Below are 72,089 nucleotides of genomic sequence, written 5' to 3' on the forward strand. Positions count from 1 at the left end.
ACACAGAGAATAGAAGGAATTGGTTTCCAGCAATTGCTATTAGAAATAGAAGGTTAGAGGCATGTCCTCAGGCCACTGTCACTCTGCTTATTCAGAAATCTGCAGGACCAGCTTTTCTCCAGAGTGATTTGAACTGTTTAATGCATCGGTTGCCATTTTTCTTTCTCCTTTGTAATTTTCTGTTCATTTTCTGATTAATAAGTTCCCATAGGGCTTCAAATTCTCTTTTGGAGCAGCACTGGTCCCCACCCCCATCTCTAGAAGGCCAGACAGAAGAGGCTTTGTGAATTTATGGGGAGCTTCTGCTATAGGAAGCCCTCACGAAGCTGATACTGAACACTTTAGTTTTAAACCACTCATCACCTAAGATCTCCATGAAAGAGATTCCATGAAGGGTTTCAACAGAGGTCAGAAAACGGGGGGCCTAGTCTGAGTTGGGGTTGAAGAGGGTGCACTTGTTGCACTTGAAGGATATCTTTCATTAAAGATTGAAATGCAATTTACTGTTGGGAACAGCTGCATATAGGCAGCCCTCCTTTGGTGAACAGGGAACAAAGAACTACACAGGCATGAAACTAATTTATCTTCCCCATAATATTAACTGTTCCATTGGTTTTGCAAGTAGATTTATTGAATACATAAGCCCTGAAACATTCCTTTTACAGACTCATAAAAATGTCAGCAGCATCTCCCTTCTTTCTTGTTGTTGCTATCAGGCAGCTCCTTTGGTTGGCAAATGATGCCAGTGGGACCCAGGCCACACATCTGATGTCATACATGTCAATTTGGTTCAGACAGAAATTGTTCAGTGATCTCAAACAATATCAGCCATGCTAGCGATGGTGTCACAAATGATGGGTGAAAGACTAGAGAGATGGTCAAATCCATCACTGCTGCACTCATACACATACACCTCCATACAAACACACACACCCACACACACACACACACACACACACACACACACACCCCACACAGAGTATATCATTCAAAGCTTGGCCTCCTAATAAGAAGGACCAGAGAAATCAACTTATCTATGAAAGCCTGTTTTATGTAAGTGCTAGAGCTTAGGAAATCTGGTGATTCTGGATACGAGCTACATAAAACACAAGGTCAGATTTTCAAATATTACTGAAAATGTTTATTTTCTTGCTATGCATAGTTTTTGTTTGTTTGCATCCCTACTTGTTTGTTTGGGTCTAGCTTGATTTCTTTTAGGCTCAGATTTCTCTCCTGAACTTCAGAATCATATACCACCTATTATTACCTAAGCATCTCTACCTATAGGTCTCAAGATACCTTGTTCACGAATTGTCCTGAACCATACTCTTTCCTGGCTTCTCAAATCTGCTATTCCTCTTTATAGTGAGTATACCAGGGGGAGTGTTTTCTAAAACAGAAACCAGGTGTCAACCTTGGATGTCAACCTTCTGCCTCCCATGAATGTCTCACCTCCATTCTATTGAGTATTGAAGAGTACATAGTGGTAATTAAGGATTTAAAACCTGCCTCTGCCTCTTACTACCTGTGTGTCCTAGCTGGTTACTAACTAGTCAGCTTCACACCTGGTAACTTAATTACTCTGTATGGTGGAAAGTATCTGCTCTGGGACTCAGTTTTTTTTTCAGTGGATAATAATAATAATACCACCAACCACGATTGTTGTGAATGTTGAGAACAGTGCCTGAAAATGCTGGGCACTGAGCGAATGCTGGCTACTATGAATTACATCTTTCACACCCAGCCTTTCTCCTCCAGTCTCACTGCCACTACTCCTCCACCTCCACACCAGTCTCTTTAGTTCAGACTTCAACTGTACCTCCTCTTTGGCGTTGTCAAATGACTGCCCCAATGATCTCTCTAGGCTTATCCCGAGGTAGGGTAACTGGGTGCTACAAATCTATGCTTGGAAACCTGAGGGTGAGAGAGGAGCCCCAAAAGCTTCATCCTTCTCTTTTCTGAATGTAATTAAAGTTCAGTTTTGACATCCCTGTCTTAAACTATATCCTGCAAAGCCCCAAATTTTGCCAACAGCACAATCCTCTTTCAAGTGCAAATTCCTTTGGCAGCCCCTCTATTAGTGGATTTGCCCTCTTCCTATAGCCCCAATCTTTTAGGAGCTGCCACATATCCAACAATGAACTAATTAAGGTCAGAGTCTATATCCTTTATCTTTATACCTCCCAGATAGTGCCAGACATCTAGTAGGTTTCCAAATGGTGCTTGTTGGATGGCTGGCTGGTTGGATGGGCACTCTCTGTAGAGCCAGGTTAATATACATTATTTGACAATAAAGCAAGGTGAAGCTGAGGGCCAGAGTAATATCAAAAGTATTCTGCTTCCTAACCCTCTGTACATTGCTTATTCACACACTTCTCTGAAAAAGGAACATACTTGTAATCCCCACCTTGTAACACAATAGGTCATATCATACAACCTGTATTCAGTATCTCAGGAAGACTGGAGGTGGGTTTATTAATGTTTATCAGGGAAGTGATCATGGAGGTGCAGGGAGTAGCAGCACATTTGTGCATCCAGAAAATAATTATTGGAAACCTGTTCTGCACCTGGCAATGCCCTCATGGGGCCCCTGGGCTTCTGAGCTGTGCAACTCAAGGAGGTGTTTACTACTGAGGAAGGAAGGGTTAAGGCCCAGACTAGTCATAAACAGCATAACACGATATTTGGAAAGTCTGATTCCTTTTGGTAAAGTAGTTTTCTTTGAATGGAATTTTTCATTGTTATTTCTTCTGACAGTTTGTTGATCACAAAACATCCCTCTCAGTTTACATGATACTTCAAATTTGAATAGTCTGACTTTTCTCTTTCAGTCTCAGAAAGACACACACATATCTTTCTGAGCACTACAACCAGGTAATTAAGAAAAATGGAGTGTCAGATACCATAGAGGAGGTATCCATCTTTGAGGGGAAACCAGCTTGCTTTCTGTCTTGGAAAATTGGGTATTCACGGGAATAAAGCTTCAGTTAATGTTCTAGGTCCTAAACTGTCATTGACTCATGTGACCTTTGGTGGATTGAGTGTCTCCTTTGGGCCTCAGTTCCTTCTGCCTAATAGGTAATTGATATTCCCACCCCAGGGCTACTATAAACAAGAGGCCACCTGCCCCTTTAGACTGATCACCTACATCAGGGAGAAAATTCAAAGACTTGGTTTAGAAATGCCTAGGAGTTTGAAAGGACCTAAGACTATAGGGAAAAGATTATCTTTTCTGTTTTTTAATTTTTTAAATTAATTTATTTATTCTAATTTGTTATACATGACAGCAGAATGTATTTCAATTCAGAGTACACATATAGAGCGCAATTTTTCATGTCTCTGGTTGTCCACACAGTAGAGTCACACCATTTGTGTCTTCATACATGTACTTAGGGTAATAATGTCCATCTCATTCCACCCTTTTCTTTAAAGACCTCTTGGTTTCTGGTGGGGAAGGAAGAACCCTCCTTCTTCCATTCTTGCTGATGTCTTTCCTGGCCTGAATTCTGAGTATTTTAAATAAAATACTGCCCCAGCACACACGCTCATACAATTACTATTCATTAATTCCCTAAAGCAGTGTTTCTCAGCCATTTTTTCTATATCAACCCTAACATATCTCCTAATCACTACTCCCTTTGTTGAAATTTTAATACCACAGAGACATTGCATTTCTGTTTATCTACTGTATGTATGCCCATACTTTATACATAAAAAGAGTAAGATTTTTCTTTAACCCCCAAGAGCAGATTTTTACCCCTTTGAAGGTGCTATGTCCCTCATTGGGGATATGTGGTCCAGAGAAGGCAATTAATGCTTTTAAACTAAATCTTACATTGTGTATATCTTAATTTTGGTTTCATTTATAATAAAGCTGTTCAATTTGCTCAGACCTACTCTTCATTGTTAGAAATACACTTTTTCTTCTGGAAATGCTGAGCTATTGCATGGGGGCATTGCTCTCCTAGCAATGGGGAAGGGTGTTTAGGGAGGTCCTCAGCTTTCAGTGCTCACAGGGAATTATTGCCTCACCCAAGGTCACGTTCTTTCCCAGGTAGCCAGCATTGATGACTGATCCACGTGGGCCACAGAAGTGACTCCCTGCAATCCCAACTTAGGGCAACTCTCAAGGACTATCCCAGTTCAAAGCACCCATATGGTTGGCTAAGGCCATCAGACCATCTCCCAGCTTCTCCCTCTGGCCAAAATTTTAATCTCAAGAGAACTCCCTAATAAACTTCCTACATGCCAATCTCCATTTGAATTTGTTTTGGGGGAAACCAAACCAAGGCATTTGCACAAGCACTTCTATTTTCCTACATTTGTCCCATCCTCTCTTAACATTCATTCTCCTGCACTTTACTCTTTACTTCTTTCTGGTCCTTTTCTGTAACATCTTGACAATCCCCACTGTACTCTATAAGATCTATCCATCAACTTCTCCTTGTTTTAAAGCTATAGTCTTTGAAGTACTCAAACTCATAGAAAGTTTGAAAACTGTCCAATAATATGGCAGGAAAATATTGGAATTTCTACTTATATTTATTTTTGATGGAAATATCAAAGAAGAAATTAAGCTTGACAAATATTAAATACACAAATGGGAGTCGCAGACTCAAATGCTTGGCCCTGTAATCAAAGTTAAATAGGAGGCATGGAAAGCAAGGTGTCTTGAGAATCAATGGAAGCACAGATAAGCCCATAGTGCATCCCGAGCCACTGAGTTCCTTTCAACATCAAGAAAGTATGTATCTGATTAAGCAGATTTATGAGTTATTTTATCCTAAGTAGTAGAATCATTACAGTATTTTCAATGGAATGGTAGTATCTATGAAATTCCTGTACTCCACAGAGGTTCATTGCATTTCTCATGGAAGTATTGAAGAAACATGAAATTTATAGATGCTTTTCATATCATTTTACCAAAATACAAGTGTTCCAATTTTCTGATCCTTTATGTAATATGAAATTACCAACCCTGCTAGGTATCTAGAAGGTTTATTTTTTTCCAAGACAATAAATCCTCTGATTAACTTCTTAGATATTTAATTTACTTCTTTTTAATGTATCTTTTTATGAGAGGGGAGTGTTTTAACAGTGAGTCAAAAATTACTTTTAAAAGAAAGAGAGAACATTTTGAAAATAGATGTTTGGAAATTTCCATGATTTCATGATCTTGTTGCCCCCAAACACTATCTCACTTAAAATATTCTCTTATCTGCTTTTTTAGAGACTTGGAACTATTTTTAAATCTTCTAAATAAAGACATTCAGTGGAGTTTGAGAATGTTTGTTAAAGGTATATGGACTTGATATCATCCAATTAATTGATAAAAGCAACTAATTGATAAGGTGGTGGAGGTAAAGAATTTTTAGCTGAAAGTGATAAAAATTATTTGCATAATTAGAAATGGGATTAGAAAATAAAAGGATAAACTCTTTTAGAAAGCAAATCCAAAGATATACTTCTTCCTTTTGGCTCTGCAAATTCTTGTGAGCTATGTTTTTCAGCTACAATGTCCATTTGAATAAGATATCTAAAGAAACTGAACTTTGAACCAACTCTTCAATAAAGTATTTACAAATTTCTTTAACAAAGTGGTAAACCAAGATTTCACACTAATTAAAATATTGATTCACATTGACTTCACTAAAATATAATACCTGTTAGAAGTAAAACATCTTTTGCCACAAATAATATAAAATTACCCATATTATTTATTTTCCTTTCTAGTGCTTAATTTTTAATTTTTACCTTATATGTCTTATAATGTATAATGATATACTGGCATAAAGTTAGGTGCAAATATTTATGAGCAAACATACTCTGATGTATTCAAAATATTTTACTGATAGGTACAAAAAGAAAAAAACATGGGGATTAATTTCTACCTAGATTAATTTCTTGTGGCTATTGGAACAAATAAGTGCAAAGGAGATGACAAAAAAGAACAGAAGTTTATTCTTTCACAATTCTAGAGTCCAAAAGCAGTAACCCTGTGCTGAAATCAAGGTGTTAGCAAGGACTTTCTCCCTCCAAATGTTCAAGGGAAAATCCTTCCTTGCTTCTTTCAATTGCAGGTGGCTGCTGACATCCTTGGCTTGTGGTCAATATCACTCTAGTCTTCAAGACCAGCATCTTCACACTTCTCTCTGCTTGGTCTTCACATTGCCTTCCCTCTGTGTTAAAACCTCTTTCTAATAAGAATATATGTGATTGCATTTAGGGCTAACTAGTAATCCAGGACAATCTCCACATCTCAAGAGATTTTTTTTTCTTTTGCTACGTAAGGTAACAATAGTCAAGCTTCTAAGATTAGGACATGGATGTTTGAGGGACAGGGCATTTTCCATCCTACTATGCTGCTCTATTTCAAGGTTCCTCAACTCTGCTGGATTTGAGAATCACATTAGGAGCCTGCTGAACATGTAACAAGATTCTGACTCACTTAGACTTAGATTCTGATTTAGCAAGGCTGAGATTGGAGGTGGGTCTAAGAAATTGAGTTTTTAAAACAACACTAGCTAATTCTGATGAAGAATTTTGATTCTTTGAAAGACATTGTTTTAAAGTACTGTTTCCCATCCTTATTGTCCATTAATTCTACCACAGTTGAAACAATTTTCTATCTGTTGTGTTTATTGTAAAAATGATAATTTCCTTTCACACACTTACAAAGCACTTATAGCAGCACTTGTCTGAGTTATTTACAAATATTAACATTTAGCTCTTGTAATTATGCTGTGATGTGGCCATTGTTATGGTTATTTTACATTTTTCAAAGGAAACTGAAGACAAAGTGTTAAATAACTTGCCCCAATCCACCTACTAGTAAGGACCAGAGTATAGAGTTGCACCATCCTGGTCTCTTCCTACTGTGTGAGAACCATTCATCTTACTAAACTTTTCAGCCTACTTGAAAAAAATCTTCCAAATGAAGTTTCAGTACAGTGTGAAACTATTTTTTAAGAATGCAAAAGTATATCCCTCCAAATCTCTGTAATTATCTGGAATGTTTAAAAGTGGTCCTTAAAGCTAAGCTTTGATATTGACCAGGATTTTTATGGGACATCTGGTAAAAGTGAAGACTGTCCCATTATTATAAATAAATACCAGAAATATTGATTCTATAAAAAGTTCTTGATATGTTTTGTTTACACTTGAGTTAAAACCAAAGATAGATTAAACATGATTGAGAACAATGAACCACATCATGTCGAATATCACTCAGGTATGTACAAATGTTAACAGCTGTCTCCAGAGTTCTTTTTTAAAAAATTCTTTATTTATTTGTTCTTATTAGTTATACATGACAGCAGAATGCATTTTGATTCATAGTATACAAATAGAGCACAGCTTTTCATTTCTCTGGTTGTACACAAAGTAGAGTCACACTATTTGTGTCTTCATACATGTCCCTAGGGTTATGATGTCCATGTCTGTCGCAGGCTAGCCATGGGCTGTGTGTGTGAGTTATGCGTATTTGAGCATATGGGACTCCTCCTATACGCTCAAATGTGTATGGGTGTAACTCACCAAGATGTTAATCAATCTACTGACCACAAGACATCATGAAGCTAGACTTAACCCCCCCCCCCCCCGAAACCTGACCCCTTGCCTTATTTGGAAAGAAGATTCCATCAAACCGCCCTTTGTGCTCTCCCTAAAAAATAAAGAATCCAGGTGAAAGCTCTGTCTTTCCAACAGACCCCTAAGGTTGAGAGCCATCCCGGATTTTGAACTGTGTGCTTGCATGCTTTCTTCACCATTTTCTCAGTGATTGATGCAGTCAAATTTTGTGAACCCAGCAAAGGTCGCCAAACAGGTAGTTGGCAATACATCTTATTCCACCATCTTTTCTAGTTCCATGTCCCCTCCCATCCCCTCCCTTCCCTTTGTCCTATCCAAAGCTCCTCCATTCCTCCCAGGCTCTCTGCTCTCATTATAGATCTGCATCCACTTATCAATAAAACTTTTGGCCTTTGGTTTTTTGGAATTGGCTTACTTCACTTAGCACGATAGTCTTCAGCTCCATCCATTTACCTGCAAATGCCATGGTTTTATTCTCTTTTAATGATGAGTAAAATTCCAGTGTGTATATACACCACAGTTTCTTTATCCATTCATATATTGAAGGACATCTAGGTTGGTTCCTGATTTAGCTACTGTGAATTGAGCTGCTATAAACATTGATGCCACTGTATCACTGTAGTATGCTGTTGTTGTTTTTTTTTAAGAGAGAGAAAGAAAGAGAGAGAGAGAAATTTTTTTAATATTTGTTTTTCAGTTTTCAGTGGACACAACTTTTTTTTTTTATGTGGTGTTGAGGATCGAACCCAGAGCCCCACACATGCCAGGCTAGAGCGTTACCACTTGAGCCACATCCCCAGCCCCCAGTTTTTTAGGATGCAGTATGCTGTTTTTAAGTCCTTTGGGTACAGAGTTCTTGATTCAGTAGGTGTATGGTAGGCCCAAGAGTTTGCATTTTAACAGATTCTCATGGAATGCTGATGTACCTGGTCCCAAGGGACCACTTTGAGAACCACTGTGGTGACCATCTACTGAGGCCCACTAGGTCAGAGACAGTAGTTCAGGTGTACAATATGCACAAAACAAGTCCCAGTGCTTGAGGAAAAAAAGATTTGTAATACAGATCATTTTAATATGCAATAAATGGCAGATGATCTAGTATTCTGTAATCCAGATTTCCCAATAGTTCAAGTTTGGTCAAAGGTAAAGTAACACAGAGCATCCTTACAATCTTGATTAAACATGATTGAGGCAGATTGTTAGGATTGGTTTTCTTAACTCTACAAGTGGATCTATCATTAACTCTGAAATCTCTGAAGAAATAAAAAGTGAAAAGAAAATCTTAAATTAACCTATCATCAACTACTGAGTATACAACAAGTTTGTCCAACATTATGAGCTCATCATTACACACACCCAAAATAAAATAGCTACACACTAAACTGAATGATTTCCATCAGAAACATGATCAGGCAGGCATCACATGGTGGCCCACATCTGTGCTGGCTCCTGTACAGATCAGCATCAGACACTCCCCAGGCTACTCCAGATAAAGCTCTTATGGAAGATGAGGCTGATGGCGTGCCCGCAAGCAGTCAGCCTCGCCACTCAGGGTTCACTCTGCACTCTGATCTTGCAGCCAATGTTCCAAAAGCATATGCACCTGGCTAGGTTTGAGTTTACAAGATTTCTAACAGTTTGAAGTCTCCTAACTCTCCTTTTTTCAGTTTTTTTGATATGGCAAATACCGTTAATATTATTTACCAATACATATATTCTCTTTTCCCCAGGGCCATGATTCCTAAACTACTTTTAGCTTCTCTCATACTAGGCGTGGTTGGATGACCAAATTCTAGGCAATAAAATTATGTGGATTTCTCCATTCCTGACACACACAACTCAATTCATAAAAGTCACTTCCTTTCCCATCTGTGAACAAGACATCAAGGATCTATGAAAGGGTATAACCAGAAGATGCAAGGAATCTGGGTCTCACTCCTCCCATCTGGACAAGAAATAAATTTTTTATGGTGTTAAACCACTGAATTGTGGGGATTGTTTCACACAGCAGCTAGCCTATCTTCTTGTTATTAATCAGAGAGTAAAAATTTTAGAGAAAGTGAGGAATAAGATTTAAGTTACATATGTGTGTGTGTGTGTGTGTGTATGTGTGTAAAGTTTCATGTAGATGAATATAAGAGACCTAACGATATCAGGAAAATACCATCTGTTGTTCTGGAAAAGCTGTCATGGTCCTGAATGCTCTGTAGCTTCAACAGAGATGAACACTGACTGTGAGGGCAAGGGAGAAGGGAGATATTTCCCAATATCAGAACTCAGAGTAACAGTAATTTAAAATGTCATTAACTCTAATTTTTAGAAAAACCATAATATACAGAAAAGCATCTTAACCTTTGACTCAGCTAGCCAACCTTGAATGAAATCTAGCTTTTCAGACCTGGAAAATCATAATTCAGATGCCACTTGCCATTTGGTCATTGACAATAATTTCAGGAACACCATACACAGAAAGAAACAACACACTTTTGAACTTCTAGCCTAGAAAGCCAAACCCTTACCATCACAGCAAATGTCTCTTTCACTCACATTGTCCCACCTTTGCTTGCATGACAAAACTGAGAACTCAAGACTGCCAGGTGACAGGTCACTGTGGTATGCACAGACCAAAACGGACTGCACTGACACAGGCTGGGGAGAGGGTGTGTGGCTGATGTCAGGAGTTGTCATTGTCATGACCCTGACACTGCATGATGATTTTCTTACAGTTCCTCAGGGTACTGGGAGAGGAGAGAAATCAATGGCCAGGTCTCTGAGTCACCATCCAGGATCGAGTCCTAGTCCCTTCCTCATGTAAAAGTCACTTGCTGAGGATTCATCAAGAGCCAGATGCCCTAGTCTTACGTTTCTGGGAATGAAAATCAATTCCCTTGTCAAGGGGATTCTCTCTCCAGGATTGGTAAACGTGGGCATTCGCGGCTCTTAGAGGTTCATTACCCCTTGCCTTCCGACTTGCACACAACTATCTTTCTTTGTCTCTTGTCAAATACAAAGTGAGAGAAGCTATTTCTTAAATTTCGGCTTCTATTATGTGAACATCTGTGAGCAAATAAACAGTGAATGCTGTCTTCATCCCTTCCCCTGCTTGGGACCCCACATTTCATTTCCAACCCATTGAGGCCCAATGCACCTGGCAGATGAGTCAATGCTTGGTGGGGTGCCTTTAAATCTATAAATAATTCAAAGACAATAAACAAAACAAGGACTCCAGTCTTTTCACTGAGAGAGGAGGCTGTATTTAGGAGATTATCACCTTAGGCCATAATTTAGGAAATTACTTCTCAGTCTCAAAAGAACTGCTAATGCAGAGATAAAATAAAATTTCCCTGAATATTATTAGAAAAATCCCTGCCATTTTCCATTTTGAGTTCATATTGGTTATCATTAATATAGTACTAGAGGATCATAAGCAAAATACCACACTGGAAATTCCAGTGTGCGCTGTAAATAGAAACAAATATAAAATTTAAAACAAAATAGCATCTTGGTCTAAATCATACGTTTCCAATGATTGATTTAACAATGTTTTAGAAGAGTTATTTCTCACAGTGCTCCCATAGCCTTACTGCACAAACCAAAGGGCAACAGAGGCAGACACATCCTAGTCTGTTTGGATCTTGGTCATCTTTCTTATAAAATGAATTTAGGAATTGTCAGGCTTGAACCAAAAAAATGCTTGTAGAGTTGGTGAAGACTCACTAGCGCACTTGTTTCTTGATGCTGAGATTAAGCTTAAAAGAGAAACCTAGGACTTTTGATATGACAACGCAAATAATCTCTTTCTGAAGGTGGTCAGCTCCTGAAGGCTGTCATGATGCTATCATGAGTAAGAGCCTTAAGAGGGGCTACATCCCAGTTATCCACCCCCATTTATTTGAAAGCTTCTAATGAAGGCAGATACACGTTTAAAGAGCCGTGAATGATGATCTCCCAAATTCATTATTGCTTGTACTTGAGAGTATCAAAAGGCATCTCTGGCTCGGAGAAGATCCAGGGTTCATCAGGAGGAGGTGAACAGACTGGGCCTGAGCAGCAGAGCACATGGTGTCATGTAGGCCCCTTGGACAATACCTCTGCTCTCTGTACAACTCTCTGATAAATAAGGCCTGCCTTACTTTTCATACCTTGTGTGCTCACAAGTGTGAGGGGTCGCACCATCCACTTGGGTAAACATAAAAGTTATAAACCATGGGTAGAATCTTTATACATAATTCCTATTGGATAATGACTGAGAGAACATCTCTGTGTTGTTCATTGTTCATTTCTGTACTCATTTACTCAGACATAACATATGCAGAACAGATCCATGCTAAACTCCACTTTTTGTGCTAAAGGTACAGCTGTGAACAAACAGATGAGGACTCTGTCCTCATGATGCCTAATTGAGAGCCCCCAAAAGTCGATAAAGAAAGCACTTACTGACGGAGATATGTCATATAAGGGATTAAACAGGTTACAGAGATAGAAAACAACAGAACAGAGTCACTTCAGATGTTGTGTTCAGGGAAAGGTCTCTCTGACATTAAAGGTGACATTTAAGCCTTTAACACTTGAGGCATAGCAAGGAGTTGACCATGCAAAAGGCGGGTGAAGAGCGTTCAAGACAGAGAGAAGAGCAAGCTCCAAGGACCTGAGGCAACAGAGTCCTGGGCATTGAGCAGAGGCCAGTGGACCTGGAGCCAGGCTGAAAGCAAACAGGAGCCAGAAGCCGCAGGGGTGGTGAGCCCTGGTCAGGCATGCATAGTTGGGCAATAGGAAGACTTTGAAGCGTTTTGAGCAAGAAAAAAAAATGACACAATCTGATCGGCTGCTTTGTAGGGAACGGATTGGACAGGGTAAGAGTAGAAGGATGTTACGCTAAGATTCAAATTAAGTTAAAACATGGTGCATGTAATGGAAAGTTCACAGTCTGGTGAGAAACCAAGGCAGGTGAATGCAGGACTTAGCACAGCTTTGGTGGCACATGCAGTGCAGTACGTGTCCAAGGCACCAGGGTAGTAAGAAGAAGGGGCAATATGGTCTAATTTCCTGTCATCTATCAATAATATCCTGTCAGCTATGTTAAAATAAAGTCAGATGGATATAGATGACATTATTTGGTATAAGATGTTGATCTTCATGCAAAAGTGGTACAACTTGAAAACCACTGAGCATTTTATCAGAAAACGAAAACTCCATATGTAGAAAAACAAAGATTTTGCTAATGAATGCCAAATTATAAAAAGAGCCTATTTCAAGTTTATTTGTAATTCTTTTGTTTTGTTTTGTTTTTTAGGGTGTCTCCTGACAAACTGTAGCATCAAGGTTTTTTTTCTGGAGAGGTCTGTAATGAACTCTCAACTGTAACCCCATACTAGTGTCAAATACTGAAGAAACCCTCTCTGAGTACACAGGAAGAACTGCCCCGTGAGATTTATCAAGCTGTGGAGTTTAATGCAAAGGTATCTTTTGTCGTAAGGATCCAATAGTGGTGTAGCTGTTGTCAGGTCCAAGTGAGCAGTGAGGATCTGCGTGGGATGAGAAGCAGAGGTAGAGGTGAGAGAGGCGGGTTGTGGCTAAACTGGGAGAAGGATCCAGAATAAGGAATTAGGAAACAAGAATGCCTACCTTCTTCATCTGCTCCCCTTTCCTTTCTGTGGCCAGAAGACTGGTGCTGGGCATGACAAAATAATCTTGCAGCAAAACAAGGTGGGAAAGGGGCTGGGACCAGGGCAGAGGAGTGAAGTTTCTCTTCCTTTCTTTCACCATCTCCAGCTCCTGATGCTGGAGAGTAATAGGATGCAGTGTGGAAGGCACCACTCTGGACACCATAGGTAGTGCACAGATCAGTGCTGCTACTCATATGGGTCAAGGGGGTAAATGTCAGGAAGAAAGAGCTTCCTACTGCTGGACAGTGGTTACATAGAAGGAACAAGCAGAATTAAGTCAGATAGATGTTCCCAAGTCAAAGATTTCTCATTGTGCTCATAGACTGCAAAAAAGTGCCTCAAACCCTCTAATCATTGTTCTGACATTAGAATTTGTCATTTCAGTTTCCTTCCAAAGCAATTTCTATGACTTACTTATCTTACCTCTGATGGGGGATAAACAGATATTCATACCTTGGCAGGTTTCTTTTCACCTTTTCGGTGATACTTGGCAAACTCCTCATCATTAATAGTTTTTATAACAGGCATCAAATATAAATCCCATTCTAAATTCACGTGATTAACCACCAGTCTTTCATCTTTCTTATGCCATTGCCTGCTGTAATTTATACAGAAACAGCACAGGAATGGAATCTTGTTAGCTGGAGGAAATTTTTCACCTATAGTAAAATTAGGCACATATCTTTCAGAGGTTCCCAGGGATCTCAAAGTATTACTGTGGCTCTTTATACTCAGTTCCCCTGGGATGCAGGATCTTCAATTAACTTTTCATTTTCACTTCAGTCATATTCAAACCAAAAGGACTAGCCCAGGCAAAGTGCTTATTCCCTTCTCTCTGCTAGCAACGCAGCCCAGTGGCGTGCTGAGTGAGGGTAGGGCTACAAACTGAGTGCCTGAGTGTGAATCTTGGTGCCACCATTTACAAATGACCTTAGTCAGTTACTAACACTGTTCAGTGGAGACCATATTGGCACCTATCTCATATGGGTTGCTAGGAAGAAGAAATTAATACATGGGAAATGTTTAGATCTTGGCATATAATAAACTATTATAAATAAATGCTGTTTGTGTGTGTGGATGTGTGTGTGTCTGTGTGTCTGTGTGTGGGTTTCAAACCAGGGTCACAAGACCCATGCTAGGCAAGCACTCTACCACTGAGCTGCATCCCCAGCCCAATAAATGTAATTCTTATTAGAGAATAAGTGAAGAGTTTTGTGTCCCCTTGCAAAACATGAATGGCTGAATACAGCATAAGAAAACATGGCCCGTGGTTCTGTACCTTGTCTGAAACAAAAATCTAAATTGATAAACTGTCTATTTAGAACAAAATAGAAGTGGGGGAGATGTTGTTGTTGTTTGTTTTTCAAATATCCCAGACAAGTATTGGAGCAATGTGTGCCTTCCCCTGTGAGGACGGCTTGTCTTGGGGCTCTCACTTCTGCCCTCAGTGCCAGGGACAGAATGGCAGGCCAAGGTGTCCTGGGAGTGCTCCCTCCCTGAGTGACAGCTGGTGCTGTCAAGAGTCGTTACTGCTGGTGCACACAGACCTTCTGGCAAAGCCGGGCAGAACAGAGGAGCCGCAGTCTCCCTGCCCACCTGTCAGCCTTGTCCAGAACAGCAGAGAAATTTGCTCTTTTCTTCCTTCAAAGGGTCCAGCAAGCCCCAGCGCCTTCATTAATGCTCGCCTCTCCAATCCCCGCCTGTCTCCTCACCCTCCCCAAACACATCCTCTCCAGCCTATTCTTCCAAGAAAGGGATTAGCCCAATTAATCTCTGGACAAATGTCAAGGAGTCTGGGGGAGGGGGCATCTTTCAAGTGCCGCGCCCCAAAGAGCAAATAAAGCCAGACGCACGCGGAGGCCTCCCCACACCAGGGTGGGAGCAGCTGCGGAAGACGCAAGCGCACCAGGCGCTCTTAATCTCCGGCTTAGCGCAGAGGGGCTCCTTTCTGGACGACTTGTCCTGACGGACCACAGCACCAGGCGCTGGAGAGCTCCTCTCGCCATCTGGGAAGGGAGCTGGGACAGGAAAGGAGCTGCGGGATGAGGGGCAATCTGGGAGGCCCGCGATGCTCTCCTCTTAGCTCCTCTCTGCGTTTCAGGCTCCCCCACCCCAAGCCCTTCCCTCCTGCAGCGCATCCACCTTCCCCACGCTCAGATCTGGCAAGCGCTGGCGGCAAAGCAGCTAGATTCAAAGCAAGGAAAGGGAGAAGGTGGTGTGAGGGGTGCTGGGAGCAGGGCGGAGTGGGGGGAATTCTCATTATCAGGACACAAAATTATCCACCATCCACCACCCTAGGTTTCTTTAGCCTGACCACAGAATTTTGGAAAAAGCCCTGGGAGTGACTTTTCTTTGCTATGATTTCTGGAAAGACTTTATCCATGGGAGTGATGGTATTTATACTATTTCCTGGGAAAAGAGGTTCCTCACTTGCTCCATAAAGTCATTCCAACTTTTTAATTGGTAAGAGATTTTTTAGTAATTTAATCCTTCTCTTTCTTTTCCCATTCCTCCCTCTCCCTTTCTCTCTCTCTGTAGCCAACAAAACCTGGCTTAATCAGCAGGCTATTAAACAGCACTTCCACATGCTACAGTCCAATGATTCGGTAATTAATTTTCATAATGATGATCTGGAAGGATTTCTAGAACCCCCTGAAGGTCCAAGAATCACCTCTATCCTAGTGGTTTCGCATATGCTTTGTGTGAGAGAGACAGTCTGAATGTCCAGTCCTGGCAATGACATGCACTAACTGTGTGAGTTTGGGCAAGTTACTTAACCTCTCTGACTATTACATTTCCTCATTTGTAAGATGGGGATACAAAGCTTTAAGAAAAAAAATAACATGCTAGTTATAGAATGTACCCTATGAACCAGACACTGTGCCAAATGATTTACCTGAATTATCCTATTTAACCCTCTCAACAACTGCTAGGTTGATATGAAGTATATTTCTTTATGGTCTAATTTGTTCAGCATTAGCAATACACACATGGCACCTAACAGAGACTGTTGAATATCTGATTGACATAAACACCTCCTCTCCTGACTATCAGAGGCACAGGCAATCTACTCCAGGCTTACAGTTGCTGACTAAAATGCTTCTGTTCAGGTGTGCTTTTGAATATAGAATTTTTTGGACTTTTGAATGACAGTATGGCTCATACAACAAATATAATGCTTCAGTCTGAGGCTGCATTCTGTAACTGGAGCACATTAAAAATGCCTCCAATGAAACAAATGGATATTCTCCCTAGAGAAGAAATCTAGATCATCTCAAAAGAGAATGTTGCCAAAAGCCACCGAGAACAGGTAGTTTTGCCTCCAAATGAGTTAGGAAAAGAAATAACAAAACAAAACAAACAAAAAAAAAAAAACCTTACATGGTTGTTTGGAATTCAGAATTTCAGATAAGACATCATGAGCTTTATCATCTGAAAACATTGGTTAAAGTGTTAAGATTCCAGTCCTAGTTCTACAGTAACTACTGTGTGATCTTGGGAAAACCTCCAGACTTCTCTCCATCTATAAAATCTTGGGAAAACCTTCAGCTTCTCTTCCTCTGTAAAATGAGTGACTTCACCTGCCTCTTAAGTTTTGCAGAAGTAGCTGTGATCAAATAAGATAGGATTTACCACCAGGTTTTCAATAAGTGAAGTGTTTAGCAAATGTGAGCTGTTATCTTTTAAAAATTATTTTGAAGATGGTTACGCTTTAATTATGCACTGTTGCTTCTGGTTTGAAAGGCACAGCGTTGCTTACCTGGGATCTTACCCGGATCTCCAGTGAAACCTCTCTCGGGCATGCATCATTGTTGTTTCTTATACATCAACAAAGATTGGCACATGTGTGATGACTGCACTGCTGAAATATTTCTCTGGTCTAATCTTACAAGAACCACATCTAGGAAGAATGACAAGCTGCTGTGTCAAATCACCGCCGTTCCTGAATACCTCAAAGACTTTTTGTGCTTTGAAGAAGCAAGCCGTCCAAGTGTCAGCTTGATCCTAACCTGATTGTACAACTTCTTGAAAATCTCCCTTTTCTGTGTGGTCTAAGGAGAGAGCACTGGTGTGGGCCTTGGATGCTCTGTACCATCCAGGACAAGTCAGAGAGCTTCTCTTTGGATGGCAAAAGATGGCTCACTATTACTATTTGGTGCCCTCTAACAGATATTTCTTCTCACATGACACAAATCCTGGTTGTCCTTGGCTGGTGGCTGGCTGTCTGCACTGATGTCAGTCAAATGCTTCTGATGTCAGCTCAGCTGAGACGGCCAAGGCCAACTCCACCCATAGCTGACTGAGTCACATTTGACTGCTTTGTCTTTGCCATGAACTACTCAGCATCCAGGGTTCAGAGCCCATGACCTGCTTCCCTTCTTGACACTCAATCAGCTTGAGGAATCTCCACGGCATGGCGATTGGTCCCATTAGCCACAGCTCTACAAAATTAACCATGAAAGTTCTCCAGCATCTGTGGTGACCTTTCTACCAGGGAGCAATTACACCATAAGCTATCCTCTTTTGATGTTAATTTCTGGAAACAGACTCTCCTGCCACTGAAATGCAGTGAGGTAGATGTTTTGTAAGAAAACTTTCTAAGGGCTAGGGATGTAGCACCTGGTAGAGTTCATGCTCAGCATGCACAAGGCCTTCTTCAGTTAATTTGGAAGGAAGTGAGCGAAGAAGGAAATGCTTTCTTCCATAAAGAGTGAGGACATACCAAGTAACCCTGACCATGTAAATATTCCCACTGATTAAAGGGCACCCTGTGTTTTAAAACCCCAAGGTCCAGGACATGTATGAAAATGGCATTGTCAATGTATAAAGAAAAAAGCCACTGGACTTAGAAGGTGAACTTTCCCTTCTCCTAATCAGGGAGGTAGATATATGAAACAGATTGCCTTGTTATCATGTTTCCGATATAAAATAATGTATAGAGGACTGGGGCTCTAGCTCAGTGGTAAAGTGCTTCACTCCGATGTGTGAGGGACTGGGTTTGATCCTCAGCACCACATAAAAATAAGTAAAGATACTATGTGTCCATCTATAACTAAAAAAATATTAAAAATTAATGTATAGAGGTTAAGCTTAAAATATCCATAGGTTACTCTAGGAGATGGAGCATCCCTTAACCCATAAAAGTTAGGGAAGGTTTTTTGGAGAAAGTGACTTAGTGATATTAAGTGACTTAATTCTCTAGATATCAGTTTCATTATGTTTGTACTGGAATTAAAACACCTGTGTCTGTATTCGTGGTGGAAAATTCAACACAGAGGTATAAGTTGACATTACATTCCTGGCTCAATAAGTTGTAGTTACTCAATCACTACCTGCTGGTCTCTGTACTTCTCCATCAGGGGGAAGCCAAGGTTTTTAAAGCAGAAAACACCTTTGATTCAAATGGCCCACCAAGAATTTCTTGGCCTTTGTCACTTCCTACGTGCTTTGCTGTTCTAAGAAAGACATACCTGCCATATCTGATGATGGACTGATAATTGTTCTGAACAGCTTTGCTTTTTGGTAACTTCCAGCAAACAAGTCATCCAGATTGAAGAACAACTGTGTTTCTAAATGTGTTTTCCTTTCTTTCTCCTTTCCTCAGCACCATGCCTGGAGCTCTCTCTGGTCACAGTATTTTTTTTTATTCTTTAACCTGAAAGAAATGCTTTAATATTCAGAACCTACACTGCATACTCACATACGTGATGGCAATCTACTGGCTGAAGAAGGAAACAATAAGGTAACTAAGTATATAAGATGGCTAGAAGAAAATGGAGGCACATTTTCCACATTAAATCAATTATTCACAGGTGTGCCTTCTGCACAAGGTGTGGTGGAGGATAACCACCAGCAGGAAATACTTCTTCCTTCAAGGACGTGGAGATTCTCTTGCTGACAGACAAGACTAGCTCAGTTGGAGAGATTAAAGGGTAACAAAATGCAATATAGAATGAAATTTTTAAAAGATACAAAACACACATAAATTATTCAGGAAGGGATCAGGCAATAAGAGGCGCTGGGACTCCAAAGCCTGGGGAGACTGGCAGGTGTCAGGAGCAGGTTCTGCAGGTAAGAAGGGAAACAGAGGCAAAGGACAAAGGGAGAGGACAGGACAGGTGGGTTCTGCCCTCGGGCCACACTGGCAGTGTGCAGGGGTATGCTAGGTATGAGAACCCTTCAGGCCTGACCTGTGACCCAAGGCAAACTGAGGCAGGCAATTACCTCATCCCTGTCCTGACCCTGGAAGGACAGTCTAGAGATTGAAAGATACCTCTGAAGTCCCATGGTTTGTGGTCACTCTTGTGCAAGGAGTAATGGAGGTTAGACGCCATAGACTCCATGTGCTTAGTGGCTTGCGGCTGTCAGGTGCTCCCTTTCCGCCTCAGATGGAGACAAGTGCTGTACTCTTCCCTCAGCAAAGGAAGAGTGGGTATGAAATAGACCCCCAGAGGAATATAAAAAATCCACAATAGGAAAAAAAGTTCCTTGGTTTACATAGTATGTACAAAAAGAAAAGATAAAAGTCAGAAAGGCTTCAGATCTCAGCATTACCCTCATTTTCTCTCTCTTCCCTCATCTCCCATCCCAATCAATAAAATCTTCTCAATCCTAACTGTACAGCATCTCATGCATCCACCAGTAGCTTCTATTCCAAAGTCACTTCCTGTAAGCTTTTGTTACCTGTCTCTTTGGCTACCATAATAGCACCATCATATGGTTTGTATGCCTTAATAGGGAAGTTCAAACTTTCCCTCTGAAGGTTCAGTAATTGAATATGCAGAAGCAAGTCAACAACACCCACATTAATATCACTTTATTGGCATGCACATGTGCATGGGAGCCACACAAATGTGAAATTCAAAGAAGTGCCAGGGGGTTGGGGCGTAAAAACCTGCTTCCTGGAAGAGAGGAAAGGAAGATTATAGGCAAGAGAGGGTACAAATGAATTTTAGAGAAAAAAAAAATGAACCTGGAGAACAGACTACCCTGGGATAAAGTTTCTCTGGGCTTTAGACAGAGTGCTTCGTTTTCAGAGTGTTCTCCTCTGTGATGCAAGTTTAATCCTCAGTTTGTAAAATTTGTAGTATTTGGGGAGTATTGTTTTCTGAGCCACCCAATTGTGTATTCTCTATGTACAATATATAATAACATCATAATTGCACCCTCCATCCAGATTCTCTTCCAACACAATTTTCAACTCATTTTTCTAAACACGTGGTTCAATCACTCGCCGCTTCGGTGGCTACACATAATACACATTCTCCCTGCCCCTCCCATGATCTAGCCTAGACTTTGGCCCTGTCTGCTACTTGGTCCCATCTATCTATTTAATAGAAGAGAGTCCAGAGGCTGTTTTTCTACTGTTAGTTTCACATATTTATTTATTTATTTATTTTGAGAATGCCAATAGGACACAAAGTTCCTTGGTTCACATAGTATATACAAAAGGAAAAAATAAAAGTCATAAAAGGGAAAAAAATGAACCTGGAGAATAGAACTAGCCTGGGGCAAAGATAAAAGTCATAAAGAATTATCCTCCTTTTCTCTTTACAAGAAAATTCCCTACAAGTAAGTTAATGACATCCTAAGATTGCTTCAGTTATTTTTCAGACCCCTAACAGTTTAACCTATGATTTATTCCTCTGAAAGGGGTCTAAAGATTAAGCCTAAAATTATGGTATAAATCCAGAGTCATTGATGGTGTGTGAGACTTAATGACAATATAAGAGAAAACCTGTGCTAATTCTGAGTAAATTCAATGTGAGAAATAAAAAGATCTCAACTTTCTATTCGAACTGAAACAAAAGGAACTCATTCTGGGTAAGCGGCCAGAACTGGGTAGCTCTGTGGTCTGGAGGATTTCCTGAAGGACTGAGCTTCAGTGGTTGCTATGGTTTGGGTGTGCCCTGTCCCGTGAGTGTTCACGTATTGACGCCTTCGTCCTCAGTGTGAACATGTTAAGAGGTAGTGGAACCTTTAAGAAGTGGAGTCCAATGAGAGGTGATTAGGTCATTGGGGTGTGACCCTTGGAAGGGATTGCATAGGTCTCATGGTACCCCACTTAACTAACCCTGTTAGAGTGAGTTATAAAAGAGCAAGACTGGCCCCTCCTTGCTGTCTGGCTTCCCGTCTCTCAATATGATCCTTCCCTCTCACACATGCTCCCACCATGATGCCATCTGTCACGAGTCCCTCACCAGACACTGAACAGATGGGGCCACCCAATCTTGGACTTTCAGCCTCTAAAACTGTGGGCTAAATAAACCTCTTTTCCTTATACATTACCCAGCCTTGGGCATTTTATTCTATCAATGGAAAACCGACTAATACAAACGGGTATCTTTCTAATCTGCTGCCTGAACACCTCATAATTCTGTCTGTAGAGAACAATTAGATATTGACCCTTAGATTCATCTGATTCATCCTGCTATAGGTCCTCCATCCAGTTGAACTATAACGCAGGAGTATGGCAAAACCCATCAAAACACTGATGATCCAAGAGGGATTTTCCCCATAAATAAGATTTCTCTTTTATAGAGAGCTATGCAGTCACCATAGTAAAATAGTAGAAAAAGTATATGTAAGCTTCAGAGTCTGAGGCATTTACTATAATTGACAATTTGTAATATTGTGATAGGATCTGGAGGACCTCAGTTTTCTCATCTATTAAAAAACCGGTATATGAAGATGTGAATTTGGTGTCAACATACCTTATATACAAACAGAGATTTGATAAATTGTGGTACAAAGGTGTATTAAGAATTGTAATGCAAACAAAATTATGAATGTAACGCTTTCCTCTATTGTGATGTATGTAAGAAATAATAAAATAAATAAATTTAAAAAAAAGAAAAAAACAAGTATAATTATACAAAGTTCTATATTGGTTAGGGTTAAAACAAGAACACAGAAATTATTTCAAATATATTTCATGGAGTGTCATGCAGGTAACTGGTTCTATCAGAGACAGAATCTATCATCAAATCAGATGATGGGGCGATCCAGACATGAGCCAGAGCAGGAAGTTCCATCATCCCTTGACCAGGAAGATCAAGGAGGAGAAACTGTTATCAGAAGTTTGATGTGAAGCCACCAAGTAGAAGCAAGAACCAAGACCTTCCAGTCTCTTGGGAGCTAGAGCCATAGGGAAGACACAACCCAAGGCAGAGGAGGAGGGAGAAATACCCTGGTCTCCTTCCCACCATACACTGTATCTCCACCATCACCTCCTAATGTCCAGTCCAGTGGACAGGAGAGGCTGCAGTCTCCCTGCCAGAGCAGAGGAGGAGTGAGATGGGATCGAAAAACCTGCAACTCAAGACCTGCCCAAGACTCCATAATTACTGTGAGGATTAAATGAGGCATCACACATAGGCATCCATCACTAGGCCTCAGCATAATGAGCTTTCAATAGAAGTTTGTTTGTTTAATAATATAGCACTGCCCACATGGAAGGCAGGATGACTCACATATTACCAAATCTATTTGCACCAAGCAAAGCTGCTTATTGCTTTTATTTATTGCAAAGAGTTAAAAAAATAAAACCTTCAGCAGAAATGCATTACCACCTTCCAAAAAGAAGCTGCAGATGGCATTTGTGATTTTCACAGAAGCGTCTCAGTTAAATTAATTGCTTGTCTATTAAATTTTTAAGCTGGCATATCCTTTTGTTTTTCTAACATGATCATTTTATGCAGAAACTAACAACCAATTAAATGAGAACAAATGACTAGCTAATCTCTCAAAATGCTCCTGGCTCTGCCATTCTAAGACGGTATTCTAAGTGGCATCAATGATAAAATTGTAAAGAGATCTGAAGTAAGTTCTTCTCTTTGTCAGTTTCAAGTATCACCTGAGTCATCAAGAATGCATTCTCTTCTAAAAATCTCAAATGGGTATTTTAATTTTATCTGTTTTAAAAGAAAGCCTTTTCCAAGATAATTTACTTGAGAAAGGCATTTTCCATCTGTAAATGACACTGAAGAGACCGACAGCTTGTTTTAGGTTTTCTCTGTTCATGATGCAAACATTTATATGGTCTGAATATAATTCAGGGTAAATTTCTTATTCATAAACTAATTAGGGGATTTCTTCTGAACAGTAATGCTCTCTACCATATAGGATGCAATAACAACAACAATAGGCCGTATTTATAGGGTACTTATAATTAGTGCTTGACATTGTTCCAGAAGATGGAGACACACATACCCATATACTGTTTTACTCAGCTTTTTCACTGCTGTGACCAAAAGATGAAACAATTTTATAGGAGGAGAAGTTTATTTGGGGCTCGTGGTTTCAGAGGTCTTAAGTCCATAGGCAGCTAGTTTATTGCTCTGGACTCAGAGTGAGACAGAACATCGTGGTGGAAGAGGCTGGCAGAGGAAAACAGGTCAGAAGGTGGCCACCAAGAAGCAGAGAAAGAGAACTTTGCTCAACAATGACAAAATACATACCCTAAAGACATGCTGCCAATGACCCACCTTCTCCAGATATAACCTAGGGGCCTCCAGTTAGCACCTAGTTAATCCCTATCAGAGGATTAATTACTGACTAGGTTAAGGTTCTAAAACACAATCATTCCACCTCTCAACTTCTTTGTGTTATCTTACACATGTGTTTTATACATACACATATATACACACAAATATACATATACACACATATACATCTAATTCACTTAATTTTCTTAACAAGTATATGAAGTAGGTACTAACACATTTTCCACTTTACAAATAAGGCAATTGAGGTGAAGACAGGTTAATAAACTTGCTTATGGTCACAAAGCTTGTAAGTAGGAGAGCTGGTATATAAGCCTGGCAGTCTGACTTCAGAATCCAAGCTCTTTACTAGAGTACTGTACTAAGGAAGAAGACAGTATGCACATTCTAACATGGAAAATGATGAGCACATATCCTCCCCTTTTACGAAAATTCCTTTTATTATTGGCTCCTGCCTACCCCTCCAACATAAACTAGTCTACCAATCCCTCTGCCCATTCCAATTTTAGAGGAGATGACTTCTAAATTCCATTCATCCTTCATTCTTGCCAAGATCCCTGTCTCCACAGGGCCTTTGCATATGCTGTTCCCTCTACCTGCAATGCACTTCTCATCCTCTTTCACCTGGTTGAGCTCTTCTTTTCCTCAGAACAAGCTCTCCTTGGTTATACACTCCCATGAGTCAGAGTACCCCTCTTTTCTAGCCCTCATTAGAGTTACAAGTTGACATCTGTTTACAGGACTTGTATCTCATTCACTCCCTGTAATATCCTGTGTCTGGAATATAATTTGTGTTCAATTAAGAGACATCAACTGTCTTATTGATTGGCTGAATAATATCTGTCTCCTTGCTGGAATGGAGAAAGCCATGTGTCTTTATCTCCCATTGTACCCCCAGACCCAGTTAAATTCCTGATGCACAAATAAAAATCTACTGAGTCGATGTGTAAACTCCAGCTCAGTTTTGTTATCTCTGTGACAAACAATTATTACATTTTCCGTGACTCTTTAAATAATCAACTCCAATTCTTCTTTCCAAAGAACTCCAATAAAACCACTATCCCGACCTCCTCTCCTCTCCTCTCCTCCTCTCCTCCCCTCCTCTCTGTGGCTCTCAAATCTGACGAAGCAGATAGAAGTGACATTTCAGCAGTGGCCTCCCAGGCTTACTGTCTCCTCCACAAGCTGCCTGCCTCCCTGAATAAGCACTCAGGGATGGATCATTGTGGTCAAGTTCACATCCCCCAGCTTTCTGACATCTACCTTCAATGACCTATGTGTTCCTAACAAGCACATTTCTGGAAAAAAGAAAAGCAGTCATCAGAGAGGGTCATAATATCCCCAACCAACTTCTGCCACAGTCTTTTTCTTCAACTGAAAAGAAAGATACACTTATTTGACGGTCCCTAGGATGATTGCCATGGCTTTGGGCCTGTCACCATTGTGACAATCCCTTCGAAAAGCTACAACCACCTGTTCACACTGGCCCAACCTGTAACAGCTCTGCTACTGAAAAAATAAATCTCTCCCTATCAATTTGTAGGATATTTGCCTTCCCCATACTAGCAGGAGGCTGACCGTGGTCCCTCTGGGTTGAAAGCATCCCTAACCACTGACCCAAGGAAAGCGCAGGGCATGGGAGCTGTGGCATTTCCATTTGGAAAGGTCGCTGACCTCTGCCCTGGAAAGCCTGCAGGCAGCCTGACCCACGCTAGAGGCATCCTTTAGGTAGATTCTTGTCTTTCCTTTCTTCTTTAGGCAAAGACTAAGAAATAGATGGACAGATATAAGGATTGCTGGCAGAAACAAGAATCCAATCTTCTTTTTTTTTTTTTTTGTTAAACCAAAAAAAGGATTTCAGGAAGCCAAGCACAAAATGACAAATAGAGTATATATGCTATGGTTTGTACATGGTCTGTCTCCTCCGAAACTTATGTTGAAATTTAATCCCCCCTTCTGAGATCTTAAGAGGCAGGACAAGATGGGACCTTTAAAGGTGATTAGACCTCTGCTCCAATGCATAGACTAATCCACTCAGGCAGTTAGTGGATTGATGGGCTGATATGCTATCTTGGCAGTGGGTCTTCTACCAAAGCCAGTTTGGCTAGTTCTCTCATTCCTGTTCTCCCTGTCTCTCGCCACACAACGCCCTGTGCCACATGAGGACTCTGCCAGCAACAAGTTCCTCGTTGGATGCACCCCTCGGCCTTGGATCAGAACTGTGAGCCAAAATAAACCTCTTATATTCAAAACTTACCCAGTCTGCAGTATTGTGTTTTTAACATCAGAAAAGAGATAAGAACAGCACAAATGCACTTATATGAGGTCCCTAGAGCAGTCACACTCAGGGAGATAAAGTAAAACGGTAGGTTACAGAAGTGAGGGGTGGGAAGGAGGGAATATTGTGTGATACTCTATAGTCACAAAATGTTGAATTTTATGTTACACATATTCATCACACTTAAAATGAAAAGCCAAAACAGGTTTTATGGGACTTGGCCTTTCCTACATTTACTGATCCCAGCTGATCTAAAGGTTAAAACAAACAAATATATTGAGTCCTTTCCTCTTGAGTAATTTCCTTTTTCCCATTTCTATTACATCCTATTATTGGAGCGTGAGACATGATGATTTTCTTATCAATCAGACCATATTGCTAATCCAAATAACCCCAAATCCAATAACTTCAAATAACAAAAGATGATTTCTTGCTGTCTCTGCATGCCCACCGAGGGTCACTAAGGAGATTCCATCAGGGACTTGGGCTAATGGTGCGTCCATTCGCCATGCTAGCAGGAAAGGAGAGTATACCAAAGCAAAGCACAAGCTGGTTCTTAGGCTTCTGCCTAGGAGACATGCACCCCTACACATGAGAACTTCATAGGCCACAGCAGTCCTAAGGCCACGTGTAATTCAGGGACAGTGGGGAACTATAATCCTACCACACTGCACACTAGGAAGAAGAGTGAGCTGTGGAGGGCCCTTGTGAACCCTACAATGTTTCTTTGGCCTCCTGAGGTTTTGCACATATCTTTGTATTTCCAACATTCATTTTAGTTATAATTTATATAAAATATTAGGTATATATAAATATACACATGTGAGGATATGAAGGATCATATATGGTATAATTACAGGGAAAGAAATCTGGTCCCACACCAAGGACATTTCCAGCATTCTGCTCTGCCTGTAGGAGGAGACTCTCTCCCTGCATCTCCTCCTTGACTCTTCTGTCCTTGAGCCTAGAATCGAAGGAGCTCCAAGTGTAAAAGACATGTTGTTACATGTTTTATTGGGGGAGATAAAAATGTAGTCTTGGCCTTAGAGGAGAAGAAGCTTTAAAAAGAAAGAAACCTATTTGGAGACTTATTTATTTGAGGTTTTTGGCCTCAGAAGACTGACAAGTGTTACATCAGGTTTTAGAGGTGTGGGGGTTTCCATCAATCCACATGGCCTTTACCCATTGACATTGTAAGTGCAAGTATGGAGCCCTGAGCAAGCATCCCTGACCCTTCTACAATGGCCAGATAAACATCCCTGTCAGGCTGAAGCCTCCCCATCTGAGCCCTCAGAAGAGCAGGGCAAGCCAAGAGAGGGGTGAAGCCCACACCATGTACCCAGCACACACTCAGGCAGGGCTTCACAGAGACCAGGGCATTATACTGAATGCATAGGACAGAAAGATCTGGAAGGCATGTAGTTAGGGTCCCTACATTCACATACATTCAAATGCAAATTGACAAAATTTTTATTTGCCATCATACCTCATGTCTTCATCCTATATCTTCAGGTGTTAATGAAAGGGTTGGGGATGTGGCTCAATGGTGGAGCACCTGCCTGACATGCATGAGGCCTTGGGTTCAAATCCCGACACTGCAAAAAGTACCAATAGGCAAAGAAAACCTGAGATTTTTGAGTATCTCTAGCAAATGAGGAAAAATGTTGCAACAACCATTAACTAAAACAGAAAAAGGAATACTATAAAATATAAAATCTAGTCTTTGGTGCTGACAAAATAACAGCACCCGTGGTCTCAGTAAACACATGAGCATATTCAGCCATTCTTAATTTCAATTTTTATTGTTGTTACTTCCTTCTTGGGATTAATTAGTTTGCATAAAGAAACATCTCAGTCCCCAGTTGTAAAGTCAGCTACTGTTTGAGCTTCACATATGCACTGACAGTCTTAGAGATTCATATTTAAATAAATCAATAACAGAAATTTACTCATGATGACGATAATTAGGTTCAGATTCTAAGGCAGGATAAATGAAGGGACTGAAAAACAAGCAAAATTGGATGATTTTTATCCTGATCTTATCCCTACAAATCAAGGGTAGTAACTCAGCTATCTGTTTTAAATCCTTGCTCTACCCTCTACCACCACCAAGATAATAACGATGTCATATAACCACATAAATTCTCCATTTCTTCGCCTGAAAAATAAGGAAAACAGCGTCCATGTAAAGTACTTAGCAGAATATCTAGGACACAAGAGCTCAGTAAATGTTATACATTACCATTGATAGTATTCAATAGGTTTCTAAGGAAAGGAATTCCTTAACTAACACCAAGTCACATCTTAACAGTTGCCTGCCCATCTCAAGTTGCAGAAAGTCAATGCAAATCTGACTGACATTCGCTTTCCCTAACCCCTGCAGCATGATTTTTTGGCTTCACAGCCTCCTCACTCGGAGATGGAAGGCGACAGAACTAAACACATGGCTTTGGTGTCTATCTTGACGTTTCCTGAAAGAAGTGGGGTTTTGTTTGTAGAGATTATTTTGTTGCTTGATCTCCAGGGAGAACCAGTGGTCATGTTGCTAATAGAGTTGAATCTTCTGTCTGCGGCTTCCTGAGCACCAACAGGTATCTGAGTTTGGGAGACAGGGACCATAGATTTCCTAATGCAAACAGATTAATGACAAGAATAAAATATGGAAGAGAACAATGTTTTCTATGACTTTATCTGACCCATAGCTATTGGCACTACCATTTTGTAAAAAGACCAGCTTTAGATATTTACTTTCAGTGTCTTTTTCTTCTTTTAACAATAGCATCACTATAACATGTCCTTTTATCTGACCCAATAGACTGAAGAATCCGCCTGAATTTCTCATTAGGAAGTAACTCTAAACCTTTTGATTTCTAGCCTCATCTGCAAATTGAGGTCACTGAGGGAGCTTTTGAAGTCTCATGAGCAGGCCACACCCAGACCGACTGAACCTGATCAGGAAGGAGCCCACACATACAACTCCCCAAAGACAATGGGGAACCAATGTCAGAAACACAAGTAATACAGCGATCATCATGTCTTACAATGCACTGAGCAAACAAAGTAAGCCTAACTAGAGGTATTCAGTTCATCCTGAAGTTTTACCAGATAGATTACGAAAATAGATGCTTCTAGCAACACACATACCCACACCCTTCTGCCTGCCCAAGTTTGCTATGATTTTTAACTGGGGAAGGAATTTCTGTCCCTCTATCTTCTCAGGAAGTTGACAGTCTGTACCTGTCTCATGACCTCCAATGTGATGGCTCAACATGAAAGAGATGATAACCCTCCAGGTTAAAAAAAAAAAAAAAAAAAAAAAGGTAGACAGAAATGCTTCTTCCCTACAGCACACAAGAGGCAGAATGGGCAGAAACCGGGTAGTCTCAAGGTCACCCCAGAGCAGAGAGGAATTCAGCAGGAGAGGCAACCCTTTCTCTGCCTTTGCTCTGTACAGTGCTCCAATCGTAAATAGCATTGGGCATCTATGGAATGACAAAGGGAAGATTTTAACCCAAACGTATAGCCTAAGGACTCTAACCTGATGAAGTTTGGAATATCTGTGTTTCATTTTCCAGCTTTCATTCTCAACAAGGAAACTGAAAGCCACGAATCCCTTCATGTGTCTATTTCCTAGCCACCAGCAATCACAGATGATCCTTGGCTTCTGCCCCTCTGATCTCACTCAGAAGCTGACTCTGAATTTGCCTTTTACCTCCTTTCAAAACAGTTTGCTTGCATATGTTTGCCTCTTGAAAAAACATCTCTGTGTTTATTTTCTCAGTCTCCTGCTGGAGCTCCTTACCTGGAGCTCAGACTAAGGGTAAGGGCCACTTGCTTCAAAGGCAGCAGTGGGAGCCAGGAGGGAGACAGGGAGAGAGCTGGACTAGGAGTGACCTGGGACCTCTCTGGTCGCTGATTCAGCTTGGATATGCATTAGGGAAAAACAGCTTCTCACAGGAGACAGAATCTCAATTTGGACATATGTGTAACAACAGACTGCTGTGCCAGGGAGGGAGAGCCTGGTTAATTTCTCTCCAAGGAACCCACAAAAGGAGTGAGAGTTCTCAGGTTTGGGAGCCAAAGCCCTGAGGGCTTCTGGACCATGACAGATGGCCATCACCATTCATCCACAGCACCATTCTCTATCCTGTGCACCACCTCCCTTGCCACGGTGTCTCCTGTTCATTCACTTTATTTCCAGGGCTTTTTCAAGATTTATGATCACAAGGCTGACTTGAGGATACAGAACAAATGTGTTTTCTTTTCAAGGTTTAGACAGTATCCTCAGCTCACAAATCCTTTTAATAGGTGAATATTGGTTTAATTTTATAGACTTCAGGTCCATTTCTCACCTTTCTTCTTTAAGACTAATCTCCTTTTTCATCTGAAAATAGTTATTCCTCCAGCTTTTCACCCATTTCTCCTGACTGCACCATCTACCTTTCATCTCTAGTTCATTGTTATTGAAACTAGGAGCATTATTTTGGCAATGTGGGACTAGTTGTCTAACACCTAGGGTTTTTGCTTTTGTCAATTTCCTGTGACTCAGCTTCCTCCTCTCTAAAATGGGGATAACAGTGTCCCCTTACAGAGTCATTGGGAGGGGGTATAAAAAAAAAGGAAAGCCCTCAGAACAGTGCCTATGACTACTGAGCATCAGACAATGTTTGCTGGTGGTGGAGTTATTTATGATATGCTGACTTGGAAATATAAGGGGGGCCCTGTGGGATTGGAAGGCATGAATAATAAAGAGAAAGCAACAATACAGTGAAGGTGTCCCTTCTAAATAACATCCATGATGATTCTTACATAATTTTACTGGATGGGACTTTCAAAATCTAAGACTAATTTAGGATTATTTCCATGTTAGTCAATTTATCACACTGTGTTGGTCCAAAAGTCCCGTTTCTCATCCCCTGCCTTCAACATGGAGAAATTGCCCTGCTGAAAGTTTCCTTTGTTGGAGGTGCTCAGCAATACCACACCATGCACTGCAGGAAGTTTCTCTGTATCTTTGATGCTGAGCGTGTCTTCCGACCCACCAGGCTGTGAAGGGTCAACTGATCCCCTTGCTGGACGTCTGCCTCTGTGGATAGGAGACCTTTGATTAAACCCTGGCACCTTCTAAAATGTACTGCTTTTGTTCTTTCTTCATGCACGTAATTTATGATCTGCCCACAGCCTCCCACACACTGGGTGCTTTCCTGTGACCTCCCTTGGGCTAACTCTTCAGTTTTTTAGAAGATGCTTTTCCCATCCATTCTGATGACCAGCTGCCCTCTGCCAGCTGGCCTCAGAGGGCTGCTATCCAAACACCTGGTTGTTTTGATCTGCCACACACATTTTTCCTGTACTTGTAATAAGGCTTTAAAAATAATTAGTGGTCAAATGTTCCTTTTCATTTTCTCTTCTCAGTAGCTAAGCCAATTGCCTTTTTGTGTGTGTGTCCTTTAGGAAAATTAGATCCACAAAGAACCACTCTCAACCCCAAAGAAGAGCAGACTTCTGATCAGATTCAGGGCACACAACATTGGAGATTTCTTTTTCCATCTTCATTTGAGCAAGCTTGCAATATTCTTTTCCTGCCTATAAGCTCCCATTAAATAAATATCACGTTTTTTCAGCACTCAGATGTGCCAGCAATCCTTGACGTGTCTATGCCATGCCACCCAGATGTGTAAATATCAGAGGTTAATGTATTTCAGATACAGTGCCCTGGCACTTACTGGGCAATCAATTAATGGTAGTCAATTGCTGTGATTGTTGTCATATTACAATGTGATAATGGATACACTTACCCAATTGCCTAAGTACACCTGGGATTCTATTTGCCTTGAGCATGGCAGTACCAGCCCAATGAACAGACTTAGTTACCAGCTAAAGCAGCTTTGCAGACTTGCAACTTAGTAACTTGTGAAGCAGCAAAATCTTTGTTTCTTGCTAAAGAAAAATATCCATCCCACTCTCATGTCTTCCTGGAGATTCTCTTTCTCAAGATAGTTGCCCCCCTTTCAGTAAAGATACAATTTGAGAGAATGCCAATCAACAATTTACACATTTCTTTAATTGCAATGTCAGGGAATATTTGAAGATTTTAAGCATATTCCTGGTAGGTACCAATGTCTCATGATATTTTGCAATCTGTTTTTATTATTTTATAATCCTCATAACAAAGAGGACAGTTTTGGCTAAGTAAAAGTGAAAGATAATTCCCAGCTGCATGATGTGATAAGAGAAGGGATCAATTGGCAGATTAAGTAAGAGTGTCTGTCACTTGCCCTTCTTCTTCAGGGTCTGATGCTGAGGGAAGGACTCCACAAACAAACAGGAACTTCTTCCTTAAAATTCTGGCAGGTGTGCCACTACTCCAGGAAAGAAAAAAAGTAGCTCCAATCTTCTAGCCACTGAGAAACTCTCAGTCAGTTGATGTGATTCACGAAACTATGGGCATATTAGCCTCTGGATGACAAATCAATTAATAGTGATTGCCCAGAGCAGTATAGTACAAAGGTCTGAGTCCCATAAAAAGTGTTCTATGATTGATTATCAATGTCTGTAATGGGCTAAGAGGGGGATGGGAAAGCACATGTGCTTCATATTTAACCATCATGAGCACAGTAACTAGTCCATGCTAGTTTAGACTTTTAAACTTCCTTACCTAGGTAATAGGGGTGTTGTAAAATCGTAACAATTGTAATTAGAAACGTTACAAAATTATAGTTAAAGTACAGAACTATAAACTAAGTAGTTCAGCTTCTCTGAACTCTACTTCTTCTTTGAGTGGAAAGTTAAAAGAGAAGCAAGGTACCTATTGTTAAACCACACTTTCCTCATCTACAAAATAAGACTGAAATAATCCCTGCCTCCTGAAATTCTTCTGATGCTTGAGATTATACTAGAAAAGGTTATAGCATAATAAATCGCATCAGGGAAGAGCTCCAAAAGTGTGATATTTAATATTACAGTGCCACTCAAGACATAAAGCCATAATTTTTAGATGCATATCTTTACACATTATACTAAGTTAAGTAGCTAGTTCAAGACAGTCCAGCATGGCTTGCTCATGCATTTTAAATAAAGGATAAAAGAAACTCAACTAAAAAAATAATATGATTGGTTTCTTCTTTCTTTTTTCTGTAATGTGGGCAGCTCACATGGATCATAGGATCATTAAATGTGCAGGTTGTTTACATATTGTATAAATAGACATATGGTGAGATAAATAATATTTTTAAATTTTGGAAGGACGGGTCTTTTAAAATAATTTGTCCTGAGTGATAATGTCAAAGGTTTCATTCATAAGTCAATAATGTCTTTATGGTGCTCCTTATATAATTAATAAAAGTTTTTTACTAAAATCAGTAAACACAATTCCTAAGGGATACTGACTAGAGAGACTTCTTTCTGAGAAAAACACAATGTGTTTCTGGTCAAGTTCCTCTGCCAAGTCTTAATATGACCACTTGGAGCCCTCATTCTTCTCCCCAAGAACATTTTCTGTTCAGACCACCCCTACACACAGTCACATGCATATATTTGCACAGTTTTATACTAAACTTGGCCCCTGTTTTACTGGAAATTAAACTATCAGTCCTCAACCCTCTAAATTTCCTTCCCTGACCCCTATAAACTTATCTACTTCCAGCCCGTCTCCACCCTTTTCTGAGCTGTCTTCCATTTTAAGATTAATCTTCTTCATGAAGTTTGGTCTCTTTCCTCTAAGCTGAAAAATGTGTTCAGTTACCCTTCTTTTCTTCCTTCCTCCTTTCCTCCTGATTAGACCAGCCCTTATTCATGAGCACATGTGTGTTAAATCATCTCATTTCAAGGAGCCTCCCTTGACCCATATCTCCTTCTTTGTCATGAGCCACTGGCTCATAGTTTTAAGTTCTGCTCTTTTGTCCACCTGCTCTTCTTCAACTTCACAATGTGATTTCTACTGTGAGCGCTCCACTGAAACCAGCTTGGCAGGGGCACCACTGACCTAATCACCAAATCCTATGGACTCTCTGAGTCTTTCTCTTACATGGACACTTGGAAACTTTGGACATCACTGATCACCGCTTTCTGGAAACTCTCTTCTCCGTGCCACCGCCACTCTGTCCTGCACTCCTGCTTTTCATACTCTGCCTTCTTAGACAACCATAAATTGTAAGCACCCTTTGAAATTCCTCTTTCTCTGACCATTCTATCATAATGAATTCAACATTTAGTGATCCAATGACTGCTGTGGCAAGCACGTGGCAAGGACTGGGGTGAAAGGGTCAACCACACAGATATTACTATCAGTACCCAGGCACAAAAGGAACAGAGCAGCAAAAGTCCATTCCGTACAGCAACTGCAAGAAAGGAGCTGGAAGGGGCACTTTTCCTGGGAAGGAAAATGCTTTGGAAGTAGGTCTTGAAAGGTCGGTAGGAGATGCTAGGTAAAAATGGTTGAGCAAAGGAAAGAAGAAGGGGATGTTCCTAGCAGAGGGAACAGCGTGTGGAAAGGCCTGGAAGTTAAGATGGCATGCGTTTTTAGAGACTCTCAAATGGCTTAGTCTAACTGGTAGGCAGACTGATAAGAGGAAATGGTTAAGGTGGGATGAGAGAGAGGAACAATACCCTGATAAAGCAGGACCACAATATCACCTGCTGTTACCTAAATGTCCCTACTTGGGTCTCTTTCCAGTTGGATCATCCCTGCTGCTTCACCTCTCCCACTCGATGTTCATGACTCCTAAATCCATAATAACCATCAGGACTTCAATCCTGAGTATTGGGACCAAATGTCCAATAGCCAGCAATAAGTACAGCTTCATATGGATGTCCCATGGGCAGTTCTAATATATCAGAAACAAAACTCATCATAGTTTAGACCTTTCACTGAAAGAAAAAAACCATTTTGAACTCTTCTCATATTCTTATATTAATTCCTAAGACTATATCCTACTGATAAAATAAGGAACCTGGGAGTTTTCTCCTTTTTTCCTAACACCCCTAACACCCCATGGAGAGGACAGTGAGACAGTGAGGCTTTGGGTCACCAGGTGGTGACCAAGGTTCCACTAAGCAAAATTCATTATCTTTCTATTATTTGTCTCCTCCTTATTCTTTCTCTGCTTTTGCTCATCTGCTTCAGGCTCTGCCATCATTCCTTGCCTGAACAATGGCTCTGTACCCATCACTCTCCCTGTTGTAACTGGAGCATCCAATCTAACCTCTCTAAAATGAGAGTGATCAAGCTAGAACAGCACTTCTTCAACTTTCATGCTATCGAAAAAATCATCTGAAAGTTTGCCAAAACCTAATTTGCTGAATCCCATTCCCAGAGACTCATTCAGTAGTTCTGAGTAGGGACTGATAATTTATATTTCTAATAAACTTCCCAGGTGATGGTTAACATAGAAAGCACACAGACCTCACTTAGAATAGTACTGATCTTCAACAAATAAGATACCGTTACTCCACCGCTTATCTGCCTCACATTTGCAAGAGCATAACTTGCAAATACTGCTCATTGGGATTTAAGACCCTCCTTGATTCAGTAACTACTATCCTCTGCCCCTCATTTCTGACCATGCCCTTGAGCTTCACGAACTTACTCTGCCTTAGTTCATGCTCATACCTGGCTGCAATCCCTCTCAGCAGCACCCAAAGCCTCATTGTCTCACTGTCCTCTCCATGGCAATTACCTAGTCATCTTTCCAAATTCATCTCTAGTGTAGCATCCATGAGGAACCTTCATGCAAGACACCTTCCCAGCTTGTCCTTGCAAACTGACAATCCTGCCTTCAGAAATTCTACTATGAATGTACTTATATTGGTCCCTAATAAATATTAATCCATAAACACTGGACAATTTATATAACTGTCTGCTCCTTGTTTACTTGACTGCATGTTCTTCAAGGACAAGACTATGACTCCTTCATATTTATAGCAGCATAAACAACAGAGTACCCATTACTTGGCAGTTGCTCAGTCACTATTTCATGAACAAACAAAAATTAAAATAGTTATAACTTTTATTATATGAAAATATGTGTGAAGCACTATACATATTCATGTGCAGCTATACATGATATGCATATGAATTTATTCAATCCTCACAAGCCTATGAGGTGAGTATACTATTACCTCCATGCTATAAAAAAGAAAAACAATGCTTCTAGAATTTAGGTAATTTTCCTAAGATCACGTATCTAGTGAGGGAAAGAGTCATGAATTGAAATCACATCTGATTTCAGAATCTACCTACTTGAATGCTGTGCCTTCCTCCTATGCACCTCTGTCACCAACTCTGTATGCTGTCAGATTATCCCATAGTTAAGAACCTTAGACATCACATTAAGGAGGAATAATCTAAGTATAAAAGTCTGCACTAAATAAATCCACAGAAAACATGACCTACAAGGATTTTTATTGCTTTTGTTCTTAGTGTATTGTCACTTTAAATTTTAAAGTTGAGAATTAAGAATACTGACTGTAAATATCCAAGCCTTTGCCCTGTATGTTTTAAGAGAAAACAGAAAGTCCTTTCTAATAATAATAATTATTATAATGGCATTATTTTGCCCCAGCATATCTCAAAGAGGATTAGCTCTTGGAGATGCTCCAGGAAAAATAAATGGTCAAATAAATTTGGAAATCCTGCACCACAGTCTGCTTCCTGGAGATTCACAAGGCATGAATGTTAAAGACTTGTAGAAATTCTGCAGTTGAGGTTTGAAAAAAGCTAAACATATTCCTTGAGCATCCCAAACGTACTTGATTCCAGATCCCTGACAAAGAACTAAGGTGGTGTACTCGGAGCACATGCCAGGCAGCACTACTTCTAGCCACATCTCTCTGGTTTAAATGGTGCAAAGCTGCACAGCTGACATTGTTTGCAATGTACATGAACTTTGAACCACTCATGGCCTCCTCCCTCATCTTTTTAATGTTAGCATCAGGAGCTGCATTATTACTATTTTATTTGCAAGCCCCTGAGACTTTATATCACCATTTCTTCACATTAGAGAGAAATTTTATTTAGCTCTTAATACAAAAACCACCAAAGAATATACAATCCTTGGAGGAATTGGTATAAAATTTCAAGTGGATGGGAATATAATAAAGCAAAGGGTAAAATTAGCATTATACTTTCCAGAGCTCTGTCCCAAATTTAGATCTAACTTCCTAACGGCTAAAGCAAAGACGGAAAAATATGATGTTACAAGATGCATCGTGTTCTTAAGAAACCAACCACCCAGCATAGCATGGATTTTCCCTGATCTGAGAACCCAGAGCAAGGTCTCCTGTGGGATCGCATAAAGGAGCCATTGTGTGGTGTGATAGGTCATGCCCTCAAACATATCCCACAGGAAAATCAGTCTCAAAGCACACTCAGCATTTTTTAGCAGAATCTTCTCTGTGAATCAGGAACAGTTCAAATTCTGAAGTGCAATTCAGCTTTAAAGCACTTCTACAGGACACCAATAGTAAGGATCAAGGTCAACGGTTCTCTTATGTTCTTAATCTAACAGAAAAATCCAACAGAGGGGGTGGACTGTAATGTCTGCAAATGCTCCTTCAGAATTGTGATTTCTTGCAAACCAAGATTTGGATTGGGATTGGACTGGAGAGAGATCAGTTACTAGAGATTAGATTATCTGTAGTTGGCTAAAATAAGGTCCATATGCTTTCACATTAAATAGCAGTCTGCAGTGTGATGGGGTAATAGCCATCTGCAGGAAATATAGGTACAACCCTCTTAGCTTTGGCTGCTATAACAAAATTCCATACAGTGGGTGGCTTATAAACAACAAAATTTATTTCTCATTGTTCTGGAGGTTAGGAAATCCAAAATCAATATGTTGGCAGATTCAGTGTCTGGTGAGGGCCTATTTCCTGGTTCATAGATGATATCTTCTCACTGGGTTCACACTAGGTGGACAGGACTAGCTAGTTGCTTGGGGTCTCTTCTATAAGAGGATCAATCCCATTTATGAAGGCAAAATCACCTCCCACAGGCCCAAAACATCATCACCTTGGTGGTTATTATTTCAAACCATGAATAGCAGGACACAGACATTCATATCATAGAAAAAGCCACATGGAACACAAATCCACTTGCAAAGATTCCCAAGATGCCCAGGAGAGAGGACAAAGGAACAGAAGCTCCACTTAGCTTGCAGAGACAGTGTGGGACCAACTTGTCCCCATGGCAACACATGAGACAGTTGTACAATCTTGGTGCCCTCCAATCATTTCTGTCTCTGTCCAACAACATTTCAGTGCCTTTCTGGTGTTTCTTATGCCTATTCTGTTTGACTAAACTCTTTGGTCCAAACCAGCATAGAATTGTGAGAAATAAATTTCTGTTCTTTCTGAATTACCCAGTCACAGGTATTCTGTTACAGCAGCACAAAATGGGCTAAGACAAAGACTAACTTTAATGAGTTAGGTAATAGCCTTTCACTGAGAACTTTACAGAGGTTTAAAAGCTTTCCATGACAACTGTCACCTAGGAGTTCAACTTATTCCAGTCACCAATCTTGCTTTTAGTGGCTTTGGTGCTTGTGGAACTGCAAGGTGGAACCTCCTGCTCCCTTCCCCCATGTTCTCGAAAGGGAAACAAAAAGGTTTGACGAACAGAAAGTGGATCCTCTGACACATGTGCAAAAGTTAATGAAAGGCCCAGTGTATCAGCAAACAGAGTTCGCTATGTTGCTGGGAGTATCTTAATGTCACATTTTCATTTCAGAAATAATCATGAGGGCATCATGAGTCATTTGCAATTTGGTGGCATTGAGGGAGAATTCATTATTTAGAGCAATAATCACATCTGTGTTGCTTTTTTTCTGAAGCTCCTAGGGATTTATTTGCCATTAAAAATGGAAAAACCTGGACCATCCATTCCTTTTATTTAAATAAGAATGCACAAAAATAAGTAAATGAGCAAAGACTTGCCTACAGGGAAATTGTTCATAATTAATTATCATTAAGCATATATCATTAGCAACCCCAGTTCCGGCTGGTCACCCCTCACAGAGATTTTAACCTTATTTTTCGTAGTAAATTATGATAAAGATGAACTTTTGTCTATTTTTAACCTTTAATGACTTTTAACCACACTCCATAATCCCTTCTCTTGACTCCATTTTTTCTTCACCTGGTATCATTCTATCTTCAAGATCTTAAGCTCCAAAACTTTGTTTTCTGACCAGAAAAATGCTATCCCACCAGCCCTCCAATCCCTAACTCTGAATATTTTGCTCATGCAGATTTCATATGACTTGGCTTTTCTCTTTTCTCTCCTAAACTTTATTTCCTTCTTCCAGGATTCATTCAACAAACCATTATTTTAACTTCTCTCTGGCTAGCATCTTTAATTCTCTCCTTTACATAACCTTTCTTTTTCACCTGTCCTTCACATTCCTTAATCCATGGACTGTTTGCCTTCTATGTTTCTCTACCCAGATCACAGGTCAATTGTTACCATAAAAATGGGTGACTTTTGAGCTCTTCGAGACCACCCAGTAATTCCTTGGCCTGAGTTGATGAACTTTCTCCTGCATTTTACAGAGACTATTTCAATATTGCATCCCCGTCTTAAAGCTTCTTTTTTCCACCCTTTACTTGCCACTTTTAGGAAACGAGTTTGCCTCTTATTCACAGAAAAACAGAGGCAGTAGGACACAAATATCTTCAACTTCTCTTCCTCCCCATCACCACCATAAATTTATCTGTACTCACACTTTTTCCAACCTATTCCTCCAAAATCACTGAGGACTAGAAGTTCCTTTCTTGCATCAGTTTTATCCTTTCCTATATCTTTTGAGGCTTCTCATTCTTTTCTTCCTGTCAACCTACAAACTTCCTCTTTGCTTCCTAATTAATACAAATCTTCTTTCAATCTAGTGTTTCTCTAGCCAGTCCCCTACTTCTCCCCTATATTCCAACCACCTCAAGAAAGAATGATGGGGCTGGGGATGTGGCTCAAGCAGTAGCACGCTCGCCTGGCATGCGTGCGGCCCGGGTTCGATCCTCAGCACCACATACAAAGATGTTGTGTCCGCCGATAACTAAAAAATAAATATTAAAAAGTTCTCTCTCTCTCTCTCTCTCTCTCTCTCTCTCTCTCTCTTAATTAAAAAAAAAAAAAGAATGAATGATGCATAGGCCCCTGTCCTCATGTGCTAACGACAAGTTCATCTCTCCATTCATTTAAAACCACTCTAGTCCTTTAACTGCTTTCCTGAGATGATGCTTTCTTTCTCAGGTCACCTGAGAGTCTCTTTATTGATCAGCCTAGTGACATGCCTCTGACCTAATCTCAGTGGGCCTCACTGTGCCCAATATCACAGGATTTTGCATCTCCTTCCTTCCTAAACTCTCTCTTGGATTCTGCTCTTCTTTACTGAGGATAAGTATTCTTTGGGGGATACGTTTTCTTGGGCCTGCTTCTCACTGCTTTAGTTGGATGGGTTTGAAAAAAAGCACATTCTAATCATACTGAATTTTACATATGGGATGAGAGAAGACTTTTCAGCTATGATTTGTAGTTCATTTTGTGTCACTCTCGACTGAATTAGTAAGTGAAAATGCAGAGCTGCACACAAGGATTGGGCAAATTCCATCCCTTCTCTTTCTTGAGATGTGTCCTCATTTGCATTCCTCACAACCATGCCTGAAGAACACATTTTCAGTGAGCGAGCAACTTGTGTGGGGTCTTAATTTAACATTATACAAAGTTCTAAAATTTAAAAATACCATGGAGTGTCTTGTACATTCACCAGCAAATACGAGATAATTGTGTGGTTATCATTTTCTTTTTAAGCAATGTGAATAATGAATCTACTTCATTTGTGAATGTATTGATAGTAGGCCTGTTTTCACAAAAGGCTCGAGAGTCTATGTCGTCTATTCATTCCTGCAGATTCAGCTCCAGGGAAGAGCTGCCAGAAAGGGTCCTCTCAGAAATCTTGGCCACAGCCTCTTCACTTTGTGCTTCAAGTCTGCCTCTCCACAACCACCAGACCTGCCGCCAACAGGGTGATGGAGTCACAACTCTTCTTCTCGCCTTGCCAAGCAGCAGCCCCTATGGTAAGGATGTCCCTTTGTTCTGTGAGATGACTGTGTGAGGGCAATCCTTTTCCTGCTGACACTGTGATAACAGCGGTGAGAACCATGCCCTAAAGCTGCACTTTCCCTGCTTCTGTGGTGCACTTGACACTTGGGTCTAGGACCTGCTCCCTTCCAAAATTGTCACTGACCTCTACACACATAAACACACAGATCAATATGTATACTTCTCAGATAGAGAGGGACACTTAGTCACTGTCTTCTCCCAAAGAATAGAAGCTCCAGTTTCTCTGGGATTTTAAAATGTTTCCATCTTCCTTTGGATGGAGTCAACTGAGGCAGTAATCACAGTGTTATCAGTAATGCTGTGTCTCCTACATCTTCATTAACCAACAGTTTAGGGTCTTTGGATGTTAAAGTGGGAGAAGTGGCAGAGCAGATCACATTTTCCTTGTTTTATAGCTGCAAAAACTCAGCAGAGTATCAGGCATCAGAAGAGCAACTCAGAGCTGGTCTTCTTTGCTCAGTGGTGTTATTGTGTTGCCCTGGATTGCTCCTCTCAGCTCCCGTGTCCCAGCCTCAAAAAGCAGATCTCTCCATGTGATGAAAGCCTTCTCAAACGTTAGGGAGAGAAGGTGGCAATACTTTATATACATATTCTCTATAAGATTATTTTTAAAAAGGGGATAACCCAAGAAAAAATAGACTTGGTGATTGAACATTGAAAATTATTAGCCCAGATAAAGGTATACCAGCATCCTGGAAACACAGAGCAACCTTCAAGTGAAATGCCTGAAGGCTGGCATTCTGAATATCTGTGAACTTTGTCCTGAGGTAAAGATTTTTATTTCTTTGTTGTTTTTTTATTTGTCCTTAAAAACAATTTTGAAAAAAAAAATCTATTTTTTCAATGCTACCTTACACAACCAGATTTGGAACCACAAGAATGGACACTAATTTTTTTAACATGAGTCACCACTCCTCCTTCCAGGTATGTGGCACAGGAAGGCATTCTTGGGGCCTGGGTGGTGGGGACCTTTCAGTCTTACACCAAGTCTGCCAATGCAGCAATGTAGAGATGAGAGCTCACAGAGAACACCAGACAGAGCAGGACAACCTTTGCTACATATAATTTGCATGCACAGCTCCTCCGGGGATGGCAGGCACTGGAAAATGTGCAGAAAGAGCAAGCTGTTTGTTTGCCATAAAGAACAGAGGGGCAGAAGCCCCGGCATGTGACAAGGCAGGCTGCTGGAAGAGGGCCTTTCTGTCCCAAATCCAGCAGCTTCTTCCAAAAGCACTCCCCACCCCACTGTGCACCTACACAGACTAAGGGCAGCAGATTCTCCAGGCCGGCTCAACCTTACTAAGGGCACTGGGATTTGAGCAGGTCCTGACAAGCTCTAGCCCAGTCCAAGAAAAGGGATAAGAGGGGGTGAGAAGGCTGTGTGTAAGACCACATTCAAGAGCTTATGTGCCTTTGCAGGACAAGGAAGAGAGATGCCATCCAGAGTTCTATTTTTAGTGTCACAGAAAAATATTTACTGTGTTCAATCACCAAGTCTATTGAAGGCAATTTATGTACATTAAAAAAAAAAGCTCATCATTTAAAATTGTAATGAGAGATATCACAACTCTGCACGCAGATGTGATTGCACAGAAGTCTGCCAGATTTGGAACGATCCAAACACTCCCTGCTTTATCCTGGGGTCTCCCTACTATTCACAGCTGTGTGGAGCCTTTATCCAGCATCCTTCAGCTTACAGGACTCCAGACTACTGATCATTTCCAAGCAGGAAATGTTAGAGGACACAGCAGCACTATTTTATATTTTAGTGGTGAGCCACTTAAGTGCAGTTGGTGAGATGCAAAACAGGGCGCATTTCATTACATGTCTTATCATCTATTCTTTGTCGTGCACTCTGGGTCTGTTAGATTAGGTCCTTGTGTAAAGAATGATGAAATTTTTATCTAGAGAAATGGATATGAGCAGGCAAAGCTCAACTTATTTACAACCAGGATGTCTGGACATAAACATACCCCATGGCCTTTTTTTTTTTTTTTTAATTTAAAAAAAGCTCCTTATACTCCTGGAACCTAGCATTGGTTCTTCTCTTCTCCAGGTATCATTACCTGGATAACTATAGGCTCCATTACAAGGAGATGGAAAGTAAATGCATAGTTATTACACAGAAAGCTGCACCAACATGTGATTAAGGGAGGTCTTCTCAGCCTTGAGACTTACTGTCATTTGGGGGATTTGTAATGTGGCACATCTTATTCATTTCACAGTGTTTTTGAAGGAACCCTGGCTTCTTTCAACTAGATGCCAATGGCACTTCCCTACACATGCATATTGTGATAACCCGAAATATCTAGATATTGCCAAGTGCCCCCCAGGAAGCACAGTGACCCCTAATTGAACTACTGAGTTAAGGGGACTGGTGGACCCTTCAGGAAACTTTATTTTTTAACATGTGGGTTCTCTTGCCAGGTCTCATGACACAATAATAGCTCCAAACAAAGATTCCAAACTATGAGTTTTCTTTATGTCACTACATTCCTGTGCTCTCCCATCTCATTCCACCTACCTTTCTCCCTCCTTTTCCTTCTTACATTTACTTGACATTTTTATAGATATAGTACTGCCCTGAAGCTCTGAGAATACAAAAGCAAACAAAATAGAGTCTCTTCACTGAAGGACCTCAGAATTTCAAAGGAGAGACAGACTTTTAAAGAAATAGATTCAAGAAAGCCCAAATGCCCTGAAAAACTTGCTATCATATCATTCTTCCACATTCCCTTCTCTTTCAGCTCCCCACCTCAACTCAGTGACTTCTGACTTCATCTCACCCTGGGCTTGATGAAGAGGTTTTGAAGCTGCAGCATTCTAGCATTCTATCCACCCATCATGTATCCATCCACAAATTTATCTCTCAGCACAATGAAATACGGAAGCATCATTGACATCCAGGCAGATTTCACAAGCACACTCATAGGCAGATTTTGACCCGTGTATCTACACAGCTGTGCTTTCCCCAGCCATGTAGTTACAAAAAAAGAATTTAGGAAGCAGAAATCCAAAAAGGAAGATAAGAGAACTGACTTCAATATTTTCATATTTGTTTTGTTTTTGTCCAGCTATGGCATGCTAAATGGTCATAGATTGAAAATTAATGTGTGAAAAAGACATTTTTTGCCTGCATAATAATACCACTTATGGAAAACTGCTATCCCTTATGCCTATCACTTCACAATTAGTAAATGTAAAAGTGAACCATGAACTCTTGCTACCTCTTACCCTTCTTCCAGAGACAGTGACATATCAATATTGGGACTCTACCTTTGGAGTTCATACCCTGTTTCCAGCCACAATCTAATACAGAATGAACTCCATAGGGTACAGTGGCCGTACCCTACTCTAACAAAATCTAGTGATCACCTTTCTGCCTCATGTTACTTTCCTTCAGCATCGTTTTGTACAATACCCCACCCTTCCTTCTTTTGATCTTTGTGATGGGACACTCTCCAGTTTTCCTACCCTTCACTGGCCATGCCTTCCTACTGCACAAGTCAAGTTCATCTTTAGAGATTAGGATTCTGCAGTAGAGTAGAGGAAGGGTCCAGGGAGGGAGGAAAAATGGAAGTTCTAGGAATTAAATTGACCAATTGCTACATTGTGTCACAAATATGTAATAACAAATCCTATTATTATGTATAATAGTAATGCTTCAATAAAAATTGAAATCAATAAATAAAATCAGGGAAACAAAAGAGAATTCTGCAGGGCACAGGTCTGGGGTGTCTTCTAATCTATATCTCTACCTTATGTGATCTCCTGGGTTTAAATAATGGACCTTGATACTGACTTTCCAAATTGGTTCAAGGTATTCTTAAGTCAATAGAGGAATCTATGATCATTGACAATGATTGGTTTGAGGATGGGCAGGCCTAAGCCAGTTTGGAGCAGTAAGTTGTGAGCAAAGCCTTGCTAGGGGCTTCTGGAAAAGAAAGGGTGTTTTTGTTTGTTTGTTTTGGTTTTTTTGCTTGTTTTTTTTTTTTTTTTGTTTGTTTGTTTGTTTTGTTTTCCCTCAAGTGGGAGCTATAGCTATATAGCTATATCTTTTCTCTTTTCCTTTTCTTCTCCTTCTCCCATTTCTTCTCTCCCTCTTTCCCCCTCTTGTCTCTTCTCTTTCCCCTCAGATATGAATGAGGAAGCTCACAGTTCTCATCGTAACCATGCAAAAACTGACTTGGGGCTACTGAAGTCATTGTTTCAATGTAATAAAGAGAAGGAAACACTCCTCAAGCCTTTGAAATCTCATTGACGTGTTGGATGAACTTAACCTGAAGTCTGCTCACTTCTAGGCTTCTTCGTATGTGTGATAATAAATGCCATTACCATTAACCTAGTTTGATTTGAGTTTCCTGTTACATGGAGCAGGATATGGTCTCATTGCTGCAATCATCTATCTATATGCAGATAATGCTGAATTTTTTTTTCTCAGCTGTAACATCTGACCTAGAATCTAGACTCATATATTTGGGCTTCCCCATCTATGCTCAAGTTAAACCCCAGGAGCTGTCTTGGGTTACTCTTTTCCTCTCACCCCATATCCAATCCTTCCAGCAGTTCCGTCTACCTACAAAATGAAGTCCCTAAATTTTACATTTTTCTCCTCTCTTCCTCTTCTCCTGAACCAAACTATCACCTTCTCTTACTTAGACTCATGCATTGTCCTCCCAACCAGCCTTCTGCTTCCTCCTGTGATCTCCTTGGAGCAGTTCAAATAATTAAGTCCATCTGCAAATCAGATCATTCACTTTTCTGTGTAAAAACCCCAGTAACTTCTCAACAAATCTATCTTTGCTGGGGCTAGGGAAGTGGCTCAGTGGGAGAACACTTGCCTCACTTGCATGAAACCCTGGGTTCAATCCCTAGCCCTGGGACCATCTTTGCCTAAAAGGTCCTACACCTTGAGCATCTTGATGAGCTCTCCAGTCTCATCTGACTCTGCTTGTTTGTAAGGCCCTTCCTGCACTTTTCTTGGACTAAGCTCATCCCACTTCAGGGTGTAGATTATTTTCTCTTCTAGAAACTTCCCTTTTCCCAAAATGTTATGTGGCTGGCTTCTCTCCTTATTTATGTCTCAGATCAAGCAACATCTCTTCAGAGAGGCCTTCCCTAGCCAAGCCATTCTCCCATCATCCAGGTGTGTTGACCTCATTTGCTGGCATGCTCGTCTTCACTGACTGACCTCCTGGTACATCTGTCTGGCTCTACTTGCTAGAGGACAAGCCTTGTAAAAGCAGGAATCCTGTCAGTCTTGTCCACTGTTGTGTCACCCGCTTCCTAGAACAGTGCTTATCATATGCGAGGCAATAAATAGTTATCTGTTAACTTGGTTGACTGGGTGAATGGATGGATGTAAGGACAGACAAATGGATTATGGAGAAACACACCATTGCTTTGTTAACTAGCTTTCTTTTTTAAAATTAATTATTTTAGGTATATATGACAGCAGAATGCATTTTGATTCATTGTACACAATTACAGCACAACTTTACATTTCTATGGTTGTACATGATGTAGCATCACACCATATGTGCAATCATACATGTACCTAGGGTAATGATGCCCATCTTATTCCACGACCTTTCCGGCCCCTATGCACCCTCCTTCCCTTCCCTCCCTTCCCTCCCCTTAACTAACTTTCTTGAAAAGACTTTTACAAACACCATTTTTATTAGTCTGCATACAGTGAAGCCAGACTCTAAGTTTGAAGACACATTATGGTTATATTAGTTGGGGACCTTGAACAAAACAAATAAACTTCCTGTGACTGTTTTTTTCATACTTGAAATCAATGGTAGGGACGATCTCATAGGATTATTGTAATTAAGTAGAATAATAATAAGGTCTGACACATAATAAACATCATGCACATTTCACTATTATTTGGTATTACAACCTCTCTGTAGAGCAGGAGTGGCAAACTATAGTACACATGTCAAATCCAGCACTCTGCCTGTTTTTGTAAACAATGTTTTATTGGATCATAGCCAAAATATTCATTTGTATATTGTCCATGTCTTTTTTTTATTTATTTTTTTTTTTTTTTGCCCCATAATAGCAGAGTCGATGAGTTGCAAAAGAAAAGCAATAACATAATGTTCACAAAACTTAAAACATGTACCATGTGGCACTTTACAGAAAAAGTTTTCCAACCACTGTTCCATGGCTTAACCCAGGGGTTTATATAAATAATCATAAGGAGAGCAATGATAACTCTTTATAGTCATGTCTTGCTGAATTTTTTAAAAATGCCACTCTCAGCCTTAAAATCTGAACCCTGGTTTGATCTTGTGGGTCTCAAATTATCCAAAGTTGTGTAGAAGCAAAAGGCAAAGCTGTGAGTGCCCAAGGATGAGACAGGCTGCCACACCTATGAAAGACTGATCAGCAAGTCACTTCAGCAAAGGAACACTGCTAATGGCTATTGTCAACTCTCCCAGTAATCCCCTTTGTAACAGACAGAATCTTAGCAATTACATATGGTCCACTTCTGGAACAGCCCATAGAAAAACAGGGTTTGCAAAGATCGTCTTAAGCTTATAAGTGAAATGGCAGTGCAGATATATTGACTCATCAGACCTTTCAATCTCAGCTCCTGGGCTATGCCTCCAATTTCTTGTGGCACAACACTGCAGGCTGACTCACACCAAGCTCAACTCCAGTCCAACCCCATTCTCCTTTGCCTGCCTCTACTGCAGAGATTGGAAAACAAAACAATCTCCCAGGATTGGTTTCCATGAGAAACACTGATAGGTTACAGTCTTAGACAAAGAGATGTAAATGAGTCAGACACTGTGGGGCACACCTGTAATCCCAGCTACTCGGGAGGCTGGGGCAGGAAGATCACAAGTTCGAGAACAGCCTGGACAAAAACTCAGCAAGACCATGTTTCAATATAAGAAATAAAAAGGGCTCAGGAGATGGCTCAGTCAGTGATAGCATGCATGAGGCCCTGGGTTCAAGCCCCAGTGTCACCAAAGGGGGAAAAAAATCAGAAAATATGTAGGGAATTTCCAATTACTATCTTCTTGAACACAAACATGGTGACTGAGCTGCTACAACTACTGTGATTATGAGGGAACAGAGACATCAGAATCATCGTGAGACTTTAAACCAACATCAGCAGTGCCTATGTATTTGGTGTGGGAAAAATAAACCACTCTATGTAACCCACTATGGCTGTGTTTTCTGTTATTTCTAACAATTTTTTTTCTAAATGGTATATTTCCCAAACTGAGGAACTAATGAAAGCAATGTATTATAAGAGACAGGTTGTGGTACTAGAAGTTTGACCCATTTATCCACACTTATTAATGAGAGAACTTAGTGGCATTAAGGTCATTTGCCTACTCTGTAATTCCAACTGTTCAGCTATTTCTGAGGGTTATTTAAAGCTCGGGTCCAAAAATACATGTGAACATAGTTATAAATGAAGTCCGAAGCTCTGTGTCACTATGGTTGAAGATCTGCCACCAAGGGAGATGATTTCAAAACTGAATCACAAATAGTCAATACTCCAATAGGAAGGGAAGGGAGAGTAAAACATACCATACTAAATAAGTTGCTTTGGCATATTTTGAATTGGTTAGTCAGAGAAATGGCAGACCTCTGTGGACAGAGGAATGACTCTGAGATGTTACACTTTTGTAAAATAAATTTATACCTACACAAAGAAAATTCCATGAGTGAAGTAAACAACCGGGGGACATAAACAGGCTTTGCTCTCTGATGTACCCCTTAGCATCTAGGAGGAATTGTTCCATAGGAAGAAGAGCATGAGAGTCTGACACTTGGCCTGGCAGAGGTGACCACAGGTGACTGCAACCTGGGAGACTTCATTTGCACAAGGAGAGAACCCTTGCTAAATGAGCAGGTCCTCTAGAACCCTCCACAACCCATGCCACCTCACTTCCTCCGTAAGCCCAGGTCCTATCCCTTCATTTACTTGGTGAGACTCAATTGTCTAGCCCTCCTCTTGAGTCTCATGCTGTGTGTTGGCTCCAGTGTTTCACTGCATAATGAAAATTTCTTATGTATTTTCCCCATTAATCTATGAACTGATGTTCATTTTATAGACTCAAATTATCACAACTTTAGAGGGAAAAGAGTAAATTTAAAACTTCCCTACAGGGGGGTAGGAGTTTAATTTGCTTCATATTCTCTCTGAGCTTATTTGCTTCATCAACAGGAGTAGCTGGTCAGAGACGTCAACTGCCCTGTTAGATGAAAGAAAAAAGTTATTTAAATAAGGGTTAATCACGCTTGCTTAGTGTTGGAAGTAAAGGTTTGTCTGTTTTGAATTAATTTGGGGTCCTGATTATGCTAGTGCTGAATCTGCTTCTCCAATTTTAGAGATAAAATGTTAGGTTTTTTTAATGTGTGAAAGGAAAAAAATGCATTAAAATATAGCAATAATCTTGCCATAATGGGATTATATAGCATTTCCCCCAATTCTCAAAGAAAATATCTGCTTTACTGGGCCAAGAAAGAAAAATATACAAGAATCAAGACTATATGAAAGAGAGCACCATTTTCTATGTGGGAATATATATTATTGATGACCAGATGTTCTTAAAAAAAAATCTGTTCCTAACCCATTTAAGTAACATAACCCACACTAATTTTAACAGACCAGATTTTTTTAATACTGAATATCTAAATAGCCATGTAGTAACAAGCTAGCTTAAGAAATATAATAAAAAACACCTTTAAGTTCTCCTGGGTACTCTTTCCCTATCCATCTCCTTCCCTTCCCACTAGAGTAAACTCCATCCTGGATTTCTATTAACCATCCCCTTCCTTATTTGTGGTTCCACCATAAATGTGAAATGTGCATGTGTATGTGTGTGTGTGTGTGTGTGTGTTCCTAAAAGAAATTATTTAGTTTTGCTTGTTTGCTAACTTTACTTATGTAGAAGCATCCTGTAAATATGCTTAACATTGTTTTGATAATCATTCATGTTTATACATAGTTATATTTCATTCATTTCTACTGGCACATAGTACTTCATATGTCAATATGTCAAGGTTATTTGTTCATTCTTCTGTTGATGAATATAAAGTTGTTTCCATTTTTTTTTTTTTTTGCTGCTGTGAATGTTGCCATGGTGCCATGAATATTCTTATTCTTTCCTGATACTCAGATACAAGTTTCTTTGAGGGTACACCTAGGAATGGAATTTTTAAGGCATTATCTTCATCTTGCTTGAAATTACCTAAATATTTTCTAAAGTGTTTATAGCAATCTATATACCTCCTACAACAGTGTATGAGTTCCCATTTCTCCACATCTGTGTTAGTCAACTTTCTACTACTGTAACAAAATGCCAGAGACAATCAACATAACAAGAGGAAAGGTTTATATTGTCTCACAGTTTTGGAGATTTCAATCTGTGGGCAGTTGGCCCCACTGCCTTTGGACCTGTGATGAGGTAGTACACCATGGTGGAGCAGGTGGCAGAAGAGCAGTTTGTGGAACAAGCTACCAACCTCATGGAGGCCAAGAAGTAAGAAGAAAGGATCAAGGGCATTGCCCCAATTACCTAACTTCCTTCAACTAGGCCCTACATATCAAAGGTTTTACTACCTCCCAATACTGCCACCGGTTAAAGACCACACCTTCAACTCACAGGCCTTTGTTGGCATTCAAGATCCAAACTATTTCAACATTGTCACCAAATACTGGTATCATCAGACCTGTTAGTTATTGCTGATACTGTGGATGTGAAATGCCAACTTGATACGTTTTCTGGAATATACCAGACATCCCCTGACATCTGTGTAGTCAGCTTCTTCACCTGAGGTCTTTGCCTGTATTACCTTCGCAGAGAGACAGTAACAACAATCCAATTTCCAATTGTAGCCTTTAGCTATTTCCAATTTCCTTTTCCTCCCTTTATTTTTCCTTATAGTACTTATCACCCATGGACAATGATATAGGCTGAATTGCGTAACACCCAAAACTCATATGTTGAATTCTTAACCCTCCATAACTCCGAATATGGCTATATCTGGAGATAGGGGTTTTGCAGAGGTAATTAAATTAAAATGAGATTGTTAAGCTGGGCCTTAATCCAATAGAAGAGGTGTCCTTAGAAGAAGAGGAAATTTGGACATAGATGTGCAGAGGGGAGATCAAGTGAAGACAAAGGGAGAAGACAGCTGTCTCACATGAAGAGAGGTCTCAGAAGAAGCCAACCTTGTCAACACCTTAATCACAGGCTTTTAGTACACAGAACTATGGAAAAATAAATTTCTGTTATTTAAGCAATCCATTCTCTGGTCCTTTGTTACAATAGTCTTAAAAAACAAATATAGGCATATGAAGTATATTGTCTTTGGGAGGTTCTGGATTTACACGGAAATCCTGATCTAACCTCCCAACCTTCCTAGGCTCTGTTTTTGCCTTCGGTGCATACATGACCTTCTAAAGTCTAAGCATTGGACCACCTGGGATCGACAGATACTCCAGATCAATGCCAGCTTTAGAACTTTGCTTAAGACTCTAGACTCAAACTTCTTTGTACATCTTAACCATTCCATTCTTCTTCCTCAGCTACACATTACACTGTGTGAATGTGCGTGCACATGTGCAGCTTGCTGGGTATTATCAGAAGTGTATCAGGAAAGAATTTTGATAATCTTATTGACCCTACCACCAGAAATTTAAAATTCTTTAATGCATGCACGTGAATAGCCTCGCTAAGAGCTACTGAATCATAATTGCAAGCACCTAGCACAAAGTCAATATTTTGGCAAGGTCTCCAGCTCGTTCTAATGTAGCTGGTATACCAATTGATTAGAATCACTGTCTGAGTTGGATGTCTTTTATTCATGGTGATCTTCTGATGTAAGGAGAAAGTTCAACTATGTGTGTTTGATACAGAGAAGATGAAATGCAATAGAGTTGAAACCTGTTTTGAAGGTATTAAATATCTATGTTATTTCTGGCTCAACATTATTAGTACTTTTATTCTAATGTTAATGCACTCATGATTAATTGGTATCTTGAGATATATCCTTTCTACCTTTTCATACATCATAAAAGTGATAAAATGAGCAATTTCTACAGGATGACTTAGAAGGGGGTGCTTAGGGCCCACTGAGATAGTGCACATTTAAATTAATCCTGCATATATGGTTTGCAGACTGCACAATGTAAATTTCAGTTTTCTGCTTCCTGCCGACTAGTTTCAGCACACTGAAAGTTTACTAAAAATTTGAAAGAGCAAAATCCTTATTTCATGAGCCGTGCTGTGACAGACCTGTGATGCCGAAGTTGACAATCAGTGAACGGCAAGGATGGGAAAGACATGCGTTCTCAGAGTACCACTAATCAGGATTCTTTTAAAAATAGTTATTCCTTGGGATATCATGCAGCCTTTCTCTAACTTAGCAATTATGACAATGTTATTAATATTATTCATACCTTCCAATTAGATCTTATTTTCTTAATAAGCAGCTATCCATTTGTTTTTTCAAAAGACATTCATTGAGCATCTGCTATTTGCTAGGCTTTATACAGGACAATAACAGTCATATGACTCCAGCCATAACTTTTTTAATTATTTGTGCATTTTAATTACATATAATAATGGTTTTCATTGTGACAATATGCATATATGCAATAATGTTCTTTGATTTGACCCATCTCCCATTCCTCTCCCTTAACCTCCCCTAGTTCCTCTCCCTGATGCCCTTCTTTTTCTCTAAATCTCCCTACTACTTTCATCTCATTTTTCCCTAGGGGAAAACAAGAAATATTTGTCCCCTGTGTCTGGCTTACTTTGTTTAACATTATGATCTCCAGCTCTATCTACTTCCCTATCAATGACATGATTTTATTCTTCTTTATGGCTGAATAATAATTTTGTGCACATACAACACATTTTCTTTATCCATTCATCAGCTGATGGGCACCTAGGCTAATCCCGTAATTTCTGCAATAACCTTTCATGGCTATTTAATAGTGAGTTTTTTAAAGCTCTAGGTCACACTTTAACTAGATGAGAAACCAGTCCTCACACTCGGCTGAACCATTTTTGCATAACATGCACTTGGGAGTTTTCTTGGGCCCTTGGAGATTACAAGGAATCTTAACATGGGGGGAAAGGTGATAATGTCTACTGGAGTGCTGGGTGACAGAAAAATGAAAGCTTCAACTGAAGCCCAATGATGAGACTATTTTAGCTAAAAGAACCAAATGGAGCCCTTTTCGGATCCTAAGAAAACTATGTCTACACACAGAGAAGAAAAGAAAAGGCTCAGAGGCTGAAGCAGCTTGAGGCAGTTTTTGAAAAGAGACTTTAGTTCTTTTTCCATGGCTCATAAATAATTGGGAGATTATGTAATGGTTTGGATTTAAAACTTTACATAGAGTTTCTCCAATACTAAGAAGGTCTACTTGAAGATCCATGGATATAGTCAAGTGGCAAACAGTTTAATTGGAAATATTAAGTACTAGATAGACATGTCTACTTACTTCACCAACTGATCTAAAAATGCTGCTGAACTTAAATGGTTCTTGTTAGAATGTCCACAACTCTCTTTGTGGCTTTAAAAAAATGACTGCAGCCAATTCCCTTGCAAACATCTTGATATGGGCCAATATTGTTCTGTATCCCACTTTACTTTTTTTTAAAATTTTTCAAATTTGAGAGGTCTTCATCTTTGGCACACCCACTCCATTGGTTTACAAATATTCTTATTCTGAATACCTCCTTGGCCTGTGTCAAGTCATCCAGAAGAAGTCACATGACCCCTTTCCTCCAGGATAAGTATCATCAGAACAGAATGCTTTCTAGGTGGCTTTTCTCCATCTAGAAAATCTGCTAGGAACTTTCATGACTTTTAATTCCCAGTTGACATTGCCCACGTGGCTGACACACAACATCACAATTAAGAACTTACACAGCCCCACAGGCCTCTGCCCATCTGGAAGCTCTGAGGTCTACACAGGCCTGACTGGTTTTCCAAGGAAAAGAGAATCTATTTCCCCTAGCCTAACCCCTTGACTTCCAACACCTTTAGCTACAGCAACCACAGCTCCTAAGGCAAATCCAAGGAAGCAGGTAGAGGGTACCTGTTAGTTCCTACCGGCCCCCCACCCACACCTGTAAGTTCTGATGCAGAACCCACATTGCCAGGCAAGACTTCTCTTCTATTTGAGTTCCCCTGGAGATGAGAAGGGAGCACTTGCCTGGCATGCTTAAGTCCCTAGGGTCAATCCCCAGTACTACAAAACAAACAAAAAAGGTCATGTTAGTTCTTTCCTCCAGTATAGGTATCCTCAGAACAAAGGTTTTTTAAAATTTATTTTTAATTTTTATTTGTTCCTTTTAGTTGTACATGACAGTAGAATCTATTTGATATATTTATATGAGCATGGAATATATCTTATTCTAATTAGGACTCCAGTCTTATGTATATATATGATGGTGAGATTCACTGTGGTGTATTCATATGTGTACATAGGAAAATTAAGTCAAATTCATTTCATTGTCTTTCATTTTCCTAAACTGTTAGAGTCTGTAAGCAAGTTAAGATGGCGCCTGGCATTTTGCAGAGGGAGTGGTTTGTGAAGTAACGCCAGTGAGCCATTAAGTGTGGAGATTCCTTATTGATTGACTGCTGTATCTAGTTTATGTTAATTAAGATAAGCTGTGTGGAATGTATATATATACCCCTCCTGTCCTACAATAAACGGCTCCCACTCCTGCTGTATCAATCTTCACAAGTTGCTCGTCACCCCCCGGTTATTTTGCTGCAGCCGGACTGCGGCACTAAACCCTAACCTTCCCTTCATTTCCCTTTGTCTAATTTACTGATCTTCTATTCTTCCCCTCTTCCAACTTTGTGGTGGGTTAGCATCCACATATCAGAGAGAATATTTGACCTTTAGATTTTGAGAGATTGGCTGATTTCACTTAGCATGATAGTCTCCAGATCCATCCAATTACTGGAAAATGTCATAGTTATTCTTCTTTATGGCTGAGTCTGAGTAATATTCCATTAAATATATATATATACCACAATCTCTTTATCCATTGATCTGTTGATGGGCATATAGGTTGGTTCTATAGCTTAGCTATTGTGAATTGAGCTGCTATGAACATTGATGTGGCTGCAACACTGTAGTGTGCTGATTTTAACTTCTTTGTATATATACTGTGGAGTGGGGTAACTGGGTCAAATGCATTCCTAGTTTTGTGAGGAATCTTCATACTGCTTTCCAAAATTATTGCACTAATTTGTTGGAGTCCCACCAACAATGAGTGAGAGTACCACACATCCTTGCCAGCATTTATTGTTACTTACATTCTTGAGAAGTCCCATTTGGGTTGGAGAGAGGTGAAATCTCAGTGTAGTTTTGATTTGCATTTCTCTAATTGCTAAAGATGTTGAACATTTTTTTCACATATTTGTTAAACATTTATATTTTTTCTTTTGAGAACTGTCTGTTTAGTTTCTTTGCCCAATTATTGATTGGGTTATTTGGGGGTTTTTGGTGTTAAGCTTTCTGAGCTCTTTGTATATTCTGGAAATTAACACCTTATCTGAGGTGTGATGGTAAAGATTTTCTCCCATTCTGTAGGCTCTCTCTTCAAGCTGGGATTGTTCCCTTTGCTGTGAAGAAGAAAACAAAGCTTTTTCTAGGAGGTTTTTCTCCCTCTAGTCAAGAGAAGTGACTTGCATAGTTAAGTGGCTTTCCTTCAAGAAAAGTAATCTCAAATCCTATCTAAACAGGCATTGTGATACACATGCATTTCTGTGCTAACCACAAAGTCACCACATTTCTGTGAATAGCAGCACACTTCTTGTTCCTTCTAAGTGGCAAAACAAGGAAGGTTTGAGGCTAAGAAATTACATTGACAAATTCCTTGTCATATTTTTTCAACTTATTTTGAGCAGGAAGCTACATAGTTTTGGGGGTTTTTATTTTTGTTTTTGTTTTAATAGGGAGCATTGTTCCATGGTGCAATGTGTACCAAAATAAAAAATAGCTTATTTACATTTAGCCTAGAAGAAAAACTACATATTATCAGAAGTGTCTATTAGTTGTGGCTACAGAAAAAAAAATAGCAGATGCGAAAGCCATCAAATTGTGCAGGCTAATGATCCCCTACCTTTGAAGAAGTGCAAAGGTCAAAAGGCTAATATGTAGCTTAATCAGAAAATTATGTAAATTAGCCCAAATTAAACAAATCATATAACCCCCATAATCAGTAAAATATGTAGCTCACTAGCAAATCAAGTGAAATTTCCAGCGATTTGATCAGTAGAGAAAGAAGAAAAAAAATCTAAAATCCAGGTAAAAGTTACATTTCGGATGAAGCTGATTTCAACATGCCAGTGAGTAAACACACAGCATTGGAAACAGGATATACCTTTACAAGAATATGTGGGAACGATTCAGGGGAAATCATTGAAGTATAAGCAATAGGAAGGCAGTGCTTTTAGTTTGTTGATGTCTTTTCAACACTTAGAATAATGCCTTGTTCTTAGTTGGTCTTTAATACATGTTTGTGAATGAATATTAAATGAATTGTTCGAATAAAATTGTCATGAGAAGAACACAACAATATAAGTGTCAATGTAAGAAAAAATACAGCTATGTACCACAATCTCAATTTCTTCCCAAATTTATTGTATATACATGATGTTTGTAACCTTACATCCTACCAAATATAGATAAATAAAAAAAGATAGCACTGAAATTAGTTTATTAAAAATCAACAATAATAAGTTATTTGTGCTTGTAAAAATCCCTATACTGAGGGCTGGGGATATAGCTCAGTTGGTAAAACGCTTGCCTAGTATGTACAAGGGCCTGGATTCAACCCCTAGCACCACCACCAAAAAAAATTCCTATATTGAAAGCAACATATTGAAAGCAACTTCTTCATCACACTAGTCATATTAAATACTTTTCCTAAGTATCTGGAGACAAATCTTTAAAATATGATCTTTTGGGGGGATCAACATGAAGTAAAAATCAAATATAATTGATTTGCAGAGTCAAAATTTATCTATTTCAAGTCATATCTTATTCTTACCAAACACTGTCATTATCTTGCAATAATAACATCCTAAAATGACTCCTTTGTATCTCTCTACATAGTAAAGACACCATCATTGTTCTTTGATACTCAAAGAGTACCACTCCTCTGAAAATATTTCCCTTGTGTGTTCCCAGGTGTGAACATGATATACTCAGGAAAAAAACTTTTTATAGGGAATACATTGGTATTATTCACCATATTCCAGGAAAAACACTCAAGGCTAATTACAAAATTGTAGAGGTAATGACAAAAGTAGAATAATACTAAAAAAATAATATATGGAGGAGAAAACAAAGGCAGGAGAAAATGTGGTATGAAAATAAGATGAATGCAACAGTGAAGTCACTTCACAGAAGGCAAACACAAGGTATGGGCACAGGTTTCCAAGCTTCCTGACATCCAAGACAAAAAGAGAGACATGTTGCATTATACTAAATATAAGTCATAAACCAGTCAGGAAAACAGCCATTCTTGGTACTGAGAAGAAAGAGAAAAATCTTTCCTTGATCCTCACAGTAAGGATAGTGAATAATATTATAAACAATACCAACAGCATCTTTCCAGTCAATAGTTATGAGTAGCATAAGGACTTTTTATAGGACATCCTTCAATATGCCGGTGAGCCACCAAAGAGTAATTCAATAAAACGAATGAGAGAAGCACATGGTAATGTCCAGGCACTACCAGGACTCATCTGGTCTAATCCAGAAATGGATTGCAGCATGTTTATAGGAGTGGACAGGCCTCAAATCCTTCAGCCAATCTCCACAAATGTTGTTCTATGAGCTTTTAAAAAGAACTAAGAGGTACAGGTTCAAACTCCTATTTCTTGATCAGGACAAATAATATAACTATTAGATGCTACTAGGTCCAGATGAGTACAGAATCAGATACAGAACTGGAAGCATAATTTGTGGAAACTTTTGCAAAAATGAAACTGTGAAAACTTTTGTTTGAAATTATTAAGAATTTCAAGTTGGGCATGGTGGTGCTAGCCTTTAATCCCAGCAATTTGGCAGCTTAAGGCAGGCTAACCACAAGTTCAAGGCCAGTGTGCTCAACTTAGCAAGACCCTGTCTCAAAACAAAATTAATTAATCAAACAAATTTTCAAGATGATGACAACAGAACATTAAGCCAACAATGAGTTCCCTCTGAGGGTGATGGATCACATCTGTGAAGCCAGCCCTGCCCATATCCTTTAACAGCCAGATTTTTCTAAGACAAGCTCTTAGATGGCCTGGAAAGAACACCCTCCTTCCCATGGAGCAGGCCTCCTCCCACAGTGAAGTCCCAGGTTCTCCCAGTCTACTTCATAGATGAGTCAACAATCATGGCATCCAGAGCTGAATTTCAATGACAAAAACGTGGAAACCTGGGCCCAACATTTTAAACCTAGACAGCTATAAAAATAGATGTTATCAAATGCCTACTTTGGCATTGAAGATCAAATAAAACTGGAATCACTGGTTACCCCAACTTGAATAATCAAAGTCTATCTCAAATTCATAAAGCCCCTCCCACGACATTGCACCTATTCTAGAGTTGAAATCTGAGAGGTCAAAAAAAAATTATATACCTACTAGTTACCTTATATTCTTACCTCTAGACTTTGCTGGGTTTTAAGGTACAGAATGTAATGGCTATGTTCAGCTCAGGGCCCCATGTGTCATAAAACTCTTAGCAATAGTTCAATAGACATTAAGTAAACACAAAATGAGTATCATTATCCCTAACACAGAGGATCAATTTTCCTAAATAAAATGCACTATGTTAAAGGAAAGAAAAAAAAAATATTCTCTATGAACGATGAAAAGAAATATCCCCAAAGAGGCCCATGACCTGAAAAGAAGGAAGAGGTATCTTTGGTGTGATCCACACTCTTCTGAGGCAGTGTCAGCCTATGAATAAAATAATCATGATTAATAATACATTGTGTTTCCTCATATAATATAATAAAATGACTCTTATTGCTTTAAACAACGACAGGGAAGAAAATATAAAATTAAGCAATGATAGTACATTGTCTGAGAAATATCCGGAATGTATAGTTTAAAATGACAAGAAAATGGAATTAAACAAATAGGAGCTCTTAAACCACATTTTCTCCCCATCCTTAAGAGCATAGTCAGGGATGTGACAAAACAAAATTCATCTCTACCCTCACAGATACGAAAGGACATCTTATTTGTAGCTATTGTAGAAAAGGCACCAAGATAACAAACAGAAAAACCAATTTCACCCGAGGCTGTGGGCAAGCTAGAGGAATCCCATTAGATTCAGCAGGAGTGTTAGAAAATAGGGCCATGCCTTTCTCCAAGCTAGTTTTCCCATCAAAACTACCAGCATAGTATTCAAATTTCATTTTTTTTATTTTATGGAAAGCTACTTCGATTTTATTAGGTTTGCACTTCCTCTCAGGAGTCAGTATTCCCTAGTAGGACATAAGCTTGCTGATAATAATTTGATTCATTTTCGAAATATCTGTGGAACAAACACGTGGAGGAAATAAACAAAGAAAAGAGAACTAGCTGGGTTAAAGGGGTTGTTGATAATCAAAACTTACATGCAAAGGTGAAACTTTCAAATAATAATTAATAAAATATATATGTACAAGAAATATTTCTATATTAACTATTATAAAGATTAATATGATAAATATTTCTATATATTTATGCCTCATCTCTTTCCCTTAATGACATGAGCAAATAAAAAAAATGACATGAGCAAATTAAAAAAAAAATTAATACAATTAAAATTTTTCATGGGAAATGGAGAAAAGTAAACATTCAAAATACAACAATAAACCAAGTGGTTGGGATTGAGTGAAAAGAACAAGTCTGATCATCCTAATAAACAGAACTAAGAGGATATGTGTTAAGTCACGTAAGTCATTTTGATATGAGAAGAGGAAAGCCACTACTTTCCCAAGGGAGATAAAGCTTCTAACCTAGAACCAAACCCAGATAGGAATTTCCCCTGTGAGAGGGGAGGAGGGATCACTCAGTGACATGGTGGACAATGTCTTTACAATTTCAGAGCAAATGCAGGAACATCTGTAAAGATGAGGAGATTAAAGAAACAAAGTAGTCACTTTACATATCAAGAAAAACTTCCTAAAATCAGTGATCTTAGAGCATTAGGTTCACAGAACTTCATCCATACATAAGTATATAGAATCAGAGGTCAGTAAAGGATACCATATAATCTTGCATAGATTTTGATGGGATTTTTTTCCCTGTAGTCTATAAAAATGCATAATATGGTCAATACAACAACAACAATTTTAAAAAAACACAAATTTATGAGTATTAACTATACTCCTAGTTCTAGGGGAAGTCTTTCACAAATATTATCTTATTAGCACTCGTACCAACACTAATAAGCACTATCTGATGTTTACTAAGGAGGAAACAGAAAGGTAAAGAAAATTGGTCCCAATCTCATCACACAGTAAAATCAGAATTAAACCTTATATTTTCCAACTTCAAAGTAGCATCATCTTAGCCATTGAGTCCTCTGGCAACCTTAGCAACAGTTATATCTGAAACCCACTTGTTCCTTCATGTTAGATTTTAGACCAGGAGACTCAAAGGTGCATTTTATTTTAGAAGGTAGAATAAAGTGTTGATAGTATATTTAAAAGAGTGATAATCCTGGAGCTTTGATATTCTATAATTTATTTCCTAAACTGTACTTTGAAGCCATTGAAATGATATCATACCCAAAGAATTACTTGAAGGAACTTGCCCTAGATCAGAGTTTCTTATATAGATTCAGCCTGGAAATAATGATGGAAATGAGAAATATTTGTCAAGAGCCCTTGGCAGGCTATTAGTCAAACTGCTATACAAAAGACTGATTATAGCTGGGCACGGTGGTGCACACCTGTAATCCCAGCAGTTTGGGAGTCTGAGGCAGGAGGATCATGAGTGCAAAGCCCATCTCAGCAAAAGTGAGGTGCTAAGCAACTCAGTGAGACCCTATCTCAAATAAAAACCACAAAATAGGGCTGAGGATGTGGCTCAGTGGTGCAGTGCCCCTGAGTTCAATACCCAGTCCCCCCCCCAAAAAAAAGACTGATTATAAAGTCCCATTCAGAACAAGACTCAAAGCCTGTAAAATTTAGTAATAAGTAAAACGTAATTTACCAGCTAAGAAACAGACTTCTCATCTGTCCTCTGCTTATCCCCAACCAATGCCAAACCATAAAGGAATGGTGGTGTGTGGATGATGTGGCCGCTGGTCCTAAAAGCCAAGTCCCCCACAGGACTTTGACAGAGTTTGGGCTTTACCCAACCTTCCTAAAGTAAAAAAACATGCAGAGTAAAATATAAACTCCATATTCAAGATGAACTTCCAACTTTTACTAGGTGTGACACCCAAGTAAATTATCTGCTTTTATTTTGATTTGGTCTCAATAATCTTTATTGATTTCAGAGTTAGGAGGACTAAGAACTTGGGGAAAAAAGAAAATTAATTCAAAATAGTCATGAATTCACAGATTCTCAATTCTTCAAAATATGAGAGAAACATCTCTGGTGAGGCAATTAGATTTAAGAATGTCCTTCATTAATAAAAAAAAAAAAAAAAAAAGACTTGAAGGCTGGCATTCCCAAACTCCCTCTTGATCCTTTGCCTCAGTTCACTTGGGGATATAAACAGAATTGAAGACTGTTCCATTTAGGTAAGCGTGAAAGGGAAAGACGGCTTTGATGTCACCTACAGACTACAAATGCTGTAGTTTTTTTCTTTTCCTAAATGCTGTCCTATCATGCAACGTTACTGGATCGTGATATTTCCTAGATAATCAGTTCTAACTATGGTAGTGGAAAGGAGAGCCAGGGGAGGCCATCACAACACCACATACCTCTAGAACCAATGGCTGGCTGTGGAACCAGCGCATGACCCCAAAGAGACCAAGGAGTCCTCTAATGATGAAGAACATAAGGGAAAAGTGTTCTTATCCTATTGCACTGAAATCTACAATCTAACAAGTCCTCCAGGAATCATCTCTTTTGTTACCTAGAAAAAGACCTATACCCACATACAAAGTGAAATAGAAATCAGAAAGAAATCATGAGTGCAAAGCCCACCTCAGCAAAAGTGAGGTGCTAAACAACTCGGTGGTATCTTTGTTTTAGCCACTTAACAAGCCTGCAGTCTATTCCTGCATTTCCAGATGCTGGGGTGGGATGTCAATAATTTCTCTCCTTTGGTTTAATATAAGTGGAATTAGGATTAATCTCTCTCACAATGTTGATTCAATGGTTAAAAGTAGGAGAACTCCAAGGTTGTCTAAATCAGAAGCCCCTAAGTTAAGGATATTAGTGCTACTTATCCTGATTTGTCTCACAATATGATTTCAAATAAATGTTTATATAGTGGTTAAAGCTATATTTTTATACATATTGGAAAAATTTTATCCATATAAAAATTATAAATCAGATGATAACAGAACTCGATAGCCCCAACTTGAGCCTGAATGTTAACTCTGCTCTCTATTATTTATCCCCACCTCCTGCACCGCCTCCTGCTCCTCACCTTCCCTTTCCCCTCTAATGCAAAGTGAAGACTGTTCCATTTAGGTAAGCATTTAAAGGAAAAGTTTTCTATTGTTGTCTAATTCTGGTTTCCTCTGTGTGAGAAGTCACAACTCAGAAATTTGGGCTTTCTTGATTATGCTATTTGAAGCTACTAGAAAGTTTAGCCTCTGAACTATAAGCCTTGATGTTTTCAATTATTAGACCAGTGGGTATTGGATCTATTCAGCTCTGTACAATGTCGGGATGTGAAATAGCACCCAGCAATTGTGGTGGTTAAATGTACTGCTCTCTATAAGCAGGCAGCATGGGAAATTAGAATGACTGGAGGGCATGGGGTGACACTAGGTTCCACTTGACTTCATTATCACCTAGAGGACAAAAATAGACACAAGCTAAAATACTCCCCTGATGCCATGTAGCTGAAAAGGCTGTCAATAGTCACTGCAGTATATCTAACAGATATCATTTTTAATAACATATATTACATATTTTCGAATGCTGACAAGCATATGGAAATTCCACCCCTTAAATAAGCCTTAAAATTTTTAAAGGTTAAAATTATTGCAAACGTGTAGTAAAAAGTCTATGCAGTTTAGGAAGACTCAATATGAGTCGTAAAATTTTCTCTCCCACAAATCCTACTCCTCTCTAAATTCAACTATTAACAAAATTTTAATGTATCTATTTATAGATAGATAAATAGATCCACAAATACATCTTTGTAAGATATTATAATATTTCTCTCTCTACTGAAATTTTCTCTGATACTTAATTCACAAAGCAAAATGTAATTAACAATAAGGCCACTGTACGCTAATGGTCCTTGGAATAAAGGTGGTACATTTTGCAAATGAAAAGTCACCATTAATTTCTTATTCTTATAAATTTAATGGTTTCTTTCTATTTGCAGAATTGCCACTGAGTTTTGTTCTCAGTGATGAATTACAATGAGCCCTTTCCCCTACATCTGAACTATTCTATGCTTTTTTTTCTACATTCTTAGATTTAATCATCAGTTTGATAGGCTTTCCTATTTTTCAGGAAAAATTTAACAAAAATAGGATAAAAAATCCATTCCATTTCTATACTGAAGCAAATAACATCTTGCGGTGTATTTGTTTATGTATGAGGGAAAAAGAGATCTTTCACAGAGTTTTCATCACGTAGCAGGTCCTGCCATGAAAGTAGCACTCCATCTCTACTCAGGGACGTGTTTATCTATAAATCATGCTCATGCCTGCACATTTATCTCAATATTCACAGAAAACAGTCTTTTTTTTTCCATAAGCCTAGTTCTTGACTCTTTTTTTGTAATAAAAGTCTCTTTATAAGCACCAAAATGTCACCTCTAAGTGTGAGAAAACACATGCTTTAACATAGCACTAACTCTGGTTTCACAGATGTGCCAAGAAGCCCCAGGCCTTCCAAAACAGTCATGCAGCCTTGAAAATGAACTTCAAAAGCAGTTGAGGAGGTGCCGTCTATGCGTAGCTATGTCCCAGTGCATTCATCCTGACATTCAACACAGTGTATTCCTAGTGAATTACGAAGATTAAAAAAAATAAAAATACACAAGCTTTCCTCACCAAGAAAATACTAAGCACACCTCCAAGCTAGTTTGCCCCTCTCAAGCAGTGCCTGGTTGCCATAGTTACCACCTTCCCAGCATCATTTACCTCTGGAGAGAGGACACCATACACCAATGAAGGGTCTATCGCCAACTATGCTGACTGAAGTTGCCCAGGTTGTTTCTGTGTACACTGACTACAAAAGAACAATTAATGCAAATAGATTCCAGTATAAAGACATTTTTTAAGGCATAGAAAGGGCTCTTGGCTTATCTTGCATATCTTTGTCCTCTTTTTCTTTTTGAGGGCAATGTTTTGATACTGAAACTTTGGTTGTTCTATCAGAAACATTTTTTTATGGACAGTTTAACAAACCTCACCATGTCACTGTAATTCCTATCTAACACAGAATAGATTATTAAATAAAGGTCTCTCTTTTTCCAGTGCTGGGGCTCAAACCCAGGGCTTTGCACATTTTGGGCACTCTACCACAGAGCAAGGCACCCAGACCAATAACTGGTAACATGGAGTGAAGTGTTCCAGAATAAAAAAGAAATAATAACAACAATAACTTTTTTTTTTACTAATAAAAAATTGTCCTTTGGGATCTATGGTGCATCTGTGTCAGTGTCAATTACAAGAAAGCAAAAAAGAGTTGATCAGAAGAAATATAGAATAACTGAAAGCCCAGGATCTATTTAATTGGAAGTAAACTTAAAAAGGCTCTAATTTTGCAAAATAAACAAAGAAATTACAGGATGCCTGTCCACAGTACCAAGAGCCTTGCCTCTATTTCTCTTTCAACAACTACTACCAACATGGCAATGATCTAGGGATAAAATTCCCCCCAATGTAATATAAATTCATATTTTGTTTTTTATCTGGTGTTTAAGAACATACTAAATTTTCAGTAAGGAATTTTAAAAGTTACAAGAGATTTCTTCTTCTTTGTTAATTGGTTCTTTTTAGTGCTACATGACAGTAGAGTCCATTTTGATGTGATTATACTAGCATGGAATATATCTTATTCTAATTAAGATCTCATTCTTGTGTTGAACACAATGGTGGGAGTGTGCTTATATACGAACATAGAAAAGTTATGTCCAATTCATTCTACTGTCTTTCCCATTCCCATTCCCCTTCCCTTCTCATCCTTCACCTTTGGAGTTTTTAATTCGGTCTAATGGCATTTGAAGTTCCAAACCTCAGGAGGAAATGCTACTAATATTTATCATATTATATTCAGGGTCTAAAAATTGATGTGAATTTTTTAAATTGTTGGTACATATTTTCAAAATTGTCCTTTAGAAAGACTATACCTTCTTCCCTGACAGTCAATCAAAATGCCCATTTCACTGAACCACTGGTATCAATAAAAAGACATGTTCATATAAAGAAGTTAAAATTCCTTCCATTTTGCCAAAATCCTTTGATCTCATTGAGAGATCAGCAAATATTTTTTTGTAAAGGAACAGACAGTGAATATTTTAGGCTTTGGGGCCACATGGTCTTTACTGCAAGTATTAACTCTGCCATTGCACATCAAGAGCAATCATAATCGACTACATAAATGTTCATATCGGTTTTACAATAAACATTTATTTACAAAAATAGTCAGCTGGCCACCTTTGGTCCATAAGCTATAGTTTGCCAATTAGTCTCAAAACTCTGTGTAGTCTTCTGATTTTAAAAAAAATCTACCTTTTAAAAATGTCTTTATTAGCATATTATAGTTATACATAATAATGGAGTTCATTTTGACATTTTCATACATGCATGCAATATAGTTTGCTCCATTTTAGTTCCCAGTACTTCCTCTTTCTCTGCCTTCTACCTCCCCCTGTTACCCTTCCTCTACTGCACTAGTCTTCCTTCTATTTAATTTTTGTAATTGGTGCTTTATAGATATACATAAAGAAGGAATTCACTGTGGCCTATTCATATAGGTACATAGCATTATTTGTCAGTTACATTCTGCAGTTCCTTCCTTTTCCCATCCTTCCTCCCTCTCCTTCAGTCCTCTTTCTCTACTCCACTGATCTCCCTTCTACTTTCTTGAGACCATCCCCTCCCCTTTTCCTTATTTTGCTGTAACTTCTGCATGTGAGAGAAAACATGAAACCCTTGATTTTCTGATTCTGGCTTATTTCACTTAGCATGATGTTCTCCAGTTCCAATTAGCAAATGCCATAATTTTGCTCTTATTTATGGCTATGTAAAACTTCACTGTGTATATATACCACATTTTCTTTATCCATTCATCAGTTGATGGGCATCTGGACTAGTTCCATAACTTGGCTATTGGGAATTATGCTGCTATAAACATTGATGTGCCTATGTCACTACAGTATGCTAATTTTAATTCTTTTGGATAAACACCAAGGAGTAGGATAGGTGGATTATATGGTGGTTCCATGCCTACAGGTCTTTTGAGGAATCTCCATACTGCTTTCCAGAGTGGTTGTACTAATTTACAGTCCCACCAACAATATATGAATGTACCTTTCCCCCCACATCCTTGCCAGCATTTATTATTTGTACTCTGGATGATTGCCATTCTGACTGGAGTGAGATGAAATTTCAGTGTAGTTTTAATTTGCATTTCTCTGATTGTTAAGGATGTTGTGAACACTTTTTAAAATATATGTTTGTTGGCCACTTGTATTTCTTCTTTTGAGAAATGTCTATTTAGATTTTTTATTAATTGGATTATTTGGATTTTTGGTAAAAAAAAATCAATAATTCTTAGAGAGCTATAATTGTATATGTGTTCTTTTTTCTACTGACACATACAATTTGTCCATATTTGTATAGTATATATATGTTCATATTGTAATACCTATCACAATGTCATTTACCTTAAGAAACAAAAAAAGAAAGGACAACTTTAAGTTGACAGAGTAGAGACCCTCTAACTTCCAAAGATGAAAATCTCCATCATCATAGCTCAAGCTCGCACAACAGTTTACAGCTTAGAAAGCATTTCTCACTTGTTATCTCATTAGATCTTCAAACACTATGAGGTGACTGATTATGCCAGTTTCACAGATGGGGAAACCAAGGCTCAATTGGTTAGCTCTGAGACTCGAGCCCATAGGCAACCTTGTCACCACAATTGCTGTGTAAGTTGTACACAAACCAGAAACGTTGTTGCTGAAAATTCCTCTGATAGAGCATACCCAGCACAGCAAAATTACATATCTTGCCTCTGCTTTTCAGGTAAATTGTTTGTTTTCTCTTTAAGACCTGAAGATTTTGTCAGCAGGAACGAGTGGTAATTAGTAAGATAAGAGAATGATCTTGTATTCTAGTCTGCTAATGTTCTGTTTTGTGCCAGAATTATCCCTGTGGCACTAAGCCAGGGAGAATGAAGCAGCTATAAATGTCTAGGCAAAAGCCTGAAAAATAAATTCACAGGAAAGAAAATATACAATTAGGGAATGAGCAAACTAAATCCAAAGATATTTTCACAAGCTTTGACAGTTCTTGCAATAGAGAAGAGAGATTCAGATAGCCAAATAGCATAGGAGAGCTGCATATTTTTTTCCTTCAAAGAAAGATACCAGGAAAGGCACTAAAACATATTGAAAGAAAGATGTTCTTATTTTCTTCTTAACTACAGAGGCAGTGTTATTCTGTGACCACATAGAACAGTCTGCTGAACTTCGACATTTTTTTTTTCTTAATCTGTATGTCTGGGCTCTCTGCACACCCCTAAGGCAGACACAAAAGGGAGTAGGCACAGCTCTTGTATTTCAGCACCTGTTCTGGAATGCTTAGAGCCACTCTGCACCTTTGCTGGTGAGGGACTCTTCTGTTCCTGGTTGTTAAGGAGCCAGGCCAGTCTATAGGCCATGTTATTTCCCACTTAACTCCTGCCGTTCTCCAGCACTTGAGGCTGGGCTTTATGAAGTCCCTCACAAATTTTTCTTCCCATATTTTCCAGTTTGCAGTATCCTGACCTTTCCTCTGAATGCAGGAAGCAAGTGAGGTTGCATTCTAAGTAGCAGGCTGCTTTGCTGCCAGCTCTGCTGCATGCAGAGGGCTGCGTTCTCAAAGTACCTGCAGTTTAAGGAGTAATGTCAGCACTATATTTTGAAAAAAGAACAAGCCCAGAGACAGCTGAGGCCCTTCACTAGAATGCGGCAGGGAACTGTTTGGATTTTTCTTGGAAACACAGCCTTAAAAATGTCTGCAGAATTCAGCTACCTAAGCAATGTGTGATCCAGTGATAGACAAATCTATGAAATGAGTAGAACCTAAATGAAGAAGGGCAAATTGCAGAAAAGCTGGCAATCAGTCTCAAGATGGTAAGTAGCAGCACCCAGAGGGTTTACAGTTCCAGCCCCTTTCATTAAGTTATGTAAGCTCAGCAAGCGAGTTCTGCTGTCTGGACTGCATCTTGTCCATTGTCAATATGGGAAAGACAATGCAGGCTATGATGTTTGTGCACAGATGAAAGGAGAGGGAGTTTTGTAAACCATCAAGTGCTATCCCAATGTCAAGAACCATTACACAGTTATAGATCTCACCCTGCTAAAGATCACTAGGGATGTCAGAAATGATTCTTGTGCGGGTTTATCAATACCACCTTCAAGATGTACTGAACATCCTCTGGCACTTCAATAGCATTCCAGTGTGAATACCTGGCAAAGATCCAATCTACTTGCATGCAAAGGTGCTTTAGGGGAGAAGACCCATTAAGAAGGAAATGTGTCTATGATTTCAAGGTTTCTGTCTGGACCTTGTTGGTCTTTCTCCTCTTTCCCTGAGGAAGAAGGTGAGGTACACATGGCAAGCCTTTGTCCTTGTACTAGCAAAAAAGAAAGCTAAAATTTTAAAATTTGATAAAAAATATGATCGGAATGAATCACCCTATCCAAGTTTGTGTAGTCTTCATATAAAGTATTTGATTACCTTTCTTTTATACCTGTCTTACTGGTCCTAAAACAATTGATTCTAAATCAAGGAAACCGTTTCTATGAGAAATAATCTAGAAATGTTCTTTCCTGACCATTATTATACTTTAAAAAGTAATATGTTCCTTTTATAATGGACCATTTGAAATTGCCTTTTTAAAATAGATCAGACACATTCAAATACCAACAATTTCATATGATTTCATCTGATCAGAGATTGAACTAGAAGCAACATAAACAACTTTATATGCCAGGAATTCAGCCTAATGTTTATTAAATTGTGACCCACATAATCTACTTCTTATCACAATTTTTTGTTCCAATTCATTGAGTGCTTATTTAAAGCAACTTTTAAATGATTTTTAAACTTTTAAATTGAAGACACAGTATTCTAAAGGAAGTAACAGAGTTTCTACCATTTAAATCAATTTTTAAGGGGAGCTACTCTCTAAGAGAGCGCCTCATTAAAAAAAAAAAAAAAAAATCTCCACTCCTTAAATAATGGAACTCAGCCTTTGTATCCAAAGAAACAAATGATAGGAGCTGTAAAGAGAGAGATTTATTTAAGGAATTGGCTTATGCTATGATGGAGGTTAGTAAGTCCAAAATCCATAAGGGGGTCATCAAACCAGGGACCCAGGGAAGAGCTGATCCTGCAGTCCAAGTGCAAAAGCTGCTAACAGAATCCCTTCCTGCTTCTGGAGGTCAGTCTTTTGTTCTATTCAGGCCTTCAACTTGTTGTATGAGGCCCACCCACACTAAGGAGGGTGGCCTGCTTTATTCCAAGTCCATCAATTTCAATGTTAATTGCATCCCAAATGTTAATTTCACATTCCTCATAGAAACATCTAGAATATTGTTTGGCCAAATATATTGACACCATGGTCTAGCCAAATTGACACATAAAATTAATCATCACAATTTTATGCAGAATATTCTACATACTATACTGAGTACAATTATAAACAAGAGGAAAAATGTTATCTCTCTCATTACCGCTAAATTTATATTTTATATTTACTTTACCATAATAAAATGGTGGCTATTTTTCCAATGCATCCTTACACGAGAACTTGCTGCTCTCATACCCTTAAGACAGATGACAGGCAGACCATAGGCAGACCAGTGTCCCTTCCTGGTACTATTTCTGAGGGAGATCCCATTTCACCTCCTTCAAAGCACAATGTGACATGTTTACCTTCAAAATTCAAATTCAGCTTTGAGAATTTAACCAAATATCCCGAGATAGATTTTTTTCTTACATAACCAAATTTGGCAACCACTCACACAATGAAAAGTCACACAGTCTCTTCCTTTCAAAATCTATAGAGATTCTGCTCTGCTGAACTACCTAGGAAGGAAGAGAAAAATGATCCAGAGTCAGGAAACACTGAATTATTTTTAAATCTATCAATCATCTTTCCCCACAAACCTCTAAACTCATTCACTTAAGACTTCATCTGCTTAACTGATCTTTATACAGCCCATTGAGAGGTAAGTAATAACAGTAACTAGGAAAACTCACTTTGAAGTTCACCTGCCATTCATTCAGGGGCTCCAAAGGCTTCAGCGGCTCCAGTGGGCAGGCTCTGGGAGAAACTGCAAAGCCCCCTGGGAGTAGGGAGCAGGGCAGTGATAAAGGCAAAATTAACCTTCTGGCAATTTCCCCCGCTTCGAGGACTTAAGCCAGCGTTTAATCTCATTGGGATGTGGTCTTTCCTGTTGGCTTTTAAAAATTAAATTTGTCAAATACAATTCACCTAATCTTATATGTAGTATTCTTATTAGGGTATTACCATGTAAAATATATTGTCATTATAAGACTATTACAAGGGCTAAGGCTCAGAAAAATAGAGCAATTATCATCACTTATAGATCCATGGAGAAGCAGTGTGGTATAATGGAGAAAGAAGTCTCATAAATTTGATTTCAAAATCCACTAGGTGGGTTCAGAACTATTTCAGTATTCATGTCCACCTTCTTCCCCATCAGGCATTTCCTGTGGTTTCTATATAGATCTCCTGGATCCTTCTCCTCTCTCCCTGAAGGAAGAGGTAGGGCACCTAGGGCAAGCCTTTCCCTCTCTTTGTATCAAGAAGACTAATCCAGCAGGTGCTCAAGAGAACTAGGAGAGAACAGTGCCCCAGGTATTTCACTCTTCAAGAACTTTGTAGTATAAACATATCATAATAATATACTGAATGAGAATCTTAACCTGATATAATGCAGTTTTATCTTTAGCCTTTCATTTTATCTTCCAAGAGATAATGAGAGTTTTTCTCAAGATCCTTTTCTCATGTTTTCTCTGAATCCTTGATAATGATTTCCACAATGCTAAGCACATAGGAGAGACTGAATGAATATGTAATGATCTACTAGATTTTTGTTTGACTCTTTATTTCTGGGTAAGCAGATTGGAGTAAAAGAGGAAAGGATATCTATTTTATTCAGTATGTTACTATGATTTTATTTAAGTGGGAAAATAAATGGAGCACATTGCTTGTTATTTCCTGAAGATTTCACTGTATCTCAGGCATTATAATATTCCAGAGGTGTGAAAATAAGGCCCACACCAGAGGCCAGGAAGAAAAAGAACAAAAATGGCAATCAAGAATCTCACAGGTGAGATGAAAGGTATATGCTGTGCTTGACCTCTCCTTTCTCTTTCTATGTGATTCCCTGGAAAGATCTAACTAGTACCTGACACATCTCTCCCACTGTCAACCTCAAAGTCCCTCTACTCTTAGCCCTGGGCCACAGCTGATTGACAGGGCAGACACCTGGTCCAAACCAAACCAATCAGATTTGAAATTAGGACAGTCTCTCTGTAAGG

This window comes from Marmota flaviventris, chromosome 7 (genome assembly GCF_047511675.1).
Source record: "Marmota flaviventris isolate mMarFla1 chromosome 7, mMarFla1.hap1, whole genome shotgun sequence".
Lineage (NCBI taxonomy): Eukaryota > Metazoa > Chordata > Mammalia > Rodentia > Sciuridae > Marmota > Marmota flaviventris.